Below are 72,089 nucleotides of genomic sequence, written 5' to 3' on the forward strand. Positions count from 1 at the left end.
GCTAAAGCTGATGTTTCCATAGGAAAGTATTCATATAGCTTGTAAATAAATCAATAGGGTTTAAAGAACAGTTTTCATATTGCTTTCAGAAAATTACAACTTTAGCTGCACATGCTCTATGGTGATCCAGAATACCTCATCATCAGAAGAGGGGAAGGTGCTGAATGTTTTTTTTTTTTTGTTTGTTTGTTTTGTTTTGTTCTTTGTTTTTTTATTTTTTTTTTTTGTACCTTAACTTGTATTTTCCTGTGTCAATACAATGCAGATATTATATTTAATTTCTTTATCATGAAGAGTATTTTTTTTCTTTATGTTTATACCTGACTAGTCTATATAGAACCACTTCTTGGATTTATTTATTAAATGATCAATTTGTGCTGACTTACACTGCTTATTATACATAGGTTTATTTTTATTCTCGTCTGGTTCACCTCAAGAAACTACTATCAAATCAAAGTGATGCCATGCATCTACCATATGATAGAATACCTCAATGGCATCTATGTCATTTACATATCATGAGTTTGGAGGGTCTAAGATTCTTGAGTGATGGATAGCAAGTAGATACCATATTTATCCGTGTATATTCGTTCACTGAATAAATAGATTGGTGTGATCCATTATCATTGACTATGGCAATATATTATTTAGCTAATCTCATATAATAGCTCATCTCAACCTATAGAACTCGCTGCTCACAAATTTTCACTGGATCCCCATTATTTACTAAATAAAGTCTAAATTCCCAATCCATGAATTCAAATACTAACTTTCTCCCTCTATCCTTTTCTTCTACCACTCCTCTTTCCCAAATCTACACTAAAACCAAACTGGACTATTTGTTTTTCTGAAAATATGTTACTACTGCCTTCTTTTTCTGGAAGAAACCATCTTTCACTTTCTACTTAACCAAATATTAACCATGTTTCACAGTCCATATCAAAATCCAAGTATTTTATAAAGTTTTTTATCTCTCTCCTTTGAACTTGCATAATATTTCTGATTTACCTTTCTTACAACATTTATCACATTCCGAATTGTACCACAGCTGTTGGAATACATTGTTTTATCACTACAGCAAAATGCAGAAGTTGTGTGGTTACTTCATGGATAGTCCAGAAGACTCTCTTAGAGTGAATTCTCATGAGAGCCAATTTATATGTTTCTATCACTGTAATTTTTATTGGCTTGGCATTTTCTTAACCTTGTTTGGTAAAAACATCTTTTGAGTTTGAAATATTTAACTCTCAAAATAATTTCATACCCAACCATTCTCCAATTGATGGACATCCATTCATTTTCCAGTTTCTAGCCACTATGAAAAGGGCTGCCACAATCATTTTGGCACATACAGGTCCCTTTCCCTTCTTTAGTATTTCCTTGGGATATAAGCCCAATAGTAGTATGGCTGGGTCAAAGGGTATGCACATTTTGATAACTTTTCGGGCATAATTCCAGATTGCTCTCCAGAATGGTTGGATTCGTTCACAACTCCACCAACAATGCATCAGTGTCCCAGTTTTCCCACAGCCCCTCCAACATTCATCGTTATTTGTTCCTGTCATCTTAGCCAGTCTGACAGGTGTGTAGTGGTATCTCAGAGTTGTCTTAATTTGCATTTCTCTGATCAATAGTGATTTGGAATACTCTTTCATATGAGCGGAAATAGTTTTAATTTCATCATCTGAAAATTGTCTGTTCATATCCTTTGACCATTTATCAATTGGAGAATGGCTTGATTTCTTATAAATTAAAGTCAATTCTCTGTATATTTTGGAGATGAGGCCTTTATCAGAACCTTTAACTGTAAAAATGTTTTCCCAATTGGTTACTTCCCTTCTAATCTTGTTTGCATTAGTTTTGTTTGTGCAGAAACTTTTTAATTTGGTGTAATCAAAATTTTCTATTTTGTGATCAATAATGGTCTCTAGTTCTCCCTTGGACACAAACTCCTTCCTCCTCCACAAGTCAGAGGTAAACCATCCCATGTTCCTCCGATTTATTTATGATTTCATTCTTTATGCCTAAATCTTGGACCCATTTTGATCTAATCTTAGTATGTGGTGTTAAATGTGGGTCCATGCCTAGTTTCTGCCATACTAATTTCCAGTTTTCCCAGCAGTTTTTGTCAAATAATGAATTCTTCTCCCAAAATTTGGGATCTTTGGGTTTGTCAAACACTAGATTGCTATTTTTATTCACTATCTTGCCCTGTGAACCTAACCTATGCCACTGATCAACTAGTCTATTTCTTAACCAATACCAAATGGTTTTGGTGACTGTTGCTTTATAATATAGTTCTAGATCAGGTACAGCTAGACCACCTTCATTTATTTTTTTTTTCATTACTTCCCTTGAAATTCTCGACCTTTTGTTGTTCCATATGAATTCTGTGGTTATTTTTTCTAGGTTATTAAAATAGTTTCTTGGAAGTCTGATTGGTATAGCACTAAATAAATAGATTAGTTTAGGGAGTATTGTCATCTTCATTATATTCGCTCGACCTATCCAAGAGCACTGAATGTCTTTCCAATTATTTAAATCTGACTTTATTTTTGTGGCAAGTGTTTTGGAATTTTGCTCATATAATTCCTGACTCTCCTTTGGTAAATATATTCCCAAATATTTTATACTATCGACCATTATTTTGCATGGAATTTCTCTTTGTATCTCTTGCTGTTGGATTGTGTTGTTAATGTATAAAAATGCTGAGGATTTATGTGGATTCATTTTGTATCCTGCCACTTTGCTAAAATTCTGAATTATTTCTAATAGATTTTTAGCAGAGTCTTTGGGGTTCTCTAAGTATACCATCATGTCATCTGCGAAAAGTGATCATTTGATTTCCTCATTTCCTACTCTAATTCCTTGAATCTCTTTCTCGGCTCTTATTGCCGAACCTAGAGTTTCTAGTACTATATTGAAAAGTAATGCTGATAGTGGGCAACCTTGTTTCACTCCTGATCTTATAGGGAAAGGTTCTAGTTTATCGCCATTACATATGATGTTTACTGAAGGTTTTAAATATATGCTCCTTATTATTTTAAGGAATAGTCCATTTATTCTTTTACTCTCAAGTGGTTTTAGTAGGAATGGATGTTGGATTTTATCAAATGCTTTTTTCTGCATCTCTTGAGATCATCATATGGTTTTTATTAATTTGATTATTAATATGGTCAATTATACTAATAGTTTTCCTAACATTAAACCAGCCCTGCATTCCTGGTATAAATCCCACTTGGTCATAGTGTATTATCCTGGGGATGATTTTCTGAAGTCTATTTGCTAATATCTTATTTAAGATTTTAGCATCAATATTCATTAAGGAAATTGGTCTATAGTTTTCTTTCTCAGTTTTTGATCTAGGTATCAGTACCATGTCTGTGTCATAGAAGGAATTTGGTAGGACTCCTTCAATCCCTATTTTTTCAAATAGTTTACATAGCATTGGAGTTAGTTGTTCTTTAAATGTTTGGTAGAATTCACCTGTAAATCCATCTGGTCCTGGGGACTTTTTCTTAGGAAGCTGGTTAATAGCTTGGTCTATTTCTTTTTCTGAGATGGGACTATTTAGACTACTTACTTCTTCCTCTGTTAATCTGGGCAAGCTATATTTTTGAAGGTATTCTTCCATTTCATTTAAGTTATCGAATTTATCGGCATAAAGTTGAGCAAAGTAGCTCCTAACTATTGTTCTAATTTCCTCTTCATTAGTGGTGAGTTCACCCTTTTCATTTTCAAGACTAACAATTTGCTTTTTCTCTTTCCTTTTTTTAATCAGGTTTACTAAGGGTTTGTCTATTTTGTTGGTTTTTTCATAGAACCAACTCTTAGTTTTATTAATTAATTCAATAGTTTTTTTACTTTCAATTTTATTAATCTCAACCTTTTATTTTTTGAATTTCAAGTTTTGTGTTTGTCTGGGGGTTTTTAATTTGTTCCTTTTCTAGCAATTTTAGTTGTAAGCCCAATTCGTTGGCCCTCTCTTTCTCTATTTTATGCAAGTAGGCCTGTAGAGATATAAAACTTCCCCTTATTACTGCTTTGGCTGTATCCCACACATTTTGGTATAATGTCTCATTACTGTCATTTTCTTGGGTGAAGTTATTAATTATGTCTATGATTTGCTGTTTTACCCAATCATTCTTTAGTATAAGATTATTTAGTTTCCAATTATTTTTTGGACTATTTTCCCCTGGCTTTTTATTAAATGTAATTTTCATTGCATTATGGTCTGAAAAGGATGCATTTACTATTTCTGCCTTACTGCATTTGATTTTGAGGTTTTTATGACTTAGTATATGATCAATTTTTGCATAGGTTCCATGAACTGCTGAGAAGAAGGTATACTCCTTTCTGTCTCCATTTAGCTTTCGCCAAAGATCTATCATATCAAACTTTTCTAGTATTCTATTTACCTCTTTGACTTCTTTCATATTTATTTTGTGGTTTGATTTATCTAATTCTGAAAGTGCAAGGTTGAGATCTCCCACTATTATAGTTTTGCTATCTATTTCCTCTTGCAGCTCTCTTAATTTCTCTTTTAAGAATTTAGATGCTGCACCACTTGGTGCATATATGTTTAATATTGATATTGCTTCATTATTGATGCTGCCCTTTAGCAGGATATAATGCCCTTCCTTATCTCTTTTAATTAGATCAATTTTTGTTTTTGCTTGATCTGAGATGAGGATGGCTACTCCTGCTTTTTTGGTTTTGCCTGAAGCATAATAGATTCTGCTCCATCCTTTTACTTTTAGTTTGAATGTATTACCCTATTTCAGGTGTGTTTCCTGTAAACAACATATAGTAGGATTCTGACTTTTAATCCAGTCTGCTAACTGCTTCCTCTTTATGAGGCAGTTTGCCCCATTCACATTTATGGTTAGAAGGACTAATTCTATATTGCTTGCCATTCTATTAACCCCTGTTTATGCTTTTCCCCTTTCCTTCCCTCTTACCCTCTACCCAGTATTAAACTGATGAACACCACTTGCTTTTCACAGCCCTCCCTTTTTAGGATCCCTCCCCCACCTTAAAGATCCTCCCCTTATTTTACCCCTTTTCCTCGAAATTTCTGTATTCCCTTCCCCTTAGCTTACTCCTTCCCTTTCACTTTTCAATGAAGTGGAAGAAGTTTCACCATAAATCGAATATCTCTATTGATACACACTATGTTCATCTCCCTCCTTTCTTTCTCTCAGATATAATAGGTTACCTTTGCCTCTTCATGAGATGTAGTACCACCACTTTACACTTTTTTATGATATAATCTCCTTTCCATCTCTAGTTTCTAAGACAAATTATACATATGTTTCTTACATATTTTTTTGACAGAAGTATAGTTCTCAAGATTTCTTTTTACCTTTTTAGAAATCTCTTGAGTTCTGTATTTGAAGATCAAACCTTTTATGTAGGTCTGGTTTTTTCATCAAAAATAGATGGAATTCATTTATTTTGTTAAATGTCCATCTTCTTCCCTGGAAAACGATGCTCATTCTTGCTGGGTAAGTTATTCTTGGCTGCATACCAAGTTCCTTAGCCTTTCGGAATATCATGTTCCAGGCCCTACGTTCTTTTAATGTGGACGCTGCTAGATCCTGGGTTATCCTTATTGTGGATCCTCCATATCTGAATTGTTTTTTTCTAGCAGCTTCCAATATCTTTTCCTTTGTCTGATGGTTCTTGAACTTGGCCACTATATTTCTTGGCGTTTTGATTTTAGGGTCCCTTTCAGTAGGTGATTGATGAATTTTTTCAATGTCTATTTTACCCTCTGTTTCCAGAATGTCTGGGCAGTTCTCTTTGATAATTTCCTCGAAAATGGTGTCCAAGCTCTTTTTTTCCTCACATTTTTCAGGGAGTCCGATTATTCTCAAATTGTCTCTCCTGGATCTGTTTTCCAGGTCTGTTGTCTTTCTAGTAAGGTACTTGACATTCTTTTCAATTGTTTCGTTTTTCTGATTTTGCTTGACTATGTCTTGGTTTCCCCTTGAGTCATTCATTTCTACTTGTTCCAGTCTAATTTTCAATGATGTATTTTCTTCACTCACTTTTTTTATATCTCTTTGTAATTGTCTAATTGAGTTTTTATCTTCTATGGAATTTTTTTTCCATTTTATCCATTTTATTTTTTAGAGAGCTGTTTTCTTTTTCCAGCTCACTAATCCTGTTTTCCTTGGAGTTGTTTACCTTTTCCAGCTCACTAACCTGGTTTCTCAATGATTTGATTTCTTTATCCACTCTGTCTTTGAATGTGTGGGATAACTTTTCCAGACTCTCTTGCCAAGCTTCCCTTTCCTTTTCCCATTTCTCTTCCAGCTCTCTTGTGAGAGCCTTTTTGATTTCCTCTATGAGATTCTTTTGTATTGAGGAGCAGCTCATATCCCTCTTAGGGGATTCATCTGGGGACAGTCTGTTTTTAGTCTCCTCAGTGTTTGAAGTCTGTTCTCTCTCCATACAAAAGCTGTCAATGGTTAGAGCCCTTTTGAATTTTTGTTCATTTTGTCAGAGTAGGAATCGAAGAAAACAAATTGACAAGAGAAACAATTGGTCTGTTTTGCAGGGGATGGGGCTGGATGGTGTTAATGGGCTTCCTCTACAGACTGGGGGTAGGGCAGCAGAGAGCCACTAACAGAACAGCAATGACTGTACTGAGTCTGCGCTCTGAGGCTCTGAGAACGCACTGAGTCAGTCCAGGTGGGGGGTGGGGGTGGCTGGGTTCTGAGAGAAGCTGGCTTTCTGGGGTTTTAATCTTCACCTCCGGTTTTTACACCCTCTCTGCTGCTCCTGGCTTGCTGCCAAGACAGAGTATCCACACTGGGGAAAAAGTCTTTTCCACAGAAATGGCAGATATTGTACCCCTCCCCCTCTGGTCTGAGCTGTGTGAGCTGCCTGTCTCGCTCTGGCTGCCTGCCCTCAGTCTGCGCCCAGTCTGATTGACCCTCCCCCAAGCAAACACAGACCTTTTCTGGCGACTTTCAAGGATGTCTTCTCTTGGTGATTATTTGTGGATTTCTTTCTGGGTCAAGCATTAAGTCAGAGGCTTGTCATGAAGTAAGTTCTGAGAGAAAATGAGGAGCTCAAGCAGCTGTCTGCCTCCATGCCGCCATCTTGGCCGGAAGTCTAATTCATTGTTTCTAATCACAATTTTTCACTTCAGAAAAGTCAGTTGATGTCAAAATCAAGAAACTGACAATGATTTTTATGAATTATTTTCTCTCTGTGTCAGAGTGTAAGTTCCTTGAGGACAAGGGATATGCCTTAATGAACCTCATATCACTCAAAGAAATAAGCACAGTTATTTTGAAATAGAAGTGACTTTATAAATCCAACTAATGAATGCTAATTAAATGAAACTTGGTCACAATGAATTCCCATTTCCGGATGAGCAGAGTCCAACGTTTACAAAAAGTTCAAAGTCAAGAATTAAGTTGTAAAAACTACAAAGTTCATAACCATAAAAAGCTGTTACGATGACAAGGAAGACCAAGATATAAAGTTAGAAGATGAGAACCATGTAAAATTTCAAAGAAAAAATGCTAATTAAAAATAAGCCCAACAAAAATTCCTGAAAGAGTTCAAAGTACTAGAAGAAAAATGGGGAAAAAACAATGTGATACAAGAAAATTATTTTTAAAAATTAATGTCTTGATAAAAAAGAGATATATACACACACAAAACAAAACCTGTGCAAACAAAAACAATTAAAAACAAACAAACCAGAATTGACATAATGATAAAAGGAGCACAAAAAATTCATTGAAAAAAGTTTCTTACAAAGCAGAATTAGTCAAAATTAGTCAAAAAGAGGTACAAAAACTCACTGAAGAAAATAATTCCTTAAGAAATGGACAAATGGAAATTAATGACTTTGTGAGATATCAAGAAACAATAAAACTCAAAGTCAGAAGAAAAATATTGAACAAAACAATAACAAAACTGTGTTTTGCAATTTGTGTTGTTATCACCACATTAATAGCTGCTATTTAGTTCCAATAATTCAAAAAGTTCTAAATCAACCTAAATATCCCACATCACCTCATGTTGTGCATAAGAATATTGGAAACGAATTAATAAACATTTATTAGTGCTTATTATTTGGCAAGGATCATCCTAAATACTAGGATTACATTTAGAAATAGAAGATAATCCCTCTTAAGGAGTTTACAAAATGATTTGAAGTCAATTTATGTAGTCAAATTCAGTGTCTGCCCCTGTACAAATGACCTACCACCATTGAAAAGTAAGATTTGGACATATGGGTGAAAATGAAGAGGGTATTCTGATTCTCTCCTGGGGGAGGGATGGAGTAGTCAGGCCAGGAGGAGAAAAAAGGGAAAATAATTTCCTGGTAGAAAGGTTGATCATGGGCTATAAAATAGGGAAGGCAAAAGTTGTCCCACTTGACACCACTTGCAGCTGAAATCCCCCCACCACCTTCTAAATGCTCCAGAAAATGTCTGAAGTAGCCTATAATAGAAGAAGGTAAATATGGATATTTCAGTGCCTTACTTTTGTAATATATATATATATATATATATATATATATACATATATATATATATGTATGTATTCTTGTCAAATATATTGCTAAACATCAAGATCTATATTATTTCTAAAATCAAACTAGCCTTTATCATTATCAAAAAATGTAATGGGGTTTGTCTAACATGATTTGTTCTTGATAATCATATTTGTTCTTCACAATGACCATTTCCCTTTCTAAATGCTTAGAAGTCATGACTTTAATGGTAAATTTCAAAAATTTGTTAGGAATTGATACCAGTACTTATAGTATATGCTTACAGATACACACACATTTTACTATATATATATTTGTATATTTATATATATATATATATATTTACATGTAATAATATATATATTATGTGTATGTAATTTATATATGTGAATGCAAGTGTGTTTACATAAATGTATATTTATATATGAGCATATGGATTTGTATAGTTTTGAAAATAACATATTTTAATAATTTAAAGGTAGGTAGTGATATAATGGATAGAAAACAGTATCTAGACTTCACTGTATCTGACTTCAAATCCAGCTTCAGATATTTACTAGCTATGTGACCCTGGACAAATCACTTAAAATCTATTTGTTTACCTGTAAAATGGGGATAATAAAAGGACCTATATCTCTCATCATTGTAGTGAAGCATTAAATGAGATAAACATTTTAAAGTATTTAGCATAGTGTCTGACATATCTCATGTGCTATAAAATGCTTATTTTTAGAATACACATGTATATATAGATGCATATACACAAATGGACACACCCACACTCACAACCATATATATTTCCTTTTGTAATGTTATGTGTTTTGTTTTGTACACATAAAAGGAAAAGATCCATAGACTTTGCCAGATTGCTAAAAGGATTTAATGACAAAAACTTACAAAAAATGTTTTAAGAACACCTGCTTTACACTATTTTATCGTTTTATCCTAACTGGAATTGTGAGTCTGTGTCTTAATATTTTGTTCTTGAAATTACCCCATTACTCTTGTTTTGAGTTTCTCTATAGAATTTTGGTCTGTAAGATCCTATTTATCCTGGCTTTCAACTCTTAGATATTTGCTTACTCCAAAACTAAAACTTATGACCAGCAATGTGATCTTCATCCATCATGAACTCTAAGTTGCATGGGCATTTCTTCCTGGAGTTTCTATCATTCATATTTTATGCCCTTCTGCCTAATATTATCTCCAATCTATCTTCTTTATATCTTGTTTCTATATAGTTGTTTGCATGTTGTTTTTTCTCATTGAGCTGTGAGCTTATTAAGAACAGGGGCTGTCTTCTGACTTTTTTCTTATCTCAAGTGCTTAATACAGTGTCTGGCACACAGTAGATACTTAAGAAATGTTTTGATAGACTGACCCTTTACTCAACAAAATAATATTAAGAAGAGTAGATCTAGTGTAATATAGTATAAAAATTAGGAGCTATATGGCACAATGATAGAGTACAGGGTTTAAAGTCAGGAAAAATCAACTTTGTGAGTCTAGATCTGACCTCAGATACTTGCTAGCTATGTGATCCTTGGCAAGTTACTTAAACATGTTTGCCTTTGTTTCCCCATCAGAAAAAAATGAGCTGGAAAAGATAGTAGTAAACTAAAGCAGTATCTTTGCCAAGAAAATACCAAATGGAACATAAAAGAATTGGACATAACTGGAACAACTGAACGATAAGAAAGTATAAAGAACACTGAATTCAGAACTGAAAGATCTGGGTTTAGATTCAAGTTCTGGTTTCTATGTGATCCTAGAAAATTTAATTAGGATCACATAGAAAGCAGAAGTGGAATTTGACTAAGCTTCCTCATATGTTAAAAAGGAGGACTTGGACTAAATGATCCCTAAGTTTCATTATAATGATGAAATTGTACATTGCCCTTCATAATTTCTTTATTTGTTGAATTAAAATATTTTAAATAATATCTTGTATGCAGAAACAAAATAAATCCTCTTTTTTTTTAAAGAAAATCTTAGATTTTGTCAAGGGTTCTGCTTGAAACAGAGGAAGGGCTTCAATAGGTACTCAATCAATTGAAGTACTCCATCTACTCCATCATGCTTCCTTGCCAAAAGTGTGATAAGTTCCAAGAACTCATTGTGCACTTTTTTGTGGGATCAGGTGTTCTCTAGTGTGCTACACAATATCATTCCTGTTTCTTCTTCCACTAATTTTTAATCACAATATTCACAATCATACTCCATTTCCCCTCATTCACTGATTTTCTTACAAGTACATCTACCTGTTCTTATATAATCCTATTCTATCATTCCATCAATTGAATCTGTTCCATCTGAATAAGGTATACTTCTGGATTTCTGCATTTCACGTATGAATCACATTCCACCAAGCCTTAGTGAAACCCAGGAGGCCAAATTTATCTCTTTGCATTAAGATCTTTTGTTCACTTTGTTGTGCTTTGACATCTGAAACTTTGAATTATGTTATTGCCCTTTTCCTGAATATTCTCCTATAAATTAATAGGCCTCTCCACGATATTCTTCCTATGTTTCATCTGCTCTTTTCTTTGATCTCTATCTTAACATATATACATAGGCAATTTTCTCCATTCCCCTTCACTTTCCATTTAAAATCCTTTTGTGCACAGATAAATGCATGTGCATCTATGTGTATATGGTATGTATTTATATTTATATTTATTATATGTGTATGCATATTTATTATATGCATAATTATATGTATATAAATACATAAATATACATAATTATATGTATATGAATATATAAATACGTATTTATATGTACACACATAAACTGTTATATGTATGCATATGCACTTTATATATTTATATACACACATATGCATGTATATGTGTATCCATATATACACACAGAGACATTTGTATACCTATATAAACATATAGATATGTATATATACATATATATAAATATATATATATATATATATAAATTGTGTGTATATGTTTATGTATGTGTATACACAAACATATATGTATTTATTAACCCTCATTAAATGTAGTCCATTCTTATTCTGTCATTTCAATATCTGAAACCATAGCACATACAACCTATTCTCTGATACCACTTTCCTAATCAGCCATTTCACATTACTGACTTTATCATATGAAATTCCTACATTGTTATTGATGGTGAAAACATTCTTTACATCACTAAGTTTCGCACTCACAAAGAACCTTTAATCTCTACCAATGCTTTCTATATTCCTTCTGAAAGTATATGTCTCCAGGTTAATTAATGGAGCTGCCCAATTTAGCATATGTTATGAGGCTTTTCATAATAACTGAGGGGAGGAATGTGTCTCCTGTTTAATAAGAACAACTCCTAATAACAGAGTAAAGGCAGGACTGGTCTAAAGTTCAAGAAGACCTGGTTTCAAGTCCCAGTTTTATCAAATTATAGCTGGGTAACTCTGGGCAAATCACTTAGCACCTGAATGTCTCAAGCATCTCTTTAACATTATTATTTGCATAACAATTGTCAGGGAAGTGATGCAGTGGAAAGAACACCTATGCTGGAGTCAGAAAACCTGAGTTCAAATTCAGCCTCAGATACATTTACTAGGTATATATCTTCAGACAAGCTGTTTAGCTTCTGATTGCTTCCATTTCCTTATCTATAAAATAGTATCTACCTTCCAGGATTGTTGTGAGAATCAAATGAAACAATCATTTTAAAGTGCTTAATACAGTTTCTGGAACAGAATAAGAGATGTAGAAATGTTGGCTGTTATTTTCTGCATTAGTAGAATTTTCTTCAATAGAAATTTTGCACACAATAAAGTCACATGTCAGAGATTACCATTCCTACTACTACCACTACCAGTACTATCACCACCATTATTACAACTACTATTATTATTACCATTAACAATAAATAACATAAACAAATAATATTAATAGGATGTTTCTGTTTTCTGATATTTATAAAATTCTTTTATATATTTTTCTTATTTCATCTTTCAAGTCATAATATTGGTAGATAGGTGGGGATTATGTAATTATCCTCATTTTTCAAATTAGGAAACTAAACTCAGAGAAATTAAATAATTTATTGTCATCATTTTATTTGGAATTCACATCCAAATCCTCTGAGTCCAGACCAAAGACCTTTCCATACTATATTTTATATTCCCTTCTCACAGGACTTTCAAACCTTAACTTGGAAAAGGGGCCAGTTCCAGCCAGAAAATGAATGGTCCCAATGATGTATGTAACTAACAGAGGAGATTTATTTCCATTATTAATAGGGGAGGGACACCCTGATTTAAAATAGATTCTCTCTTAAAAAGGACATAAAGCATGGAATGAAGAAGATGACATGTTGCTTTGTAGACAAAGTAAGGAGAAACTTGCTTAAGACAAGCTTTTGGCCAATCCAGGATGAAAGCAGTGAATAGAACTAGTATTCTAGAAGTTCTGATCTCTCCTCAACTCTACAGAAGAATAGCTATAACTTATTCTTCTCTAGATGAAGCAAGGAGAATTCCTGGGCTTTTTTCTAGTGGCTGCATAGGAGACACTGGTAAATTCTGTGCATTGAAAATGAATAAATAGATGAAGAACATGTATTAATTATTGTTATATGGAAAGCATCATGCCAAATACTGGTGATACAAATAGAAAAGCAAGATAGTCCTTGCTCTCAAGAAATTCTAATTCTAATGGGGGAGACATCATGTAAAGAGGATTTCACCTAAAGTCAGATAGAAAGACATAGTGAGCCATGGATGCAGTTATAAAGCAGATAGAAATTCTATTCTTTAATGTCATTTTCACTTATATCTAGAACTTTCTGTTACTGAACTATTTGACACAGGCAATGACTTTGGTGGTCAGAACTTTCTTTTTTCAAGTCTTCAGTAGCTGTAGCTGCCAGGGCACATTTCTTTTTTTTTCTTTATTAAAGCTTTTTTTTATTTTTCAAAACATATACATGGACAATTCTTCAACATTACCCTTGTAAAATTTTGTGTTCCAATTTTCCCCCCTTTCCCCCACACTCTCCCCTAGATGGCAAGTAGTTCAATATGTGTTAAACATAGTAGAAATATATGTTAAATCAGAGCACATTTCTACAAGGATTTTGTCTCTGGGTAACCAATATAGGGACCAAGTTGAAAAAGGGCTAGTAGTTTTGGCAATGCTGCCATATTCAGAGATCTTGCTCTTATTTGACCAATTATAACAGTTGGTGGTGGTTAATGGGGATCCCATTCAAAATAAAAACAGCTAGTATCTATAGAAAATGCTTATGTTTATAAAGGGCTTAATACATATTATTTCATTTAGGCTAACAAGATGTTAATATTACATGTTATTATCTTCATTTTAATGATGAAGAAAAAGGTTCATGAAGTGTATGTAACTTGCCAATTGTTCCACAGGGACAGGATTCAGAGCCAGGTTGTCTCTTATCTAAATAAAGAATTTGATTCACTATTCCATATTTTTCAGAAATATATCTGTGTCCTTTGTTTTTAAAGATATGATTAAGACTAATATTTTGTAGGAGTTCTGGGAGTAAAGCCAAGAAAGTAGCATGAAACCAGGAAGCTGCTTAAGCTCTCCCACTTTCCTTCCAAAACCACATGAAACCAAACTCCTGAACAGAGACTCATGGAATGAAACTACTCTCCAATTCAAGATAGATTGGAAAAACTTCAAGAAAGATCAATCATACTGGAGTGAAAAGGGTGTTCATCCTAGCTTAAATAGACTCTGGGAAAACCAGTCTTATTCATAGCAATTGATACACTCAGTCCTGGCTCAGTAGAAGAGCAGATCAGTGGGGCAGCCTCCAGTCCCAGCTCAGAAAACAACTGTGGGAAAATAGGCTGTTTCTCAATAACAGCAAGCAAACCCCATGCAAATAAAAGGAGCCCCTGGGCTTAAAACCAAGGCTCAGAAGTACACAAAAATCTTGGAACAACACTTCCTTTACCCCAAGAGAAGAGTTTGACCACACAAAAAAAATAATAAACAAACCAGGAAATACCAAAGAAAAGGTAATAAAATGAACAAAAAGCAGAAAAGAACCTTGCCCATAGAAAACTTCTATCATGACAGGGAAGATGAAAACACCAACTCAGATGAGAAAACAAAATGTCCATAGTGGAAATCTCAGAGTTTCTCAGAGAGTCTCAGAGAGACTCAGATAACTGGTCTCAAGCCCAAAGAGGTTTCTTAGAAATGCTCATTAAACACTTTTAAAAAGCAAATAAGAGAAGCACAAGAAAAAAATGAGAAAATAAATGAGAGGCATGCAAGAGAGAGTCAATAACTTGGAAAAGGAAGACAATTCCTTTAAAAATACCCTTGACCAAATGCAAAAAAGGCCACAAAAGAAAATAACACCTTCAAAAATAGAATTAACAATTTAGAAAAAGACATACAAAAGTTAACTAAAGAAAATTATACATTAAATCAAGAATGGAGCAAATGCATTTCCAAAATATATAGAGAACTGACCCTAATTTATAAGAAATCAAACCATTCTCCAATTGATAAATGGTCAAAGGATATGAACAGATAATTTTCAGATGATGAAATTGAAACTATATCCACTCATATGAAAGAGTGTTCCAAATCACTACTGATCAGAGAAATGCAAATTAAGACAACTCTGAGATACCACTACACACCTGTCAGATTGGCTAAGATGACAGGAACAAATAATGATGAATGTTGGAGGGGATGTGGGAAAACTGGGACACTAATACATTGTTGGTGGAGTTGTGAAAGAATCCAACCATTCTGGAAAGCAATTTGGAACTATGCCCAAAAAGTTATCAAACTGTGCATAACCTTTGATCCAGCAGTGTTAGGATTACTAAGTGAGAACTGAGGTTGTCTGGACAGTGACAAGGTGAGAATTCAGGTTTTCTGGACAATTACAAGGTGAGAACTCAGGTTGACTTGATAGAGAGGGCAAGCTCATTGGCTGGGGTGGTTCTTCCCAGAAGCCCTTGCATTATCCCATGCCCATTCTCTGGGAGGATAAAAAGAGACAGCACTGGGCGCAGAGAGCAGATCGGCCTGAAGAAGGATAAGAGTTGGAGGAGATTCAGAGCCAGGATTCAAGAGAAAGACTCTGCATTGCATCAGGTTTGACGGGGCTCTCTGCAGGAAGGGAAGTCACTTCTAAGGACAAGAGTTAACAGCAACTGCCTGGAGACAACGGTTCACTACAGGAAGAAGAATCTGTCTGAAAGATTTGAGTAGACACAGCAGATCTCTTCCCAGAGAGCGATCTGGCAGCTTCTGGAGACGACAGCTCGCTACATTTGGCGCCCAACGTGGGGCAAGGACTTTTGCTTATCCTGACAAGAGGAGCTAGACCAGACCTTCGCAATTTGGCGCCCTAAACAGCTTGTCTTCCTTTCCATGCTCCTACACTCCCTCCAGGGAAGAATCCTCGTGGTTTGAGACCCAATGAAATCTGGCAAATGGATGTGACCCATTATAAATCTTTTGGTCTATCTTTTATTCATGTCGTGGTAGACACCTTTTCAGGATTCACATTTGCAATGCCAGCAGCAAAAGAGACAGCTCGAGTGGTCACTGAATTCCTTATACAAGCTTTTGCAATTATGGGTGTGCCACAAGCAATAAAAACAGACAATGGACCTGCATATACGTCCAAACATTTTACACACTTTTGTGCACAGTATAAGATTTTACATACCACGGGCACACCCTTTAATCCTCAAGGGCAGGCAATAGTAGAGAGAAGAAACAGAGATATTAAGACACTCCTCCAAAAACAAAAGAAAGGGGGAGCCACAGGTAGCCCTAGGGAACTTCTAAATTTAGTTCTCTATACCATTAATTTTCTAATTTTTGACAAAGATGCGCTGGCTCCAGCAGACAGGTTTTATAACCCACCAGAAGGGCAGTGTCCAGTGAAAGCATCTCCACTGTCCTTAGATAATCGCCAGGTGATGTGGAGAGATCCAGAAAGTGGTGAATGGAAGGGACCAGATAGCTTAACTGCCTGGGGGAGAGGGTTTGCTTGTATTTCTTCAGCAGGAGAAGGAATCAGATGGGTGCCAACAAGTCATATTCACCTTGTCCATCAGAGAGAGACAGAAAAAGAGAAAGACCTCAAAATAAAGGAGAAGATCTAAGAAACATCTGACACTGAAAGAGCATGGATAATAAGAAGACTGTTAAAGAACTTAAAAACCAGCAGGAATCATTGGACTTCCTCACACAAGATGAGAATAATGGACAATGGACTTATGGACATTTATAAATTTTCAATTTATGATTATGATTATGTTATATACTTCTAGCATGTGTTATGTTACTATGTTACTATGTGCTTATGTAATTTATGTAATTATCTGTAATACTTCCCATATTGATGGATTTATGTTTCAAGGTCATGACTGTCCTATGTTCTAAATCAAAAGAAAGGGGGACATGTTGGGATTACTAGGTGAGAACTGAGGTTGTCTGGATGGTGACAAGGTGAGAATTCAGGTTTTCTGGACAATTACAAGGTGAGAACTCAGGTTGACTTGATAGAGGGGGCAAGCTCATTGGCTGGGGTGGTTCTTCCCAGAAGCCCTTGCATTATCCCACGCCCATTCTCTGGGAGGATAAAAAGAGACAGCACTGGGCGCAGAGAGCAGATCGGCCTGAAGAAGGATAAGAGTTGGAGGAGATTCAGAGCCAGGATTCAAGAGAAAGACTCTGCATTGCATCAGGCTTGACGGGGCTCTCTGCAGGAAGGGAAGTCACTTCTAAGGACAAGAGTTAACAGCAACTGCCTGGAGACAACGGTTCACTACAGGAAGAAGAATCTGTCTGAAAGATTTGAGTAGACACAGCAGATCTCTTCCCAGAGAGCGATCTGGCAGCTTCTGGAGACGACAGCTCGCTACACAGCAGTACTACTACTGGGCTTATATCCCAAAGAAATACTAAAGAAGGGAAAGGGACCTGTATGTGCCAAAATGTTTGTGGCAGCTCTTTTTGTAGTGGCTAGAAACTGGAAAATGAATGGATGTCCATCAATTGGAGAATGGTTGGGTAAATTATGGTATATGAAGGTTATGGAATATTATTGCTCTATAAGAAATGACCAGCAGGATGAATACAGAGAGGTTTGGAGAGACTTACATGAACTGATGCTGAGTGAAATGAGCAGAACCATACACTTCAACAACAATACTGTTTGAAGATATATACTGATGGAAGTGGTTATCTTCAACATAAAGAAGATCCAACTCACTTCCAGTTGATCAATGATGGACAGAAATAGCTACACCCAGAGAAGGAACACTGGGAATTGAATGTAAACTATTAGCATTACTGTCTTCCTACCCAGGTTACTTATACCTTCGGAATCCAATTCTTAACGTGCAACAGGAAAATTGGATTTACAAACATGTATTGTACCTAGATTATACTGTAACACATTTAATTTGTATGGGATTGCCTGTTATGTAGGGGAGGGAGCAGAGGGAGGGAGGGGAAAATTTGGAAAAATGAATACAAGGGATAATGTTATAAAAAAAATTACTCATGCATATGTACTGTGAAAAATTTTATAATTATAAAATTAAGAAAAAAAAAGAATGGAGCAAATGGAAGGTATTGACTCTATAAGAAAAAAAGAATCAATCAAACAAAAAAGAATGAAAAAATGGAAGAAAATGTGAAATACCTCATTAGAAAACAGTTAACCTAGAAAATTGATCCAGAAGGCATTTAAACATTATTGATCTACTTAAATGCCATGATCAAAAAAAAAAAAAAAAAAAAAAAAGCCTGGATATTATTCTTCAAGAGATCATTAAAAAAAAAACAAAAAACTGCCCTATTATTCTAGAAACACAGGGGGAAATAGTAATTGAAAGAATACATTAATCACTTTCAGAAAGATATTCCCACAAGGAATACCCAAAAAAACATGGTTGCAAAACTCCAAAACTATAATTTCAAGGAAAAAAATACTGCAAGCTTTCACAATTCAAATATCAAGGAGCAACAGCATTACCCAGGATCTGGCAGCTCAGATAAGAGGGCCAGACATACCATTTTCCGGAAGATATAGGACCTGAGGTTACAACCAAAACTTAATTATCCAGCAAGACTGAGCATCATCTTTTAGGGGAGGTGATGGATCTTCAATGAAGTAAGAGACTTTCAATCATTTCTATTAAAAAAAAAAAAAAACAGAACTAAACAGAAAATTTAATCTACAAACACAGGACTCAAAAAAGCATAGAAAGGTAAACAGGAGAAAAATATAATATATGTGTTTATGTATACATACATACACACACACACACATATATATATATATACATATACATATATATATATATATACATATACATATATATATATACATACAGTATTTGTAACTCTTGAGAACTGTATCTATTACTGGGGCAGACAGAGGGGGTCATCACATGGACAGAAGATATAGTTATAAATGGACTCTGATATGATGATATCAAAGAAAAAGACATTAGGGGTGGGAAAATGACTGTATTGGAAGAAGTGGAAAGGGGAGGTATAATGGGACAAATTAAATCATATGAAGAGGCACAAAAGACATATTGCAATCAAAGGAACAAGAGAGGCAGAGGAGCATTGTCTGAAGCTTGATCTCATCAGTTTTGACTCTAAGAGAGAATGATTTAATCATTCAGTTGGGAATAGAAATTGATCTAACCCTATAAAGAAGTAGAAGGAGAAAGGGGAAGGGCTGGATTGAAAGGAGGACTGGAATACTAGGAAAAAAGATAAAAGAAAGGAGCAGAGTGATAAATGATAAGGTAGTAAGTGGGATGGGTCAAAAACAAAACACTACTAAGGACAGGATGGAAAGAGGGAACAAGGGAACAAAAGTATATAAAGAGTAAGAAAATAGGATTGAGGGAAATACAGAACTGGTAACCATAACTCTGAATGTGACTAAGATGAACTCTCTCATAAAATGGAAGTGAATAACACAGTGAATTAAAAACAGAATCCTACAATATGTTGTTTACAAGTAATACATTTGACACAGAGAGACACATACAGAGTAATGGTAAAAATCTGAAAAGAATTTATTATATTTCAGCTGAAGTTAAAAAAAAAAGCAGGGGTAGTAATTCTGATCTCTTATAAAGCAAAAATAAAAGTAGATCTAATTAAAAGAGATAAGGAAGAAAAGTATATTTTGAAAAAGGGTACAGTAAACAATGAAGTAGTAACAATATTTAATGTAAATGCATCAAGTAGTTAAGCACACATATCCCTAGAGAATATATAAATTCAAAGGAAGAAATAGATAATAAAACTATATTCGTGGGGGATGTCAACCTTCACCTCTCAGAATCAGACAAATTGAACAAAAAAATAAAAATGAAAGAAACTAGGGAGGTTAATAGGATCCTAGAAAACATAGATATGACAGAAATTTGGGGAAAATTGAATAGAGACAGAAAGAAATATACCTTTTTCTCAGCAGTACATGACATCTAAACAAAAATGGACTGTATTAGGACATAAAAAACTGCACAATCAAATACAGACGGGCAGAAATAGTAAATGCTTCCTTTTTAGACTACAATGCAATAAAAATTATATTCAATAAAGGGGCAGGGAAAGATAGACTAAAATAAATTGAAAATTAAATAATCTAATTTTAATAAATCAGTAGGTCAAACAACAAATCATAGAAACAATCCATAATTTCATCTAAGAGAATAACAATAATTGAGGTCACATAACAAAACCTATGTAATGCAGTCAAAGAAGTTCTTAGGAGAAATTTTTTTATCTCTAAATAGCTACATGAATAAAAGAGAAAGAAGAGGTTAATGAATTGGGCATGCAACTAAAAAAGCTAGACAAAGAATGAATTAAAACTCCCAATTAAATACCAAATTAGAAATTCTGATTAATAAAGTTGAAACTAAGAAAAATATTGAATTAATTAATAGAACTAAGAGTTGGTTTTATGAAAAAAAAACAGCAAAATTGATAAAAAAAATTTTGTTAAATTTGATTAGAAAGAGGAAGGAAAAAACAAATCACCAGCATCAAAATTTTATCTACAGTTATTTTATATGGAATTTCTATTTTTTTCTCTTGCTACTGGACTTTGTTGGTAACATATAGAAATGCAGATGATTTATGTGGACTTATTTTGCATTCTGCAACTTTGATAAAGTTGTGAATTGTTTCTAGTAGTTTTTAGTTTATACCCTAGGATTCACTAAGGACACCATTGTACCATGTGAAATAGTGATTATTTTATTTCCTCATTACCTACTCTAATTCCTTTCATTTTTTTTTCTTTTCTTATTGCCAAAGCTAGCATTTCTAAAACAATATGAAATAATAGTAGTGATAGTGGGCAGTCTTGTATCAATCCTAATCTTATTGGGAATGGGTCTAATTTATCCCCATTACATATGATGCTTGCTGATGGTTTTAAATAGAAGCTTCTGGTTATTTTAAAGAAAGTTTCTTTTATTCCTATGCTCTCCAGTGTTTTTAAAAGGAATGGGTGTAGGATTTTGTCAAATGTTTTTTCTGCATCTATTGAGATAATCAAATAATTTCTCTTAGTTTGATTGTTGATATAGTTAGTTATCATAATAGTTTTCTTAATATTGAACCAGCCCCACATTCCTAATATAAATCCTACTTAGGTGTATTAACCTGAGATACCTTGTTGTAATCTCTTTTGCTTATATTTTATTTAATATTTTACATCAATATTCATTAGGGAAATTGGTCTATAATTTTCTTTTTCTCTTTTGGCCCTACCTGGTTTAGGTACTAGCACCATATCAGTTCCATAAAAGGAATTTGATAGGATGCCTTCTATCCCTATTTTTCCAAACAGCTTGCATAGTATTGGAATTGATAGTTCTTTAAATGTTGGGTAGAATTCGCATGTAAATCCATTTGACCCTGCAGTTTTTTGGGGGAGTAGATTAAGAACTTTTCCAATTTATTTTTCTAAAATGGGACTATTGAAGTAATTTTTTTCCTCCTCTTTTTTCCCTTTCACAAATTCTGGGCTTCAAGGAATTGTTTTGTTTTTCCATTTTGCCAAATCTATTTTAAGGAATTATATTCTTATTTCATTTCATCAAATTTAGTTTTTAAGGAGTTTTCTTCAGATCATTCCTGTCCTTTTCAAACTTTCCTACAATGCTCTCATTTCATCTCCCCATTTTACTTCTTTTAAGATCATTTTAAAATTCTTCCAAGAAAGCCCTGTGAAATGAAAACCAACTCATATCACCCTCTGAGCTTCATCTGGTTGCATTTTGCCTTTTGTGCCCTTAGAGTTCGAGGTCTTTTCTTCCTTGTCTCCATAAAAGCTATCTATGGTCAGAGTTTTTTTTTTTTTTCTTTTTTTATTCATTTTTGAAAATTGCTCTTCAGACAAAAGGAAGATTATCCCAAGATTCCTCTACAGGTGACAGCAGCTTCACACTGCACTGTGGTCAGTGCTGTTGACTTCCTTCCAGGAAGGAGTGGGCATGCCAGAGTCTCATATTATTCTGGGGTTCAGGAGCTCATTGTTTGTCTTTTGTAGCTGAATTGGATGTCTCACAGCTAGTGTGCTAATCCACTGGCTTCTGAACAAGGATATAGTAGCTCAAGCTACTGTATTTTGGCTAAAAGCCTCCAAGTAGATTTCCTTAGCATACAGAGGACACTTTGACTTAGGTTCCCGCACTGTTGGTTGCCTCTCCCCACTCCTCACAATTGAGACAGACCTTTCCTGAAGTTCTTCAAAATATCTTCTCTTTAAAATTTGCTATAGTACAAATATTTATTGGTTCTGCCATTCCGAAACCAATTAAGAGGCTTGATCTGGTGTTGATCTGAGTGAAGTCAGGAAGAGCTTAAACAAAGACTTGTCTACTTCCTGCCATCTTGGCTCTACTCCCAATAGTACTATTTCAGAAAAAAGAAATTGAGCAAGCCTTTAAGTAACTCCTTAACAAAAAATCTCCAGGGCCAGATGGATTCACAAGTGAATTCTATCAAACACTTAAAGAACAATTCATTCCATTATTGTGTAAACTATGTAGAAAAATAGGTAGCGGAATTCCTTTTATGACTCAAATATGGTACTGATATTTAAACCAGGAAGAGCCAAAATAGAAAAAAACAAAATTGCAGATCAGTCTCCCTAATGAATATTGATGTGAAATTTTAAAATAAAATATTAGCAAGGAGATTACAGTAATTTTTATCATCAGGATAATATACCATGACCAAGGGGGATTTATATCAGGAATGGAGCTAGTTCAATATCAGGAAAACTATTGCCATTAATGACCATATCAATAACAAAATCAACAGAAATTATATGGTAATCTCAAGATGCAGAAAAAGCTTTTGACAAATTATAGCACACACTCCTATTAAAAACACTAGAAATCATAGGAATAAAGGGAACTTTCCCTAATATAATAAACAATATCTATTTAAAATTAATACCAAGCATTGTTTGTAACAGGGAGAAACTGGACACATTCCTACCAAGATAAAGGATGAAATAAGGATGTCCATTATTGTTACTATTATTCAATATTGTACTAGAAATGTTGGCTCTAGTAATAAGAAAATCAAAAGAAATTAAAGGAACTAGAATAGGCAATGAGGAAATAAAGCTATCATTCTTTGCAGATGATATGATATACTTAGAAAATTTTAGAAAATCATATAAAAACTTACTGGAAACAATTTTGAAAACAATTTAGCTTTAGCAAATATTTAGGATATAAAATAAACTCACAAATTATTAGCATTTCTATATGTGTGTGTGTTTATATGCATACATACATACATGCACATATATATTATTTACAAACCCATCAGCAAGAGATAGAAAGAGAAATTCCATTTATAATTACTATAGACAAAATAAAATATTTGGGTGTCTACCTGCCAAGACAAATACAAGAACTCTGTGAACCCATTTACAAAACACTTCTTACACAAATAAAGTCAGATCTAAACAATTGGGAAAATGTCAATTGCTCATGTTAGGCTGAGCTAATATAATAAAAATGACAATTCTGCCTAAATTGATCTGTTTCTTCAGTGCCACATCAATCAAATTGCCAAAAATAGTTTATATAACTAGGAAAAAATTATAGAATTCATTGGGAAGAACATGTCAAGAATATCAAGGGAATTAAGGGGAAAAATACAAAGGATGGTGGCCTAGGAGTACCTAAAACTCTATTATAAAGGAGCAGTCATCAAAGCCATATAGTATCGTAGATTAAAAAGTAGAGTGCTGGATCAATGGAATAGATCAGGTGCTCAAGATGTAATAATCAAGACTTATAGTAATCTCGTATTTAATAAATCCTCAAACTCCAGTTTCTAGAATAAGAACCCACAAATGTTGTTTGGAAAAATGCAAAATAATATGTCAAAAGCTTAGCATTGACATATACATCTGACACCCTTCTCCAAAATAAGAGAACATATTTTGATATAAAGGGTGATACCACAAACAAATTAGGAGAGCAAGGGATAATTTACCTATTAGATCTTTAGAGAAGAAGGGAGATTTATGACCCAAGAAGAACTAAAGAACATTATGAAAGGCATAATGGACAGCTTTGATTACATTGAATTAAAAAGGTTTTGCATAAACCAACCCAAAAGAAAAAAGATTAAAAGGAAAGTATAAACCTGAGAAAAAAATCTTTACAGACAATATTTCTGATAAAGGTCTCATTTCCAAAATATATAAATAATTGTGTCAAATTTATAAGATTATAAATCATTTCCCAATTAATAAAAGGTCAAAGAATATGAATAGATAATTTTCAGATGATGAAATTAACATAATCTTTAGTCATAAGAAAAAAAATGCTCTAAAATTATTGATTAGATAAATGCCGATTAAAACTTCTCTGAGGTACCACCTCACACCTCCCAGACTGGCTAAAATGACAGCAAAAGATAATGACAAATGCTGGAGGATACATGGGGAAAATAGCACACTAATGCATTGTTAGTGAAGTTGTGAAATGATCCAACCATTCCGGAACTATGTCCAAAGGGCTATAAAACTGTGTATACCCTTTGACCCAGCAGTCCCACTACCACATCTGTATCCCAAGGAAATCATAAAGAGAAAAGACCCACATATGCAAAAATGTATGTAGTAGCTCTTTTTATGGTAACAAAAAATGAGAAAATGAGTAGATGCCCATTAATTGGGGAATGGCTGAATAAGCTATAGTATATGAAGGGAATATAATATTTTATTCTATGAAAAATTATGAACAAGCTAACTTTAGAAAGTCTTGGAAAGATTTATACAAACTGATGCTGGGCAAAACAAGCAGAACCAGGAATACATTATACACAATAACAAGAAGATTGTGCAATGATCAACTGTGAAAGACTTGATTCTTCTCAATGGTTCAGTTATCCAAAGTATTCCCAATAGACTTCAACAGAAAATGTCATTTGCATCCACATAAAAAAACAAACAAACAAAAAAAAAAAAAAACCTATGGAGATTGAATGTAAATCAACATATGCTATGCTCACTTCCCTTTTCTGTTTTTTTTCCCCCTTCTCCCATGTTTTTTCCCTATTGTTCTGATTTTTCTCTCTCAACGTGATTCATAAAGCAATATGTATTAAAACAATTTTAAATGCTACTTAAAATAAAAAGAAATATGGTAAAAAAGACTAATATTTATAATTTATAGGAGTAATTTTGATGGAGTTCTGTGGAATTGTTCATCTAGAATTTGCCCTGGAATTCCATGCGCTTGGGATTTTTTGTTAAGAGAAATTTGTTAAATTTCTCTTCCTCTAGAGCAAAATTGGAAGTTTATTCAGTGGCATTTAGTCCACCAAGTCAGAGAGAGCTCAGGCTATTAACAGACTTGGGGTGGGTGCTCTGCTCTTGTTAACAAAATGTTTTAAGTTACTTGGTTCTAGTAGCTCTATGATGAAGAGTTATTATTATCACAGTGCATATATTGGAAGCTCAGTGTTAATGAAAGCAGAATTTGGCTGACTGCTAATGAGTGTTGGCTTCCTGTTCAGCACTTTGAAGCATCAGCTGTTGAAAGATGTTACTGAACTGTAGCAGAATATTGCTATGCATCAGATATTCCTACTTGAGCCTTGTGCTATGACACAACCATTATTATGCATAGGATCATTGTGGGGAAATTGTACTGACATAAAAGGCAAGGAATAGATGGTAGAAGAATGAGGATTTTATTTATTGGACTTTTTCTGTTCTTACATTGTGTACAATGGGATCAATTCTGAATTTGGAATCTGAGGACTTGAGTTAGACTTTTGATTTATGACTATTCTGACTTTGGATTTTACCTCTCCATCCTTAAGTTTTTCATCTAAAAAATAAGAGGATTGGATGAGGTGACCTCTAAGATCCTTTCTAGCATTAAATAGATGCTTTTATATTTTTAGCACATACAAAACAGCATACTATGCCTCATAAAAGCAGCTGTTGCCCTTAGTTCCTTAAAATGGCTAAAATGGTGGTCAAGGGCATGGTGGATTGCTGAGTTTTTTTTTGTTTTTTTTTTTTGCAGGCCACAGTACTCCAAGAGTAGTACTTGAATAAATGGCATGTTAAGCTGTGCTCAGCCACTGTACTTCCTGCTGAGAGCTATGACAAATAACAGACTTCAAAGATGCCATCGTGGGGAAAAAATGAGTTCTTTTAGAAAGAACAGTATTTGTCTTCCTCAAGTGTGATATGTGGTTGAGACAAAGTGTCTGGAAAAGAAAACTGTTCTTCAATTGACATTGGAACTTTGTCCCTTTTATTCAAATTAAAACAGAAGATTTTTATGGAAAATGAACTACCATCATTAATTCTTTTCCAATCATTTGTTCACTCACATCCTGTAAAATGTCTTAACTATAACTAGTAAGGTAGCAACTTACAGAATAGATGAGAAGATATATAATATTAATAGAAGAAAATCATGTTCTTTGAAAGATATTATTTGATGTCTCAGAAAAATAATATATTCATTTTTATCAGTTGCATTATATAAGTACATATGTATTCTAGAAACAAGAGATTTGCCTGTCCAATAAATACTTGCTATTAAGAGAAAGAAATGCAAAAAACCTAGATTATTAAGCTAGGTTCTGTATTCTGTATATAAGGTGTTCTGTATAAGGAGCTGATTTTCTTAGTATTTATTTGCATTTATCATTAATCTGAGAAAGTAGTGTTTTAAATGATGGCTGTTTTAGAAACAAGAATGAAGGGGAGGTGAAAGCACAGCACTAGAAAAGCAAACCTCTCTGCTCTTCTTTCATTGTTTCCCTTTACACAAATATAATGATTCACTATTTCCCAAACCCATTAGTCCCCTTGTAATCTCCATGCATTTGACCAACCTGTTATCTGTGAATCTATGCGTAGAAATGATTACAAGACTGAGTCATATGGTTTTGAGGCCATCCTGACAGTCTGTTCTTAAGGGAGAATGTAAGCTTATTGCACATAATCATGGAACAATAGTGGCAAAATTATTTAAAAGTTAGTACAACTATGTCCTCAAATAATATTTTGTCTACCACAACTTGTTTTTGACTCTGACAACAACCCCTTCAAAATAATATTTTGCTCTCATGCCTAATATGCAACTAAATCATCTTCAGAGGATAACTAAAATCAGAGTATGAGACCTTCACCCTCAGAAAATAACTTTAGAGTACCATTCAAAACCATAATTTAGGGCATTCTAATTATATATTTTGTTTAACTATTTAGTCTAATAACATTTCTACCCCACAAAAAAATCATTTAATCCATCAGTCTAGCCAAGTAAAGTGACAAAAAAGGATCCCTCCATGAACATAGGGGACACAATATCCTACTGGTTACCATATCATGAGGTGAGCATACTTGTAAAGAACCCTCTGATCTGAGAATTAGTGACCTCTGAGAAGAAAATAAAGTGACATCTAAGAGTGAATAAAACAGATACTTCCATTGTATAGATAAGGTAACAAAAAGTCAAGATTGCCCAGGAGAATTTTTGGTACAACAAAGAATAAAATACTGGGTCTTCTCTGGACATTGGTTTCCTAATCTGCACTAGAAGAGACCTTAACTTCATACTTAATCAAATCCTTGTTTAATTTCTTCAGTCCCTGAGGACTCCGGGGGCACCTGGAATTGTCACCTAGTTTTGTCTCTTTTGTGCTTCTCTCTGTCCTTCTCCTCATTCTTATTCTGTCTGTGCTAGAGCAGTTTGTTATAGAAGGTCAGTGTTTTACTTGAATTGACAAAAAGTCCCTGCCCAGTTCTCCCGGTTATGGCAACTGAGTATCCCTCCCTCTAGGAAGACATGTTTAATTGATAATGCTCTCTCTTTTCCTTAGTATGGCTTTGATAAACCTAACCTGAAGAGAGATTTCTTTGTGAAGGTAACAGTTTCTCTAGACAACTTGGTGAGTAGTATCATACATTTCATTAAAAAAAAATAAGATTGTCAGGCAATAATTTTTGTGTCAGCTCAATTCATAGACTACAACTATCAAGAACACAAACAACAGGACCAACTAATCCATTTTTGACACTAATTTACTATAATAGAACTATAACCTTCACTCTCCTTTACACTGATGATTTCTGAAGTGAAACTTTGCATGTTAGACAAATAGCCAACCCTGTACTTAATACTTTTGAAGGATTTCTCCTCTAATAGGTAGCTGTGCACCTTTGTTATCAGTTCAAATGACCCACTCTTTGTCTTAAAGTAATTCATTCCCTAAATGTCTGAGCCAACTAAGAAGAATCTTACTGGGACCTGTCTAAGAAGACATTTATAATTTTTAAGGACCCAGCAAACCAGTGTACTCAGAATGGACTCAGAGCAGATTCAAAAAGGATTGAAGGGTGAGAGCCCCTGGGTCTCATGTGAAGAATAGGATTTGAATTCCTACTCACTTGTACCTCCAAGAATATAATATATACATGATGAATATCTATTTCCCCTGGCACCATTGGGTATACTTTGTAACCAGATTGCCAACACAGAAGCAAATCTCATAATACCAACACCTTGCTGAGGACTCAGATATACCAAGTCTGACTGACTGAGCTCATTCTCCCTATGTGAGATATGTTCTGCACATGCATTATCTCCCCACACTTTGGAATGAGTCAAAAGAATCCGAAATGTGTTCAATCAGTCCCCAGTGGATGCAAGCACCAGATATTCAACAACTAAATCTCTCTTGTTGCCAATATCTTCAGCTCCCGGGACTCTGGAAAGAGACAGACAGTTTCCAATATCCTAGCACTATCCAGAAGGTAGGAATCTTAATTAAGCAATATTTCCCCTTCCACATCTCCACATCTTCTCCTACTAAGCCTTATGATTCAGAGTCATGTACCTGAAGACAGAGATGCACACACACACACACACACACACACACACACACACACACACACACACACACATACAAATTATCCTCATGCTATCACAAATCTTGTTTCATATCTCCAGCCCCACTCTCAGTGAGATCACAAATTTAATAATGGCAGTGTTCTTCTTGCTAACATTTATATAGTTCTTTAAAGTTTGCAAAGTGTTTTACAACAACTCTGGAAAAGCTGGTGCTATGACTATTCCTATTTTATAGATGAGGAAACTAATGTGGAGATTAAATGACTTGGCCAGGGCCATAACATCTTTGGTCAGATTTGAACTCAGGTGGGTCTTCCTGACTCCAGGTGTGGTCCTTGCTCCGATGCAGTAGTAGCCTCTGATTTCAGCCTAGCATAGGACTTGCACATGGTAGGAGATTAAAAATTATTGCTTGAACATAGCTGAATTGAATTAGAAATTTCAACTAGAATTCAAATTTTGAAATGTTCAACCCAAATTGCAATACTGTAAAATTGTACCTTTTGCTAAGGTGTGGTCTCAGTTGCAGATATACTTCTTATACTGAATACAGGCTTTCTAATTAGTCCTTCCCCTCAAAATATGCAAAATATAAAACAAAAAATTATAAGTCTACATCATATAAAAAGAACTTTTTGATCACATGTATTCAAAGAAGTGTATCTTGTATACTAAATTTTCATTGTAAACTCCAGAGCTGACTAGCTTCATTTTGCATTTGTTACAGTCATTAGCATAACATTGCCAAAGCTACAGACCCTCCATGATACATCCTTACTTTGTAAGTAGATCAAATAAGCAAATTCTCTCATGGTATCATGTGAGGAGTACTACCCTGCTTTCCTATTCTCAAACATCACCCCAACTTCTGTCAGGATTCCTAAAATTCCATCACTAGGGAAGTTTTACATTCTTTAAGAGCACCCTATTAAAATGTAAATACTTCTGATTTGTGTGTATGCATTCATTTGACCAAATCTATTAATTACAAATTAAATGGTTGGATTCAGTCAAATAATTTTTTTTTCCTACTTGATGAGGGATTTCTTTCCCACTTTTAACCCAATTATGCCAAGTAGACAAAATCTAAGTAATATACCCTTTTCACCTCCTGTTTCAAGGGTTTTTGTTTTTGATTTCTTTTTAAAGTCACATCAGTCAATTCTAACTCTCACATTTCTTTTCAGGTCATTAGTCCAAATTGCTTTCCAAGTCAACACATTAGCCTTTAGTGACTATGAAATGCTATTGAAACAGATATCCACACTTGATATTACTGGCTTCCAAACCAAAGTGTAAATCTTATGAGTGTTTCTGCAGATTTGATTATCACAAGACTGATGTATCTACATAAAGCAATCTTCTTCCAACTTCTGTGCTTAGGAAAGCCCTAAAAACAAATTAACTTTAATGTTTTTCCAAGGTTTGTTAACCTTCCTTGCTCAACAGCTGCTCTTCTTTCATTATAAAACTGCAAAGATGCTGTAATGACCCAAGGGTTGCCAGAATCTGGGGGTGAACACGCATACCCTGCTTTTCAGCACTGTTCCTCTCCGTGAAGCGTGATTGGCAAATTCTGGTAGCCTCGGAACATTTACATCTCACTAGTGATGAATGCCACAGATGTATAGTAAATACAGCTTCTGTGGAATTTAATGGTCGCTTTGGATTCTTCAGATCTTATTAGAAAAGGTCACCCATTGTCCTAGTTCTGATGATTAATGCAAGCTCTTGTATTTTTATGGGATATTTCTGCAATATGCACTGCATAAGTGACTGTTTGTTCCTCACTTCAGACTCTACCAAGGTTTAAAACTCAACATGAATTTAGATGTGTTGAGGAGTGCAAAATGCCTCAGCCTTGTATAGGTTGCCTGCCCTTGTGAGAGAAAGCTGAAATCTTGGGGGCTGAAAAATACTTGAAACCCATTTTCGTATAATTTTTCCCAGCAGGTTTGTTTAAACCCATGCTCAGAACTCGATTTACAATAATAAACAAATTGCTGAATCTGCACAGCAAGGAGTGCTTCTTCAGAGGGGCTGGGAAAATTCAAACTAGATGCATTTTCTTTTGAAATGTGATCAGTTCAATACCACCTGGCAGCTATTACCAGGGACAATACATTCTTATTTCCTTCTTAAGGAAAATAAGAAAACTTAAAACCACAAATTCCCTATACCTAATTCAATAATGGATTATGGCATCACTATGGCTGCAAATTCCTTAGGGGATCATAGAATCATAGATTTAGTGTTGGAAGAAACCTAAGAAGCCACATCTGGCACCTTCCCTCCCTATTCCCACCCTTATTTTATCAGTGATGAAATGGAGATCTAGAAATGTTAGGTGACTTGCTCAAGATTAGAATCTGTGTCTTATGAAATGGTAGCAGCAACAACTCATATTAATTTTCATCATGAAAATCCTGTTCTGTGAGTCATCCAAACATTACTGCCCCCATTATACAGATAAGAGATATGAAACAAATAGACATTGAATGAATTATCAAACCTCACACAGCTGACTCCATGAACAATGTAATTCATTCACTGTGACTCCAGTTGCACCTAGAAAGATCTATTAAGAACTCAGCATTATTTCTTGGACCAGTTTTCACTGGATAATGGATATGGTATTTACAAAGATACCAAGGAATCGATGGATATCCATATAAAAATATCACCCAATTCAATTATCTTTGAGTCAACTGGATTGTTGCATCTGTTCCAGAGGTTGATTACAGAGCAACTGATGACATGGTGAACAGTCAAGTTAAAAAAAAAATGTATTTGAGTAGAACTAGCCCAAAGTCAAAGGAAGATAACAAAGGGACAATAAAATTGATTAATTGTTCTGTTATGAATTAGGCTTTTTTAAAAAGGAATAAGCTGGATATAGTTGTATATAGAATAGATTGATTTTTGGATTAAACTATATACTTTGCCATTATGCATACAATGCATAGAGATGTCCTCAATATACAACAAAAAAACCATGATGGTAAAATTAGATTATAATGACTCTTTCTACATGGTAGAGATTATGTAATTTGTAATTGTCCCTGGAAACTGAAGCTTAGAGGGACTTACTCAACGACATAAAATTAGGTGAGGGAAGTAGACCTGTCTCCTATATGAATGATCTTTCCACTAAATAGCAGTTTTCCTTTTTTATATTGTAAGTTTATTGAAGCTCATCCTTCCAGGGTCCTAAATATTATCTTTAGCTCTTCACTTTGCCTAATCCTATATATCTAACAAGTTGCCAAATCTTGAAGATTTTGCCTTCAAGGCAATAATGAACCCTTTATCACCTCTTACCTAGATTATTACACCATAATCCTCCCTGGTTTCTTTTCTTTTTCTCTTTTTTACTACAATACATTTTAAATTCATCTGCCAAACTAGTTTTGCTTAAGCACAGTGCTGACAGGTCTCTTCCTGATTTAACAAATTCTATTGGCTTCCTTCTGCCTCTAGAAATATCATTTAGTGTTCATGCCTAATAGTGGTATTGTTGGGTCAAAGAACATGCATGAATTCAAAGCCCTTTGGACATAGATTATATCTTCTGATCATTAATCAATTGGGATATGGCTCTTATTTCTTTATAAATTTGATTCAATTTCCTCTATGCTTGAGAAATAAGACTTTATCAGAGATTCTTTTTTTACAATTAATATCTTTAACAATATTTCCTCCCATTTATTCTATTCTCTCTCTCCTTTCATCCAGTCCCTCCTCACAAATGTTTTGCTATCAAGCACTTTTTCTGCCAATATGCATTATCTTTTACTACCCTCCTCTCTTCCTGTGTTCCCACTTTTCTGAAGGGCAAGATAGATTTCTATACTATTATTGAGGGTGTTTGTTATTTATTCTGAGACAATTCTGATAAGAGAAGATTAATTTACCTTCTTTTTTCCCCTTCCACTTCAAAAGCTCTTTGTTGTTTCTTTTCTATGGCAGATAATTTACACCATTCCACTTCTCTCTTTCTCTTTCTCCGAATACATTCCTTTCTCACTATTTAATTTCATCTTTTTTTAAAGATAATATTGCTTCATATTCAACTCACATCTATATTCTCTCTCTTTTTCTCTCTTTCTCTTTTTTTCTCTATATATGTGATCATATGATAAAGACCCAGCAGTAGCACTGATGGATCAAAGAGTATGCAGTTTTATAGTCCTTTGGATATAATTCCAAATTGCTCTCCAGAATGGTTGAATTACTTCACAAACCCACCCTTTTTTTGTTTCTTTTTTGCTTTTTTTATGTTTTTCTTCAGTTTTGTTTTGGGAGGTCAATTTTTTTTTTCTTTTAATTAGAAATGCTTGAAAGTCCTGTCTTGTCAAATATCCATTTTTTCCTCACTAAAAGATTACATTCAATTTTGCTAGATAGGTGTTTTTATTGTAATCTTAATTCCTTTCCCTTCTGGTATATCATGATCGGTTCTTTAAAGTGGAAGTAGCTAAATCGCTTTACAATAACCCTGACTGTAGCTTTACAGTATTTGAATTGTGTCTTCTTGGCTGCTTGTAATACTATTTCCTTGATCTATGAGCTCTAGAATTTGGCTATGATGGTCCTGGGAGTTTTCATTTTGTAATCTTTTTCAGATAGTGATTGGTGGATTCTCTCAAATTCTATTTTGCCTTCTTATTCTAATATATCAAGGCAATTTGTTGTTGTTCTTAATAATGTCTAAAAAGATGGTGTTTAGATTATGTATTTTTTTAAAATCATGGCTTTCAAGTAGCCCGATAATTTTAATATTTTCTATTCTAGGTTTATTTCCTAGGTCAGTTGTTTTATCTAATGAGATATTTTACATTTTCTTTTCCTTTTTTAAATTTCAAATTTTTTATTGTTTCTTGATGTCTCATAGAGTAATTAGTTTCCGCTTGCTAATTTCTAACTCTTAAGGAATTATTTTCTTCAGGAATATTTTGTATTTCCTTTTCATTCTGGCTAAATATATTTTTAGGAAATTAATCGACTAGATGACATATCTAATAAATCACCAATTTTGTCACCAAACCACAATCCCCACATCAATTCCTCAAGTGAAAACCTCTCAGTAACTCACTTTCAACTTAAAAGTAGCAACTACCTAAATTTTCCTATCAAATCAGTTGTCCTTTTTATAATACTCTGTCTTCAAATTTTAACATGATTTCTTATTTGGTTTATACATTTTGTCTCTCTTTTTAATAGGAGTGCTTTTCATATTTTCTAATTATGCAATAAGATAATAGCTTGTGGTTTCAAATTTATTCTTTGCATCATAGAAAGGAAAGATTCTGGTATTCCAATTTTTAAACATAAATGAGTACTGTATTTTATGAGGAAAGCTCAGATCTGATATTATCTTGAACACAATTTTATAGTTATTATTTTCTTTATATATAATTTTAAAATTAGCCTATGCACCTTAATATTCTTCAGCTATAAACTCATTTTTTTCTTTTCTTTTTTTTCTTTTTCTGAGGCTGGGGCTAAGTGACTTGCCCAGGGTCACACAGCTAGGAAGTGTTAAGTGTCTGAGACCAGATTTGAACTTGGGTCCTCCTGAATTCAGGACTGGTGCTCTATCCACTGTGCCACCTAGCTGTTCCCTTTACCTATAAACTTCTGACATGTTCATCCTATTCTCCAGTCTTTTAAAAACTGTCCTTTTTAAAGCCCACTTTTCTAGCTTTTAATAAATAAAAAGTCTTTATTTCTTTTATGTGTGCATGAGACAACTGGGATTAAGTTACTTGCCCATGGCCACACAGATAGTGAGTGTTCAATGTTAGAGCCAGATTTGAACTCAGATCCTCCTGATTCCTGGGCTGGTACTCTATCTACTATGCCATCTAGCTGCCTTTCTATTTTATAACATAAAATTATTTCCATTAAAGTAAGGTATCATTCTGCATGGTCAATGAAGGTATTTGAATGTTTTTTTGTTTACTTGTTATAATGTTTGATTATATAGGCTTTTTTATCTCTTTTTTTCTGTTATGTTTTGCTCTGTTCCATTTGATGGAGAAAGTAATTGTGAATGCTGGTATGCCATGTCAATTGGGCACAGTTCTGGCAGAATCAGAACTAGGAAGGCTTCAGTACTACCTCTGAGTTGGGGTGCTTCTCTTCTGAGGAATAACCCAACTCCATTCATGGAGCTTCATCAAAAGGTTGGTCATAGGCTAATTAATGTTTGTCTTACATCAACTTTCAAAGACCAGCTTGTAAGACCTATGGAAAACTAGCTATGAGAACCCCAAATCAATGAAACACAATCTCCTTGAAGAATAGAAGGATCTTTTTGGTAAGTCCAAGACATTTTTTTTCATTAAAAAAAAATCTTTCTAAAGCTTGATAGGAAATTTAAGAAAATAAATTACTACTAAGGAATAACAGCATAATGCAATGTTAATGGTTTTATGTTAACAATTTGAAGATGTGAAATCAACTCTCATCTCTTTCATTCACAAGTTATGGGCAATTCATTTGCCACTCAAAGTCTAAGTTGGCTCAGCTATACCATGGAGTTAAAGTACAAAGTCTCAAAAGTCCCTTTTTTTTCAAACACTCTATGATTCTAATATAAATGAGTACCATTTTTAAGAAGGATTGATAGAAAATTTTATAGAGGGACACAAGCAGTGGGGGAACTCTCAGTGAGGTATAAGACTCTTCAGCCCAAAGAGAATCTGCTTACAAGGTCTATTTTGGCTCTCATCTCCCCTTGGGGGCTTCTTAGCCTTCCTGAGAAGTCAAGAGGTGTGAAAACCTGTATTCCACTTGAAGCAGAAGTATTTGCAGTAAAGATGCATCCACATATTATAGCAAGGTGCTTATAGTTAGCACATGCTCAGTGTGCTCTACTGATGTAATTGTATGAAGGTATTTAAGGCTGAGAGAACTTGAAATAAACAGACTCCTCTTCTAAGACTAAGGACTTGGGCTAGTACCAGAGAGCTTGTCCAGACAATACAATTTTTTTTGTTTTTGTTTTGTATGCCTTTAGAAAGGCAGATGTTCACTTGTCTCATCCTTTAGGCTTCTCTTTTGGTTGAGTCTCTCCCTACTAGTAGATATTACAAGCAAATGAGGCTTAACAAGATGTTTTCTTGCCTAGAGTCCTTGTGCTTGTATCCTAAGGCTGTTCTTCTCTATTTCATGGTGATGTGGATATTCAGACTCTCATAATCCACCCAAGCATCCTACTTCTCTATAGGATGCCACATTACATTGATGTGTCAATTTCTTTCATCCATAGTCAATAAATAACTATTAAGTTCCTACTGTGTTAAGCAGGCCAAGGTCCATCTACTTCCTATTTCAAAAACATCTGATAGCACAGTGACAAATACACCATGGTCAGGACCCAACCAAATCTTCTCTTCTTCAGATTAATATCTCCAGTTCCCTCAGCCAATTTTCATATGTAGTGTCTCATGTTTTCTCATTAATAAGATTGACATCTGCCAGATATGTTTGAACTTGAAGCCTTTTCTAAAACATGGCACTCACAACTAAATAAAGTTTACAGAAGTCTTCTGACTGGTACAGAATAGATGGGGATTGTTGTATTTTAAATACTAAACACAGTACATTTTTAAAACATATGAAGTTTTTTAGACAACTATATTAAACTAGTAACTGATTTCAACTTCTAGTCCCTTAACATCTTCAGATATCTTTACATTTGCAAGTTTGATTGTTTTTAAAAAGTCTAATTATAGAATTTCATATTTATCTGTTAAATCTCATCTTATTAGATTTAGCCTAAATTTCTAGTCATTAAAGAATTTTTCTGATCCTGATATTGTTATATAAAACATAACTATTCCTCCCAGTATTATTTTAGGCATCACATTTGATAATCATTGCCTTTATGAATTTATTTAAACTATGAGAAAAAACACTAAACAGCATACCATAAGTCTAGACAGATCTTTGATGCACTTTACTAAAGACCGTCCTCCAAGTTGTGATACCCATAAATGAAGAATCATTCTACTAATTGCACATCCATTTAAATGTATTGTCATCTAGCTCATATCTCTGCATTTGTTCCTCTAATTAGCAAGAGGTTTATCAAACTCTTTTTAAAAAGTTAGTTATATCTAACACATTCTTTTGACTAATTTTTCTCTTTAAAAAAAAATAAGTTAGTCTGACATGATCTATTTTTTCTAGTCAATAGTCAATAAATGTCTATTAACTTCCTACTGTGTTAAGTGCTGAAAATACATGAAAAGGGGGGGGAGGTATACCTGTCATAAGAAAGTTCATATCTTAAAGCAGAAGGGAAGGGATAAACAAACAAATATGTACAAACAAGCTATGTACAGGAGAAATAGGAAATAAAAGTAGGCACAAGAACGAAGAAGAATTGGATATATATTCTAAAAGATTTAATTTTAATCGAAACTTAAGATCTGGAAGCTAATAGGCAGAGATGATCTATTATTATGTTTGCCAATTTGATCAGTTTGAGATGAACTTTCAGAGCTGGTTTAGTTTGTGTTTCCCTTTTTATTGGTGATTTGAAGCAATACCATATAGTTGTTGACAATTTAATACTGATCATATCCTTTGGCCATTTAAATGCTGGAGGCACGATACAGCAATGTTGGTTCTTATTAAACCTTGTTTCTCTAATGTTCACAAACCATCCATTTAAGAATATATATACTACATATCAAAACCAAGTTTGCTGACTCAACCCTCTTCCTTATTTGAGAAAATTGGGAAAAACTTGCCCTTAACAATCCTTTTACCTTTCATGGTAATACACCATGAATTTTAAAATTAAATATTTTTATTGTGAAATTTTCAATAAACACAAGCACTTATAAAGTCTAAGAAGAAGAAATTTTGCATAATAAACTAATATTCCATTGCATATAATTTATTTTTAAGAAGTGAAATGTATAAATATGCATGTAAAATTTAATAAGAAAATAATGAAGTGATTGTTTATGTTCTATTTACTTTTTTGTTATGTGTATTAAGAATAGTAAAGGATTTATTGATTGCTGCTCACCAACTTTCTTTTTTTTTTTTTTTTTTTCTGCTGAGGCATTTAGGGTTAAGTAACTTGCCCAGGATCACACAGATAGAAAATGTTAGGTGCCTAAGGACAGATTTCAACTCAGATATTCCTGACTTCAGGGCTGGTGCTCTATCCACTGCAAACTATATTCACATATTTTTTAAAAGGGAAAGTTTGGGGGCAGCTAGGTCTCTACCTAGTTTGTACAAGCAGAAGGCATGAACTTTCTTGTCCAGCAAAATAAATCAACACATTAAACATGTTAAGGATGCCTATCTAACTTTTCGTCTTTAGTCTATTGCCATTCTGTCAAGGTATATGCAAAATATGCAACATCTAATTTATTTGAATGGGGTATTTTTTGATGAACAGATTTTCAAAAGAAGATATCAAAGTTATCTATAATCACCATTGATCAGAGACCTGCAAATTAAAATAATTCTAGATACTTTACTCTACTTGCTACATTGGCTAATATAACAGAAAAGGAAAATGAGAAATTCTTTAAGGGTCATAGAAAAATAGAACATTAATGTACAGTTGGTAGAGTTGTGAACTGATCCAACTATTCTGGAGAACAATTTGGAACTATGCTCAATGGGCTACCCTTGATTTAGCATACCTTTTGATTTAGCAATATCACTACTAGTTTTATTTTTCAAAGAGATCAAATAAAAAGAAAAAGATGTATATCTATATCTATATGTGTGTGTCGGTATATATATACATATATATATGTATATATATATACATATATATATATATGTAAGAAGGGAAAGAGAGAGGGAGAGAAAAGTTTGGTTTTTTTTGTTTTTGTTTTTTTGTTTTTTGTTTTTTTTTTTTGTTGTTTTTGTTTTTTTGTGATGGCAAAGAATTGGAAATTGAGAGTTGTCCATCAATTGGGGAATGAAACATGTTGTGGTAAATGATTGTGATGAAATATCATTGTACTATAAGAAATGACAAGGGGGGTAGTTTCAGAAAAAAGACTTGAAAAAACAATATGAATTGATGCAGAATGAAGTAAGAACAATATACACAGTAACAGCAATACTGTAAGGTGTGAAAACTGTGAAAAACTTAGTTACTCAGATCAATACAATGATCCAAGACAGGTTTTGAAGAACTCATGATGAAAAATGATATCTACCTTCAGAGAGAGAACTGGTTGAAATCTGAGTACAAATTGAAATATAATTTTTTCACTTTATTTTCTTACTTTTTTGCAACACAATTAATATGTAAATCTGTTCTGCATGATTTCACATGTATAATTTAAATCATATTGCTTGTTTTCTCAATGAGTTGGTGGGGGGTCTGGAGGGAATAAGAGAATCTGAAATTCAAAATTTTTAAAATGATGAATGTTAAAAATAATAATTTTTAAAGAATTATTTCTGTTTACTTTCTCTGTCCTATTAGATTTTAAGCTTCTTTTGAGCAAAGACTGTGTTGCTACACATCTGCATTTATAGTGTAATGCAGCTTGAATGTAATTTTGTTTAATTGTTTTAGTCATGTCCAATTTTTTTGTAACCCCATTTAATGCATTTTTGGCAAACATACTGGATGCTATTTCCTTCTCTTGCTCATTTTAATGATGAGAAACTCAGGCAAACAGGGTTTAAGTGATTTTCCTAGAGCCATACACCTGGCAAGTGTCAGCCACGTATGAACTCAAGTCTACCTGAATTCAGGTCTGGTATTCTTTCCACTTTGTCGCCTAGCTGCCCAACCTTGAACATAATAGTTACATCAAAACTATTTGTTGAATTGGATTAAGTTTAGTGCTATGAGGATATGCAAATAAAGAAGCTGGAATCTTTGGGAAGGTTAAACAAGAAAAAAGAAAATAAGAGAAGTTCATTGTGTTCCTCACAAACATCTCAAAATTATTTATTTTCATCCAAATCAAACAGCAAAGATTTACACACATACCCATAGCCTTCTTCCTTTCTCTTTTTTTTTTAAACCTGTCCAATATACCAAGTTCTTCTTTAGTTTCTTCTTACTATCACTCATTTCTTCATATGAGGAAGCTGCTACCATAAACTCTGCACAGAGGTTAAAAGTGCACCTCCCATGACAATGTTATTGATCTATAGGTATATACAACATAGTTCTTATTACAGGAAACATTTATATACCACAATCTAGGAATATTAAACAACTGTCAAAATTAAATCAGTCCAGTTAAGTAGCATGCATTATTATAGATTTTATTTTAAATGAAGAGATGATGAATTTATTTATGGTCATTATCATTGCTGTGGAGTTAGTTTAGGAATGAATTATTGATTATTGAGAGGATAGATGGGCAATTGTGAGAGCTTGTCAAATAAGGACTTTGATAATGACTGAATTGTCTGGGTGATATTAAATGTAAAAAAATCAGTCTCTTGCCTGTTCCGAATGCATTTAAAGATTATTCTTGGAAAATCAGTGAAGTAAGGTTGGGTGAACATTCTCAGTTCAGTTGTTAAGAGATCATGGCAGCACTAAGAACCAAAGAGATTTGCTAGAGCTAAATAAATGAGAAATTTTGCTCTGCTTTTGCAGCACTCTCACTCATGTTTTTCTCATTTTTTTCTACTAAAGAAAAAAAATCATGACATTTAGCTATTTCAATAAAAATATCATCTATTAAATCCTTACTTTAAGTAAAACATCCAGCTAGGTCTTGGAAGCATGATACTCTCCCTGAAGCCATAGAGTTCAAACTCTGCCTCTTCCATTTTCCAGTTGCATGACCATGGGCATGTCACTTAATTTCTTGATCCTCAGTTTCTTCATCTGTAAATGGAGAAAATGATACCTGAAATAGTACCTCACAGAATTGTGAGGATTAAATGAGGCAATGTTAATTAAAGCAATTTTCAAGCCTTAAAAAGCACCATACAAATGTCAGAGATTACTATTAAGGGCTTATAAAACATCTTAGGTATCCAAGTAACATTTGTGCCAGAAGCTCCCTGGAGATTTCTCATTATTCTGGTTCATTGCCTTTATCTAGAGGCAGCAAAATGATACCTGGGCCTAGAGTTCAGATACTTACTAGCTATGTGACCCTGAGAAAATGATCAACATTCCGTCCGCCTCAGCTTCCTTGACTACAAAACGGAATTAACAATCACACTTAGGGCAGGTAGGATGCACAGTGGATAGAATACTGGGCCTGGAGTCAGGAAGACTCATTTTCCTGTATTCAAATCTGTCTTCCCAGTTATATGCCGCTGGGCAAGTCAACTAATTCTTTTTACTTCAGTTTCCTCATCTGTAAAATGAGCTGGAAAAGGAGATCTCAAAGCACTCCAGTATCTTTTTTCAAGAAAACCTAAAATGGGGTCACAAAATATTGAATGCAACTGACTGAACAAAATGAAATGACTGAACAAAACTCATCCCTATATCCCTATATCACAAAATTGTGTGGCTCAAATGAGACATTTGTAAAGTGGTGCCTGAAACATAATATGCATTTAATAAATACTTATTTCCTCCCTTCCTCTCCAGGTGATCTGAGAACTGAGAACTTTGGTATTAATCATAATGATAATAACAAGTGACTAAAGTTTATATAACTCGTATTATGTATTGTGCTAAGCACTTTACAATTATTGTATTACCTCATTTGATCATTATAACAACCCTGTGGAGGTGGATGTTGTTATTATCTTTAGTATCTGGCCTTCCCGGATAGAAAGGCACCAGTTCCTCACCCTTTGTTAAATAAGCTTCTTATAAGGTTCAAAATGTAAGTTATTTTTTTTTGTTTATTTAATTTTTATTTCATTTTATACTTTTATTTTAAAATGTAAGTTATTTTAACTATAACTCAATGAAAACCAACAGAACTGCAACTAGTCATGCTATCTCAGAGGAGGGCTTCTTTAGAGGCTCCATTGTCTGAAGTACTCAGGTTTCTGCACTCCTACAATCAATTGTGCTTTTTACCCTGGATCTTTTCTCCAACTTCTCCCATCAGTCTTTGCTTTTTGCTGCTTGCCATTTATCCCCTATCCACCACCTGCCTCTACTGCTCTATTACAGTTCTCCCTGTCTTCTAGCTCCAAGCAGCTATTTGCTGGCACTGTCTACTGCAGCCATTGCTTCCTGCAGTTTCAGCTTTTCATTTAATTTTATTCTTCTGGCTTTGGTTGGTGCCCTTTGCAATGTGTCAGGATGACTCTCCTCCAGAAGATGGCACTCATTCCCCTTGCCTGGGGACCACCTCTCTAAAATGACTATATTAGAACAAGTTTCTGAAAATGTTTTTGTTGTTATTATTGTTGTTTTATTTTGTTTTTTAATAGCTAAAAACAACATTTCTCATTCATAAACCTTCCTTTGTATATTACAAGGATCTGGACATTGGAGACATTTCCTAAGAGTAGATGTAGTGTTCTTGCTGGGAGAGTGTTTCCAGAAAGGCATAATTTGAGAAAAGGGCTTTACTGTCCAATTTGGCAATTGCATAGACATTTGGCAACTGGCTCTGGTATGATGAAGAGACATTCTTTTGATTGGCTGCTGAACTAGAGCAGGGATACATTCAAAAATCACTAACTAGCCAGTGACTGCCAGTGTTCAAGGGAGGAAACCATAAGTGCTGTAAGGTTAGGGTAAAGAAAAAGTCCTAGATCTTTATTTCCCTATCTGTCACTACCATGTGGACACTGATTTCATGGCCTTACTAGCTATTGCTTCTTTCTCTGTTGTATCCGTTCTTCATATTTTTAAGTAAATTTTTCAAGATGGTTACGATTTTCTCTATTTTGGAAAATCAGAAGTCTGATATTTGGAGTCTATGCAAAGATTTGTGGGAAGCAGAGCACAGGTGAAATGGCAGTGAAGGCCTGAAGAGTAAGAAGGAGAGATAGAGATTATCCATCTCTATGGAGATGGAGTTATTCCAGGAAAAACTTTAAATATATATTTGGCTCTTATTTTTTCATTTTCTCCAAATATTGGTTACAGGGTCCCAATTTCCAAATAGAAATCACAGTGTTCATTTTATCCCATAGAAAACGCAATAGAAGCAAAGGACTCACAGGAGCCCATAAACGATGCAAAACATATTAAGTATTAATAAGGACCACCAACAATCCTCATAATGGAATACAATTTGAGAGTAACACCAGGGTAATCATGATATTCTGGTGGTTTCCTAGTCCTCTCATAGTGTACTTGTACACTATCACTCTCCTTGACTTAGAATGTCACTTTATGATTTGGATTCTTCCAAGAAAATAAGCATACTTTGGGATTGTTGATCAAGAAATGTCCTTTCAATTGGAACTTCACTGACCAAATAACTCACTAGCTTTCCTTTGAAAATAGGATATTCTTGCTTAGAAACTGTCAGTAAAAACCTGATGCATTGGGACTTATTCTTCATTCTCTAGAAAATTCATTCATGAACAATAAAATTTGGAAAATCACTAATTTGGAAATTCTTTTTTTATTTTTAATAATATTTTTACTTAAATGTTTTTAGTTCCAAATTCTATCCCTTCATCTCTCCTCCCCACTCCATACTGTAAGCAGTAAGATATAGACTATATATGTACAGTTGTTTAAAACATTTCCATATCAGTTATTTTGTACAAAAGACTTGAACAAAAAAACGAAAGAAGACAGTTTAAGATAGCATGCATTATACTTTATTTTTAGTCAATTGGAATTGTCTTGGATCATTGTATTGCTTAGAATAGCTAAGTCATTAACAATTCTTCATTGAACAATATTGCTGTTATTATGTATAATGTTCTCCTGGTTCTATTCACTTTTTAGTTCATATAAGTCTTTTTGGAATTCTTGAATTTAGTAATTTTTTTTAACTTAGAGTTACCCCAGGTCAGTAGCCAAGGTGGATTTACCCTCTCAGACTGAGTACAAAACAAATTAAAAAAAAAAAAAAAGGCTGCTTCCACTATGGTTATCAGAAAGGTATCATAATGCCTTAACTGTTAGCCATTTCCTAAGCTTAGGAAGTCTGTTCTCAAGAGATCAAGTATCTGAACTGTGCTTAGAAGTTCTGGGGCAGCATTTATGCCTCTGATGTATACTACCCCAGGGATGCCATTAATGGCTCCTGAGGGGGAGGGGGAGGAGACCCCTGGAATGCCTCTCTGTTCTGTTGCATGCTGATCTGGTTTTGAAATAGGGGAAGGAAAAAAGGAAGTCTAAGAATATGAGCTGATCTGTTCGCTTGTTTTTTATAGACCTTGAAGAGGGAAAACTTCTCTGAAAAGAGTTTGTCTTTTTGATAGTTAACCAATTTCCTTAGAGGCAGCTTTAGTCTATGAAATGAAATCTGTAGTTCTGTGTCTTTTCCTAGTCTAATGAGGGGGAAAGCATATAAACTATGCACCAACAAGATTTTTACAAGACAAATTGGAAATAATTAATCAACTAGAATTAAGAGAAATTGAAAAAAGGCTTCTTGTGGAAGGTGAGATTTTATCTGGCACTTGAAGGAGACAAACTTCCTTCTATATACATACAGAGACACACACAGGGGAGGAAAAAGTTTTAGGAGCTTCCATAAATATGGGCACTATAAGAAAGCGTGTAAGAGAAGACTCAGCATTTTCTGGTGTAAATGACAAATCAGAGATCATTTTCTCTTTTCTTGGCATCCATAAGAGAAATGGAAAGGCAATCCAATCCAATCACCCTTACAATTAGGGTGATGTCTGTCTTGAAGAGATAGTTTGGGATAAGAATAGCAGATAGAGAAGTCCATTTACCCTTAGAAAATGGCAAAGGGGATGAAGAGTATTTATCAGAACACTTGTTGGGAATGAGCATGTAAATGCAGTTAGTGCAAGGAAGGGCAATGGAAAGTACAGTGGCTTTGAAACCAGAAAAAAAGGTATTTAAATCCCAGCTTTGCCACTTGCTATCTGTATAACCTTTAGCAAATCATAACCTCTCTGGGCTTCAGTTTTCATATCTGTAAAATGAAAACTAGAATTTTATTATGTTTAAAATCAATTTTCATTCTAAATCTACAAATTATACTTGTCAATACAGCATATTGATGGACTGAAATTCAAGATCTATTGTACTAATTAATAACTTGAAAAAAATCAGGGATTATTTCCCCCCAATTCATCAAAAAGAGAAAAGAAATAATTATGGTTACAGAATCAATATATTGTCATCATAATATTTAGGATTGATGTTCTAATATGGGATTAATTTGATTAAGTGACCCAGTGAACAAAGGGCTGGACTTGAAATCAGGACAACTTCAGTTTAAATTAAAGTTATTACTTATGAGCCCTTGGCAACTTAACTAAATTCTCTCAACCTCAGTTCACTCCTTTATAAATTAAAAATAATAATAGCATCCACACCACAGAGAGGATTAAATAAGATGATATTTATAAAGTGTTTTGCAAACCTTGAAGCATTATATAAATATTATCTATTACTAAATGACAACTAGGTGGATGAAATGTTCTACCTAGAGTCAAGAATTCCAAAGTTCAACTTCTGCCTCAGATACTATCTATGTGACCCTGGAAAATTACTTAACCTCTCAACCTTAGTTTCCTTATCTCTAAAGTGGAAATACCAGTAGCATCTACCTCCCAGTGTTATGAGGACAAAATGACATCTTTGCAAATGTTAACACCTCATTTAATGTTAGCTCTTTTTAATTCTTATTAATTTCTTCTGTCTTAAAACCTGATATTAAAAGTAGACAAGTAGAGGAGAGGAGGGAGGCAGGACATTATCTGAGCTCTTCCCCAGCTTCTCTCACAGTCAATACTGAATCAAGTCTCTTAACAAATTCTGAAGGGACATAATCCACAAACATTTGGAATGAAACCATTTTTCAGCTTAAGGTATCTTGGAAGGATTTAGAAAAGGTCTCTCTTACTTGGAGGGGAGTAACAGGGCCCATTGCAGATAATGCTTAGGGAATCTCAGGAGAAATTTTCAGCCAAAATACAACAGCATTAGCTACTCAGTCCTTGTTTAGAGACCCAATGGCTTAACAGGCCAACTGTGAGATCTCCAGCCCAACTACAGAAGGCAAATTGTAAGTCCCTCAACCCCAGTATAACAGGTGGGACTAGGCCAGGCCAACACAGTGCAGTGGAAAACCCAGCAGCAACATCAGTGCTAGACTCAGTGCAGAAAGACAGTGAAAGGCCCCTGTCCCCTGGAAAAAAAAAATAAAGCTCGAGACAATCTTTCTTGTGCTCTAGGAGCAGAGGTCAACTTTTTTTAAATGAGCAAAAAGGCAAAAATAGTCCTGACCATGAAAAGCAACTAAGGAGACAGGGAAAGTCAGAACACTAACCCAGAAGAGGACAGCAATGGAAAAATATCCATAAGTGAAGCCTCAAAAACACATATGAACTGCTCTCAAGCTGAAAAGGTTCTCATGGAAAATCACAAAAAAAGGATCTTAAAAGAGAAGTAAAAGAAAAATGGGGGGAGGAAATAAATGAGAGCTGTGTAGGAGAATTAAGGAAGTTTGGGCAGGGGGAAGCCAGCACCTTGGAAAAAGAAGCACAGAAATTGAAGAAAACAACTTCTTATAAAAAAAGAGTATACATCAAAGCTGAAGAGTATACATTTTTTACATTTTCTTAAACAACACCAAGACTGAATTTCACATCAATTCTCTTTTTTGTACATATTATTGTGTTTTGTTCTATTCTATTTACAAACATCTGCTAAATCCTTACTATATGCAAAAGTTATATCTACCTGTAGTCTGTGTTTGTTAAGATACAACCCCTGTGCTCATAGAATTTGCCATCTTGGAGATGATCATGACATATACAAATATATCAACAATAATACCTATTAAGTGCATCAGAGAGATACCAAGTAGGCTATCACATGAATGAGCAACATTGCTGGCAGGGAGATAAAGAAAGATCAATGACGTGATGACACTCATGCTGTGTGCTTAAGAAGTGGTTGAGGTTTAACTAGCGAAGACAGGAAGTGAAGAAATTCCAGGAATGGCAGATAGTGTGAGCAAAGTCAAGGAGGCAGGGAAAAAATAAGGCATGTTTAGGACATAGAGACCAGTGCAGTTAGGAAAAAGGATGGGGTATGTGGTGGGCAGTGATATCAGATCAGTGTAGCAATAGATTATGAAATTGCTGAGAATAAGAAAGAATTGAAGAAGGAAGCTTATTGGGATACAGAAACAGAATACAATACAAGATACAATACAGGCTCTGGTTCAGACCTGGTCTAACTGAATCTACGATATTCCCTTCTTCCTCACTTCTCCCTTTTTAAAGGAAATAATGTTGAGGTGGTACCACATGTGACCAGTTCATAAAAAATCCAGTAGGCAGTAGGAAGAACTGTGTACCCTACAATGGATGGCTTTAATTTCTTTGGGAGCTACCACATACCACATGACCAGTGCAATTTTTTTTATATATGAAACAAAGAAAATTTAATGTTGTAGCTGCCATGGTGGCAGGGAATTACTGCTTATCATAGGAAGCTGGTGGTACAGTGGCTAAAGTACCAAGTCTGGAAGTTGTTCAAATCCTGCTTCAGATACTTATCAGTAGTTTGACCCTTAACTAACTTATGTTTGTCCTAGTTTCCTCAATTGCAAAATGGGGAAAATAATAGCACCTACCTCCCAAGGATGTTGGGAAGGCCAAAGAGATAATATTTGTTTTATAAATGCTTAGTACTATGTCTGACACATACTAGACACTATATAAAAGCTTATCCCTTCCTTTTACCCTGATCCTTTGATAGATTATAATTCACTATATTCAGTAGGCTAAGTACTCACCTTACCATATCCCAACCCCACTGAAGTCTAGGAACTTCCTCTTTGGAAACCCTAGTAGTTCTCTTACATCCTCATTCCCCTTGTATCATGTGAAGCCATAGCCATAACCTAACACACATCTACTACCTACCAAACTGCTTATTACAAAGGACTAAAGCTAAAATGAAACAGTCCTTGTTCTTAAGGAATTTATATTCTGTCAGGGGTAAACATTTTGTTGAAAAAGGGATCCATTTTTGTGTTGAGACAAAGTTTGGGGGAAAAGTAATATTTATTATCTCTTTATAGCCTTCCTTTTATGAAGCTATCACTTGAGAACCATTTACTTCCTACATGATAATCTCCTGTCAGGGTAAATAGTGAACAGGTGGTTTGTGGTTCTTTGGTCAGAAGCCACATGATCCAAAATAGCCAGGTTTCCAGTAGGAGTTCAGGAATACAGTACAGAGCTACAGAAGGCTAAGTATTCAACACATGCAACATATTTTCAAAATCATCAGTTCTATTTAAAAAGAGACTCCCCAATGGCATTTGTCATCCTGTCATTCATTTCTAGTCTCTTTAATCAGGAAACCCATGATAGAGGGGAAGAATGACCCAACTAATTTGATGGGATGAATCCTTTTTGTAATTGTGAATTCAGCAATCACACATCTTTCTAAGCATTGAGTTTCAAATATTGCATATATGTAATACATGTCTAGTTATATACTTCGATGACTGACTTAGTCTTTAAAAAAACTGAAGACAATACACTCAGACAGATGCTAAAACTAAATGGTCTTCTTGCCTCAACAAATTATTCATTCTTCCTTCTTTATTTTATTTTTTTTTTATTTTTCCATTTTCAAACCTACTGGGATTTATCATGCAAACAAAATCTAATCTTCTATCCTTAGGTTAGCATCCACTCTTCAACAGGAAAATTACAATAATAGCTGACATTTCAACAGCACTTTAAGCCTTAAATAGTATTTTCTTCATAACAACCCTGTCAGGATACAATGAAAGTATTATTATAGCCACTAACATACCAAGAAACTAAACCTCATAGAGGTTATTAAGTTTTCTCAAAGTTATGCAGCTAGCAAATGTCACAAGTCAAGTCTTAGATATAGGCCTTGGGAAACCAAGAACAGGAATATTTTTCCACACAATAGTACAATGTATTTAATGACCAAAATTCAGAAATACCTGAATGCTAGGTTTTGTAGCCCACCAGAAATAATTTTCTAACCAGAAATAATTTTTATGAGCTACTTTTAAAAACTCCATTGTTCACAAGACTAAACCAGCGAATGTGCTTGAGATGAAAGTCCCACTAGTTAAGCCAACCTGAAAAGAAAAATCTGACAGTAAAACGTTTTCAGTGGAGATGGCAGGGTGAACCTAGACATGGCACATAGTTCACTTGTGTATCCATTGTAATGAAAGCTCATGAAGCCAAACTCAAAGGACGCTCAGGAAACCTGATTTCAGACTCATAGAAGCTTTGCTATAAGATGAGGATAGAAGTTCAGAAACTGCATTATTTCCAAGAGGATTTTAGGAGATACAGAAGATGTTGGTCTCACAGCATTCAATATTTAATGAGAGCCCTTTTCTGATTTCTTGAGTGAGCTCAGGAAAAACAATATGTAGTCATATGGGAATAGGACTCTCAACACTTTTTGAAGTGTAACATAAAACTGAAAGAAAATCCCTTGGTCTCTATAGGTAAATAGCAGACTGCTTTTCCCTAGAAAGTTATCTCATTTCATAAACACTTTGTTAAAAGAGAGCACAGTGTCTCCAAAGGAAAGGAAAATGAAATTTTGGATCCTAATGCTATTAGGTTACCACATGTCTGGCATGGAAAAATATAAAACCCAGATTGAGATTGTTCTGGCCCAGGGGCCCATACCTGGAAATCACTACAGTTGAATTTATGTACAATTTCTTCTTCTTCCCTCTGTTTTACTTATTTGTCCCAGATACAAGAGTGAAAAAACCTAAAGTTATATTAATATTCAAAGCCTTCAGAGCCTTAATGAAATTCATAATCCACCTATGAAACACAAAAACCAAAAATAAAATAATTTTCAAGTTGTCTTTAAAAAATAAGTACATAGGCTTTTGGGGACAGAACCAAGATGGCAGAATGAGAAAACATTCAGTTGAGCACTCCCAAGATTGCCCTCCAAATAGCTTAAAAATAACAGCACAAATCAAATTTTTAAGTGGCAGACTCAATAAAATGTCGGAGTGAGACTTTCTTTTAATCCAAAGTAAATTAGGAGGTCAGGAAGAGAGATCTGATATAGAGATGGAGGCTGGCTAAGAACTCACACTAATGAAACACCACTGGTAGGATGTTGTAGTGGTGACCAAAGTACTAGTAGCTTCCAGAATTCCCAAGCCAAAGCTTGGTAACAGGTCAGAAAGACATTACAGAAGACTTCTTGCTAGTACTGGACATAGGAGCAGATACTGTTTTGGCATGTATGCACTTTTGGGTCATAGTTCAAGGGTGGGAAAAACATTTTCAGTCAAGTGTGAGCAGAAGCCCTGAGTGGTAGTATCAATTTTAATAAATGTCAGGAACACTGAAAAACAATATAATTTCTGGTCCAAATGGAGTATAAGTTGTGAGGAGCAATATTTATTGCTATTCCAAGGTATCAGTCATTCTTTCCATGTAAGGAGATCAAAAGAGTAATGACCAGATCTCTCCCTTGATCATACCACCTTGGAAGCACCAAAAATTCCAAATCCCCTGAAAACAGGACTGTAAAAAAGCTTGAAGCTTAAAGTGCTTTAACATAATATTCAAAGTCAATAAGTGATGTGGAAAAGTGAGCAAACCACAAAGAGAACGTGACTAAAAAACTAAAAAAATCTACTATATTGACAGAGGAGGTCAAAACACAAGTTCAGAAGACAATGAAATCAAAATAGTCACAAGCAAATTCTCCAAGAAAAATATGAATTGGATATAAGCCTAACATAATTCCTCAATTTTTTTAAATTAAAAAATCAAATAAGACTATTAGAGAAAAAATTAGGTAAAGAAATGAAAACAAATAAAAAAAAAAGAAAAAAGAAAAGAAAAGACAGCAACTTGGTTTAAAAAAAAAAAAGTGGGGGAAAAGGAAGCAAAAAATCCTGAAGGAAATAATCTTTTGGAAAACATAATTGTCCAAATGTAAAAGAGGTACAAAAATTCAAGTAAAAAATAATTCCTTAAAAATTAGAAATGGGGGGGGGGGCAGACAGCTAGGTGTTGCAGTGGACAGAGCACCAACCAACCCTGATGTCAGGAGGACCTGAGTTCAAATCCAGACAGTTAACACAACACTTCCTAGCTGTGTGAACCTGGGCAAGTTACTTAACCCCCATTGCCTCAGCCAAAAAAAAAAAAAAAAAACAATTAGAAATGGGAAATTGGAAACTAATAATTTTATGAGATATCAAGAAACAAAGTCAAAAGAATTAAAAAAAAACAGAAGAAACAAATTTGAAATATCTCATAAGAAAAACAACCAACCTAGAAATAGATCAAAAAGGGATAATTTTAAAATTATTGGACTACCTAAAACCATAATCAAAAAAAGACCTCATATTTCAAGAAATTATCAAGGAAAATGGCTCAGATATTTTTGAACTATAGGGTAAAATAAAAATTGAAAGAATCTGCCAACCACCACCTAAAAGAGTTTATAAAATGAAAGTTCCTGGGAACATTGAAGATGAATTCAAGAGTTTCCAGGTCAAAAATAAAATACTTCAGGGCAACCAGAAAGGTAATTCAAATATGGAGCCACAGAAAGGATCACACAAGATTTAGTAGCTGGCTAAGTAAAGAAATAGAGAATTTTGAATACAATAATCTGGAAGGCAAAAGAGAATGAATGTATTATAACCACAAATAACCTACCAGCAAAAATGAGTACAATCCTAAAAGGGAAAAAATAGATATTTAATGAAATTGAGAAATTTCAAACATTACTGATGAAAAATCCAGAGCTAAGTAGAAAATGTGACTTTAAGATACAAAACTCAAGAGAAACATAAAGAAGGTAAATGTGGGAAGGAAATCAATAAGTTTTAACTGCTACCTTTCATATGGAAAGATAATATATGTAACTTCTAAGAACGTTATCATTATTAGGGGAATTAGAAGTATTACACATAAAAAGAGTATACAAGAGGGTATCAGTTATGTTAAGATGATGTAAAATAAATGGATAGATATGTGAAAAAGAAGAATCCCCTGGGAGAAGGGGGAAGAGAGAGGAAGGATAGGCAAAATTATTACACAAGGAGTAGGAGATGAGCTGGGGCTGCAGCAGTAGGCTGTGTGCCGGCAGAGGAAGAGAGCAGTGGGAAGCCTCAGTGCTTCCCTTGACCTGGTCAATGGGAAGATGAGTGTGGCCCAAGAAGCACTCAGCATCTTCTGATGCCTATATTGGACTTAGCAACTGGGAGACAGCTAACCTGTCCAATGAAAAGAGAAAACAAAAGTTCTTAAGACTAATGGGATCTGTAAAGAAAGAACACACTGGTCTTCTTGTTATAGAAGATCATAGATCAACATCTCACTTCAGAATAGGGGAAGAAGACAAGAAAATAAATAAAGAACTGGAGTCACAGTTATCAACAGAGTATTAACAGTAAGTTATCAGGGTGATATTGGCAGCATTGTGAATTTGGCTTCAGTGAGTTAAAATATCCTCCTGGGGAAGGTGACACTGATGGAAATGATGATGAGGATGATGACAGTGTTGAGGATGATTCGCTATTCACAGTCTGAAAAAGAGCAACCTGCTGAAGAACTGCAAGCTGTGGAACAGCCAGGAGAGGAAGTTCGCCAAAGCTAACTGAAAGCTGCCAAATAGCCAGAAAAAGTGGAGGACCCCAAAGCTAAGAAGGATGGAAAAGCAATTACAAAATGATGTTTGTTAAATTCAGTGCTTCATAACTCTGAATGTGTGATTAGTCTTTGTATTCAGTCTTGTTATAATGCACAATGGAGGACTGCTTCTATAGCAAAGATCTTGGTATTACATTTTTTAAAAAGACCTTTCTTTTAAATAGTTACCAAAAGTATTTGCTTTCAGATGCCATGGATTACAATTTTATGAGCAATATATATATATATATATATATATGTATATATATGTATATATAGTTATCAAAATATAAGAGTTGCATTGTATACAAGACAAATAAATGATTCCCAGCTTCCTTTCACATTAAAAAAAAAAGACACAAAAGGAAGAAGTTTTAGAGTGGGGAAAATAAGAGTGAGAAAAAGCAATGTGTGAACTTCACATCCAAATTGATTGAAAGAGAAAAATAGTATATATGTACATAAACATATACATATTCAATTGATAATTGAAATGTATTTTATTAAATAAAGAATCAGGAAGAAAAGGGGTTGAAGGATAAGAATTGTGTGTAAAAAGGAGAGTGGATACAAGAAAGAAGTATTCAGAAGCAAAAGATTTTAAAAGGAAAGGATATAAAAGAGTGAGATGAAAATAAACAACAAAAATGGGAAAAGAGGAAAATGCATGATTAATCATCATAATTATGAATGTGAATGGGACAACACAACCATAAAACAAAGCAAAGAGCAAAATGGATTAGAAAACAGAATCCAACAATATATTATGTACATATCTGAAACATAGATACAGACTATGTTTAAATAAGGGACTTGAGCAAAATCCATTAGATTTCAATTGAAATTTAAAAAGGCAGGAGTAGCAATCATGACTTCAGACAAAGTAAAAGGAAAAATAAACCTAATTAAAAGGAATACTCATGGAAGCTACAACTTCCTAAAAGGAATTATATACAATGAAGTAATATCAGTATTAAACATCTTTCACTAAATAGCATAGCATCCACATTCTTAAAGGAAAAGTTAAATAAATTAAAAGATGAAATGGACAGTAAAACTGTCCTAGTGGAGGACCTCAAATTGCCCTTCTCAGAGCTAGATAAATCTAACCATAAAATAACTAAGAAAGAAACCAAGGAGATGAAGAGAATCTTTGAAAAGTTAGATGTGATAGATCCCTGGTGGGGGGGGGAGGGGAAGTGAATGGGAGTAGCAAGGAGTTTACTTTTTTTTTTTTCAACTATGAATGGTACTTCACAGAAACAGACATTGTATTAGCCTCTAAAATCCTCACAAACAAATGTTCAAAAGCAGGAATATTAAATGCATCATTTAAAAACTACAATTCAATGATAATTATTATATTTACTAAGGACTTTGGATGAATAGATTAAAATCTAACTAGAAACAAATCTTATGGAACAATTGGGTCAAAAGAAAAAAACATCATGGAAATAATAATTGCATTAAAGAGAAGGACAATTAGACAATATTCCAAAATTTTGGGGATACAGACAAAGCAGTACTCAGGGGAAATTTTTATCTCTAAATGTTTTGTTCATCAATAAAATGAGAGGGGAAGAGGGAAGAGAGAGAGAGAGAGAGAGAGAGAGAGAGAGAGAGAGAGAGAGAGAGAGAGAGAGAAGAAGAAGAAGAAGAAGAAGAAGAAGAAGAAGAAGAAGAAGAAGAAGAAGAAGAAGAAGAAGAAGAAGAAGAAGAAGAAGAAGAAGAAGAAGAAGAAGAAGAAGAAGAAGAAGAAGAACTTAAAACCATGAATTGGACATGCAACTAAAAAAACACAGAAAAATAATAAGTTTAAAATCCTCAATTAAACCTTAAGATGGAAATCCTGAAAACCAAAGGAGAGAAGAATAAAATTCAAAGGAAAAAAAAAAACACTGAGCTAATAAATACAACTAGAGATAATTGTATGGGAAAATAATAATAAAATACATAAATAATAGATTAATTTGATCTTTACAATAAAAAACAAAATCAAATTACATATTATAAAAATGAAAAGGATGGTGAAACATCAATGTAGATGAAATTAAGGCAAATATTAAGAGCTATTGCACCCAATTATATATGCCTGTGATACTGCAATCTAAGTAAAATGGATATTTACAAAAATATAAATTACCCAGATTAACAGAAGAGGAAATAGAATACTTAAATAGAAAAAGAAATTGAAAAAGCCAGCAATCTATGCATAAGAAAAGACTTTATGACCAAACAAGAGATATAGAGGATCATAGGAAGTAAAATGAATAATTTTTATTACATGAAATAAAGAAGATTTTTCAAAAACAAAAATAACGTAACCAAAATTAGAAGAAAAACAGAAAACTGGTGAGAAATAATGCAAGTTTCTGTGATAAAGGTCTCATTTTTGAAATATATACAGAATTTACCTAAGTTTTCAAAAATGAGAGCTATTTCCCTGGTAATAAATGGCCAAGGGATATGAATAGTTTTCAGAAGAAGAAATCAATGCTATAAATAGTCACTTGAAAAAAAATGTTCTAAATAATTTTTAATTAGAGAAATGTAATGTAAAACAACACTGAAGTACTACATTATACCATCAGAAAGACTAACATGACAGAAAATGAAAAGGATAAATATTGGAGGGTATGAGGAAAAAATAGGACATTCGCATACAATTGGTAGAATGGTGAACTAGGCTAATCATTTTGGAAAATAACATGGAACCAAGTCCAAAGGGATAAAAATCTTCATACCCTTTGAACGAGCAGAACCATTTCTAGATCTTTAGACAAAGCAAATAAAAAGGGGCGAGAAGCTATTGATATAAAAATATTTATGGCAGTTCTTTTTTATGTTCAGAAAATTGGAAATTGATGGGTTGCTTATCTGAACAAGTTGTGGCCTTAATTGTAATAAAATACTATTGTGGTATGAAAAATGATGGTGGGGATGGCCTCAGAAGAACTCAGCAAGACTAATAGGAACCCATACATAGTGAGGTGACAAGAACCAGGACAATATTGTTACACAATAAGAGCAATTGGGTAAAGATGATCAATAGTCAGAGACTTATGTACTCAAATCAAAACAATGATCCAGGACAATTCCAAAGGACCCATGATGAAAAATTCTATTTACTGAGGCGGGGTAGGGAGAAAGAGATAGAGACTTGATGACCCTGGATGTAGATTGAAACATTTTTTTAATTTTCAAAAGTAAAATAAAAATGCCTTTTTTTTTGGCTGAGGCAAAGTTAAGTGATGTGCCCAGGGTCACACAGCTAGGAAGTGTTAAGTGTCAGAGGTTAGATTTGAACTCAGGTCCCCCTGACTTCAGAGCTGATGCTCTAATCACTACAGCAACTAGCTGCCCCCAAAATAAATTTTGTAAATGAGCTAAAGAAAGATTACCTTTTTCTGAACAGTTTTTCTGGGCCTGGAATAGGTTGCACCTGATTACAATTAAAAGTTTAATTTCTTTCTTTGGATGCAATGCTCTACAGCAAGGCTCTTAGATAGGGTGAGGAAGTATTAAACCAACTTCTTTTCATTAGTAATATTTTTATATATAACAATAACTAGTTATATGAAGGCCAAAGCCTTTGTAAATTTCAGATTTTAATCTATACATGATAGTTTTAGTTTGGAAAGCCATCAGTCAGATGTGCTCTTAAAATTGTTTCCATGTGTAGATTTTTTTGAGATTTTTGTTAGGGATGCCAATATTTTATTACCAATAGGCAATCTTTGGAGGATTCATTCATTTTCTGAAAAGCTTATTTGAATTATTCTTATTTTGCATATTTTGTTCAAAAACTATATTGTGATATTATCAAAAGTAATGGATTTGGAGTCAGTTCTTCACAATTTGGCCTCAATCTTATTACCCAATAGTCCCTTTAATTTAACGAAACATGTATTGTTTTTTTCAAACTCATATAAAAAATGCAGGAGACAATATGATTTTGCTTATTGTTTTTATATTGTTCAGAAAATACTAAAATCAGAAATATGATACCTTCTGAAAGGTTGCTGTTATCTCTAATGGGGGGGGGAAGTATTTGATTTTACTAATAAATAAAAAATATTAAATATTATCTATTTCAATTTTAGTTCATCCTTTTAAATTTTTATTTCAGAATGTTTCCTAATGTACCTGCTATGTTAGTATAATAATAAATGTATATAAAATGCCTGTATGTATGAACATAAATGTAAATATATAAATTATACACAAATATACATATGTGTACATATATCTAAAAATGTGTTCATATATGTTTAACTGAGCTATCTGGATGATCAAAAATGTTTGGCTACCACTTATACCAACAATAAGCATTCTTTATTCATTGGAGTTTTCCCAGGTGGACAGTTAGATCCAATTCTTTGAGTCACAATATATTCCATTTAGGGGGACTATACAACATCCCAGGGCAGATGAATAATGCCATCTGGAAGATTTCACCATACATAAAGAAAACTTCTTTGACTTGGAATCTATATTAGACCTCCTCCATGATAGAAGTGAACCATTTTAGCAAATATGCTTCTAGTTTTATGTTTCATTTGATATTTATACTCAGAAACTTGTTAAATAGCATAATTTGTGATATATCTTTCAAAGAATCTTATATAATTTTGACAGATGCTTGAAAGAGAGGCATCAAGGAGGCACTTTGCTCTGCTAAATCACATTTTACAGTCGTTAAGCAATAATACAAAAATTTTAATTCTCTATATCTTTCAGGCAGTTATGTTATGGTATAGATATGTCCTACTATAGCATATTACTTGCAAAAATCTAATTTTTTTCATTAAGAATGTCATCAATGTATCTAATTTTTCTCAAAAGAATTTTGTATAACTTGGAACTAGGCTTTGATCACTTTTTTTGTGAGGGATTGGAGGAGTAATAATAATGGTCAAGAGGCAGCTAGGTGGTGCAGTGGATAGAACACTGAAGTCAGGAGGAACTGAGTTTAAATCTGACTTCAGACTCTTAACACTTCCTAGCTGTGTGACCCTGGGCAAATCACTTAATCCATTTGCCTCAGCAAAAATAATAATAATAATAATGGTTAAGATTTTTTCCCTGTATCTTTGGTATTCTTATTTGATTAAAATACTTTGATTATCTGAGTTCTCAATACACTCAAAACTGCATCACTTTTAGCATAAATTGTTTTTCTCCTAAGAGTGGTGGTATACAGTTTCAAAGTTATGATCTAGAAATAAATACCTATTTGCCTAACATCAGGAATTATTATAGAAAAAGATATACATAGAAAAATATGCTCATGGCATCATAGAGACTGGGAGTGTTAACAAAATTCACTCACTTCACTTCTGCCTCCTCTTCAGGAAGGAACTTGTAACAATTCTCCCAAGAGCCACAGTCAGAAAGGATCCATCAAGTTAGCTATAATTTCATCATCTCAAAGTGGAAACCTTGAGTTACACATGGCCTGATACAAATTTCCCCTTGTTTTACCAGAACCAGGAATAGCATATATGAACGTGACAAGGGATAATACTTATAGATCAATTCAACCTCAAACTATATATTCCCATTTGGATCATTTTCTGACTGCCCTTTGCTAGTGGGAACAAAACTGGGGCTGGAAATCAAAGCTGTCTCAATTTCTTCCATAGTGGAGGATTTAGGTTTTACTAATCATAGTTCCCTACCCTAACTATCTCCTTGGGGGACATGACCCCACTTGAATTTTAATCCTCTATAAAACCACTCAGACTAGTGTACCTCCCATCTCATCCATTTCCTCCCTTGGCTCTTTTTTTCTCTTTTCTCTGGCTGGACTGAATTAGCTTCCATTACTTTTTTATAGGTGTGAAGGATGAAGATGGTTTTCCAAGAAGTGTTCTGGGCTGTGGGGGTCCCTAGAGATTACTCCCTCCAAAAAAGTAATACAATCTGCTCCTCCTTCTTCCTTAATTGTCCTGGAAGAATGAAAGAGAAAATCATCAAGCAGGGCATGAATTTTGTCAGAAAAGTCTCTACAGCACAAAGAAGTCCCAATATTGACCCCAGGCATATTCAATTTGTGTGTCTTCCAACAAGGAGGTGGATGGAGCAAGGCTGATGAGTGAGCACATTAAGGATTGGTGCACAACTCTTATGTTAATTCATAATGATTTTACCTAATCAAGGCTAACATCTTGTTTGTCCTATGGATTAAAATGCAATTGGTATATATCTAAAAAATCTTTTTTTTTCCCCTTCGTGGGGATGTGAGGGGAAGAGGACTTTGATAGTTTCTGAGGAATAAGAGAAGTGTCTTGTTGAGCCTATGACCTAAAAATCTATTAATTTGAATTTTAGTATTCTTTTAATCTCTAAAGTATAATTCAGCTATATTTAATATATATATATATATATATATATATATATATAATACTATAAAGCATCTAAGTATAGAAATACATTTTATTATAGGCCATTTGCACAAAAGAAAGGAGGAAGGGAGGAAGGAAGAGATAAAGAAAAGGAAGAAAAGAAGGAAGGAAAAGATCTAAGAAAGTAAGAATTTGTGAATATTTTCTTCATAATAAGTGTGCAAATGTACTTTAAATAAATATACTTACAAGTGATATAATATGACTTTGAAATAAAAATTCTTCCTACTTTTTTTTTTACTTTATAAAAAAATAGCACTATATCAAATGCAGCTTGGGTAATCCTTTCAATATTTGTGAAATCCAGCCATAATAATATTTATATATACATATATATATAATACAATAATAATAACAATAATAATATAAAAGCAGTTGATGACCATGATCAAATGGTTGTCAGTGAAACTTTAGTTTCTTATGGTATCAATCTTGAGGGGCAATTGGAATTTGTAAACTGACTTAGTGTCTATCATTGACATGCAAATAAGTTCAAAAATTTTAATCATGCACAAAAAATGTTAAAATTGAGAAGCTGAGCCTAAAAGACTGAAATTTCTTACCCTTGAAATTGCATCCTTCCTATTACCCTCTTCCAATCACCTATAGTCTTTTGTCTCTGAATTGAATATTATTCTTCCTTTCCAATTTATAAAATTGATATTCAAGTTATCACCACTAAATAGCTAATTAGATAGCCGTCAGAATAAAACTATGATCTTATTTTCTTATTTAATATTTATTGAAACTATTGAAATCAATTTTTCAAATCCATCAAATACAAAGAGTTTATATACAGAATTTTTTAACATATCTAAAGTTATAGATAATTTCAAGATAACTTGAAAAAGTAGAGAGAACATATGCAAATGTATCCAATTTAGCATTTGCTGGAGGAAGTTTCTTAGAAACAGATTTTCATTGGCTGATGGAATGAGAATGTCACTTTGCTTTTGTATAAAAATTAACACATCCTCTCACTGACATTTAAGACCAGTAATTGGCTGTGAAGTGCTCAGTGATGCTTTGGGATGAACTGCACCACGAAAAAAATAAATGGCATTATTAAACTGAATTTGTAGTTCTCTTCTAGACAATTTCATGCAATAGCTGATATAACTCCCTCTACCTTGGTATTAAATTGTGTGTGATAATATACTATTGGGAATGACTGACTTTCTCTGAGACAGATTCCTGGAGATAGGAACATTTGAATTAAGAAGATCTATCTAAGTCTAGTGATTTGAATTTCTTCTAAAGAGGCAAAATCTCAAGTTGGGGTGGTTCTTTTAAACAGGTTTTATTTATCATTTGATTTTTTTTTATTTGTACCTGATAAGAAAGCTCTCAAGATATAAGAATAAGAATGCTCTGCTACCTATAGCCAGCTTAGCATTATAACATATTTCATAATCTTAATTTGCATTTATACATATCTTTTGGTTTTTTAACACTTCACAGAGGTAGGCAAGGCAGGCATTATTATATCTATTTTGCAGATGAAGAAATTAAAACAAAGATATTAAGTGATTTGTTCATGCTTACAAAACTAATAAGTGATTATGTTATAACTAAAATAAAGGTTTCTGACTCCAGAGCAAATGTTCTTTTTGCTGCACTTTTCTTCCTTACTGATGGTGGATAAAAAAAGAAAAGGAAGCTTAAAAAAAAGAATGAGGTAAAGAAAGAACAAATATACTTTTTAAATTTCTATGAACTCTGCCAAATTTTTTCAGGTGGGAAGAGGATTCATCAGGATTGTAGAAGAAAAGCTCAAGTTCTAGAAGGTCCTATGAAATTAAGAAGGCTTTCATTCCAATGATTAACTATTTCTACTATCTGAGGTCCAGTCTTGCCCCTGGATAGGGCTCATTGGAGTGACTCATTAATTACTGATTACATAATAATGACTATTTTGTTTTTTGACAAAATAACCAATCCACAAAGAATTCAGGTATGTTAAATATAAAATCTAATCCACTATACTGTAAGCTCCTTGATGACTGGAACTACTTTTGCCATTCTTTTAACTTCTGTTGCTTAGCTTAGTGCCTGGAACATAGCTGGCATTTAATAAATAGTTGAATATAAAGTGTCTGACAAGTAAATTTTTTTTGAGACTGCATTCTAACTATTCTTATTGAGAAACAAATTTCAAAAATGTAAGGGGGTACTTATAAGTAGTCAAATGGCCAAAAGATAAATGAGAGTAAAGAGGAGAAGCCAGTGTGAATTATAGGACAAAATTTATTCAATTTTCTTTTTGTCTTGCCCAAATCAGAAACTGACAGCTCAACTAAATAAGAGGGGCAAAGGACAAGCAGGCAATTGTCTGGAAACTCATTTAATCAAAGTCCCTCATCAAAATCATTAGAAGTGTTTCTAAATTAAAGACCTGATGCCAATTTGTCTTATGCCTCATTCTATTTGCCTTTCTCTGTTTTTCCTGATACCATCTCCACACTTCCTGTTTCCTCCCATAACATAAGAAGTCCATACAGAAATGTGATTGTCACACACACACACACACACACACACACACACACACACACAAACACACAACACTTTATTATAATAACTCTGCCACCTCTCTACATATACATATATACATAGAATTTTATTTTATTTATATCACCAAAAAAGCAGTCTGGATAATATAAAAACTGGATAACCAATTTTTAAAGTACAGTAGCTCCCTGGAAGGCTTCAAGGTCAGCCAGAGTCAGGATAAATCAAATTCCTTGGTCTTTAGGGGGATAAGTGAAGGAGGCAGGCAAGCTGCCAAAAGGCTTGCCAAAGATGTATCCTGGATTCTGGAGTTCAGAGTCTCCAACTTCTCTCCTCCTTGTCCTGTGGCCATGTGACTCTCTGGCCCCTCTCCCTCTGCCCTCCAATCCTTTCCTAACCCTTAACACCAAACATTCAGCAAGCACCAACAGAGAGAAGAACCATTTATTCAAACATATGCTAATAGAGTCATTGTCTCACATCAAATAGGTAATTAGCCTTAAGTGCTCAGTTGTCTAATTCAAGCTTACCTTTTTGGAGTTTCAGCCCTCTACACCAACCCATGCAAATCAGGAGTTAACATATAAATGCAGTTTTTATTAAATGGTAACAATTGGGTACATAGAAATATACCACTTGGTAACGCTGTCCATAATTCTCACCATGGTTTTGAAACATACATATCAAAACACTTTATTGACATTTTAGCTCGAGATTCCAGGGAAATGACATACATGCTACTGCTTGGAGGGTTCTTTTTCAATACAATGTGGTAAGTATTGATTTAAAGTTAAGAGATAAACACAGAATCTACTTGTTCCAAATTTCTTAATTTTAAGTGTCAAAGGATTTTTTTTTAAAATCTATTTCTTCCTATGAGGTCTGAGCTCAAGGAACATATTGCTTTTTATTCCTTGAAAATGATTGAAGGGATATTTGATAATCCTGCTTACTTACTTCTCTGGGAAAAGGAGTCTCCAAGTATCTTTAATTCATATTTCCTTTTTCAAACGCAGAAGCCAATAAAGACATTTTAGTTTTTCTTACCACAGTATTGCATTCAGAATCTTTTTTGGAATGTAAGAATAGAGGTCCACTTAAAATCATAAGTCCCTACTTCTTTATAACATTTTATAAGGTATCCTCAATTATTCAGATATTATCTCTTTTTAGGAAGTCTTGCAATAAGTCCCTGAATTAAATACAGTAAACATGATTTCACACTTTACAGGTGAGGAAACAATGCTCAGCGACATAGTCAAGCTGATTGATCTCTTTTGTAAATGAGGCATCTACTGTTTTAAATGTTAGGAAGAAACCTGAGACCTTAAGAAATATTTTTCTATTCATGTCTAAAGAATAGCTTATGTCTTCAATATATAATAGCAAAATATAGAAATGATAGCTATTTCTTAAGTATTTTATTTTGAGGCAAATATAGAATGTACTTAGAGAGAGAAGATGAAGTGTTCAGTCTTCAGTCTTATCACAGACTATCTTAACATAATTAAAGGTGTCATTTGGTACACATCCACATCCGTTTTGGGTCAGAAAGAAAGTGAGAACCACGATATTTGCATTCAAACATTTTAAAAATAAAACTGGAACACTCTGATGTGTACTTTATATAAGGAGATTCAAGTATGGTAATATTTACCTCAAGTGAAAATGGGAAGCAGCCCTGAAATTTGGGCTGAAAAAATTTCAGTTACTTTCTTACTTCTATGTAGCTATAAGACAAATTATATTACAAATTAGACAACTTTCAGAAGGCTGTGTGGTGTAGCAGGTAGAGCAGTGAACTGCACAACAAAGCACGGCAATCATAGTATTAATTCTCACACTAAAGAGCTGTGTAATCTGTTGGGGAGAGGAGTGGGAAACTAAACTCTGGATTTTAACTTCACCGAAAAAATTGAAGAGCTGAATTACATGACCTCTAAATTCTCTTCTATTTCAAATGTTTTTGGGTGCCACCTGGATGCCTCATGTAAATATCCTCCAATTATTTTAAATTTTCTGTTATATCAGTTTATTCATAAATATTTATTGTGTCTACTAAGCATCAGCTACTATGTTAAGTGTTGGGGCTACCAAAAAATAGGAAAAAGACAGTTGGTGCCTTCAAGAAGTTTACATGGGGGGAGACAACATATAAAAGGCCCTGAAAAGGGAAGAGTTAGAGCCACAACTAAAGAGAGGGAATCTAGTAGAGGGGAATATTGAATAACTGCAGCCAAGTAGTGACCTAGCTCTGTTCCTTAAATGGAGGATAGATTTCTTTTGTATTTTTTTTATTTTATTTTTAAGATTTTTATTTTCAAAATATATGCATAGTTTTCAACATTTACCCTTGCAAAATTTTTGGTTCCAAATTTTTTCTTCCTCCCTTCCTCCCACCCCTCCCTTAGGCAGTAATGCAATATATGTTAGGCATGTGCAATTCTTTTATATATTTTCCACAATTATCATGCTGCACAAAATAAATCAGATAAAAAAAGAGGAAAAATTAAATGAAAACAAAAAGCAAGCAAACAATAACAAAAAAGGTGAATCCAGACTCAATTCCCACAGTTTTCTTTCTGGATGCAGATGGCTCTCTCCATCACAAGTCCATAGGAACTGGCCTGATTATAAAAAAGAACCATGTCCATCAGAATTGATTCTTGTGGTTGCTGTAAACAATGTTCTGTTGGTTCTAGTTACTTCACTTAGCATCAGTTCATGTAAGTCTCTCCAGGCCTCTCTGAAATCATCCTGTTGATCATTTCATATGGAGTAATGATATTCCAAAACATTTATATATCATAACTCATTCAGCTGCTCACCAACCGATGGGTATAACTCAGTTTCTAGTCCCTTGCTAATACAAAATGGGCTGCTACAAACATTTTTGTACAAATGGACCATTTTCCCTTTTTTAGGATTTCTTTGGGATACAGAGACACTTCTGGATCAACGTTTGCACTTTTGATATCCCTTTCAGCATAGTTCCATGTTGCTCTCCAGAATGGTTAAATCAGTTCACAACTCCATCAACAATGTATTAGTGTCCCAGTTTTCCCACATCTCCTCCAACATTCATTACTATCTTTTCCTATCATCTTAGCCAATTTAAGAAATATGATGCCTCTCAGTGGTACCTCTGAAAATTATCTGTTCATATCCTTTGATCATTTATCAACTGGAGAATAAATTTATAAGGTTTTGAGTCAAGTTTCTATACATTTTAGAAATTAGGCCTTTCTCAGAACCTTTGAATATATTTTTTTTTCTCTGTTTACTACTTCCATTCTAATTCTGCCTGCATTGGTTTTGTTTGTACAAAAACTTTTTGACATAGTATAACCAAAATTATCCATTTTGCATTCGATAATGCGTGCTAGTTTTTTGGCCACAAATTCCTTCCTGCTCCACAGATCTGAGAGGTAGACTATCCTTTGTTCTTCTAATTTACTTATAGTATTACTATTTATAGTATTACTAAATCATGAACCCATTTCAACTTTATCTTTGTTTAGAGGGTTAGGTGTGGGTCAATTTCTAATTTCCGCCATACTAATTTCCAATTTCCAATTTTCCTACCAATTTTTGTCAGACAGTGAGTTCTTAATCTAGAAGTTGGGGTCTATGGGTTTATTAAACACTAGATTACTATAGTCATTGACTACTATGTCTTGTGAATATAACCTATTCCACTGATTGACTACTCTATTTCTTAGTATGAAATGGTTTTGATAACCACTACTTTATAATATAGCTTTATGTCTGCTACATCTAGGGAACCTTCATTTGAAGTTTTTTTTTTTTTTTTTCATTACTTCCCTTGACATTCTTGTCATTTTGTTCTTCTAGGTAAACTTTGTTATTTTTTCTAGCTCTGTGAAATAATTTCTTAGAAGTTTGGTTTGTAACTGAATAAGTGTATTAATATAGGTAGAATTGACATTTTTATCTCAGCTTGCCCACGAGTTCTTGATATTCTTTCAATTAATTAGATTTAACTTAATTTGTGTGGAAAGTGTTTTGTGGTTGTGCTCACATAGTTCCTGACTTTGTCTTGGCAGGTAGACTCCCAAATAATTTATATTATCTACTGTTATTTTAAATGGAATTTCTTTTTGTATCTCTTGCTGCTAGACTTTGTTGGTAACATATAGAAATCTGATGATTTTATGTGGATTTATTTTGTATCCTGCAACTTTGCTAAAGTTGTGAATTATTTCTAGTAGTTTTTTTTAATTGATTCTTTAGGGTTCTCTAAGAATACCGTCATATCATCAGCAAAGAATGATATTTTTGTTTTCTCATTCCTATTTTATTCTGTTATTTTTTTTCTTTTTTCTTATTGCTAAAGTTAACATTTGTAATGCAATATTGAATTGTAATGGTGATAGTAGGCACCCTCTTTTCAACCCTGATACTACTGGGAATGATTCAAATTTGTCTCCATTACATATGATGATTGCTGATGGTTTTAAATAGATACTAGTGACCATTCTAAGGAAAACTCTAAGGAAAATTCTAAGGAAAATTCATTCTTATGCTCTCTGGTGTTTTTAACAGGAATGGATGTTGGATTTGTCAAATGCTTTTCTGCATCTATTGAGATAATCATATAATTTCTGTAAGTTTAGTTTGAAGATGTAATTTCTAAGTATTTGATAGATATTTTTCAACATATAGTAATATGTTGAACATTTTCATTCCTTCATTAATGAACACATATCAATCAATAAATGCTGATATCTTTAAAATAACCTTTATTTAATTTTGGTGATAAGTCCTAAATTGCTATTTTAAACATCTGCATTTCTATAAAAGAATGTACATGGTTTAGTTAAATGTTTGTTGCTTCCTTCTTGACATAAACCTCATAAAGTTCATGTGAGTATCACCCTTGTAGTGCTTTTTGTTTCCACTCCTGGATCTTAGTTATTTTATTGACTCTCTCTAGAGATAAATAATCTTCACTCACATTCAACAAATCTAATGGTATAAACGTGTTATTAGTTATTAATGTTGCTTTGTAAAGCAATATCCATTTTTTTATTATACCATTTTATTGACAGAACATATACATGGGTAATTTTTCAACATTGACCCTTGCACTTACTTCTGTTCCAACTTTTCCCTTCCTTCCCTCCACCCCCTCCCCTAGATGGCAGGCAGTCTCATACATGTTAAACATGTTAAAGTATATCTTAAATTCAACATATGCATACATATTTATAAAGTTCTCTTGTTACACAAGAAAAATCATATTTAGAAAGGTAAAAATAACTTGGGAAGAAAAACAAAAATGCAAGCAATCCACACTTGTTTCCCAGGGTTCTTTCTCTGGGTGTAGCTGGTTCTATTCATCACTGATCAGTTGAAACTCAATTGGATCCTCTCATTGCTGAAGATAGCCACTGCCATCAGAATTGATCCTCATAGAGTATTGTTGTTGAAGTGTATAATGATCTCTTGGTTCTACTCATTTCACTTAACATCACTTCATGTAAGTCTCTCCAAGACTCTCTGTATTCATCCTACTGTTCATTTCTTACACAACAATAATATCCCATAACATTCATATATCATAATTTACTCAACCACTCTCCAATTGATGGGCATCCATTCATTTCCAGTTTGTAGCCATTACGAAAAGGGCTGCAACAAACATTTTTACACATACAGGTCCTTTTCCATTATTTAAGATCTCTTTGGGATATAAGCCCAGTAGTAACACTGCTGGATCAAAGGATATGCACAGTTTAATAACTTTTTGAGCATAGTTCGAAATTGCTCTCCAGAATGGTTGGATCCATTCATAACTTCACCAAAAATGCATCAGTGTCCCAGTTTTCCCCAACCCCTCCAACATTCATCATTATCTTTTCCTGTCATTTTAGCCAATCTGACAAGTATGTAGTGATATTTCAAAGTTGTCTTAATTTGCATTTCTCTGATCAATAATGATTTGGAATATTTTTCATAAGAGTAGAAATAGTTTCAATTTCATCATCTGATAATTGTCTGTTTATATCCTTTGACCATTTATCAATTGGAGCATGACTTGATTTCTTATAAAGCTTATATTTCTCTATATATTTTGGAAATGAGGCCTTTAGCAAGATCTATTTTTTTAAATTGTGTTTATTCTTAATTTGTTAATCACATGCTCAGAGAATATCTATTAATTTTTACTCCATTTTGGGAAGAAGCAAACAATCTTTCTGTAAGTGATTTGCTTGATAAACCATATATTCCTAACATTTTTTGTGCTTTAGTTTGGACATTTTTGCCCTATTTTTCATATATTGTAACATGCCAAAAGTATATGGTAAGGCTAATATTTCTCTAATTAATTTTTGTAGATATATTTCTAGTTCAACTTTGAATCTAGAATTCTAATTCATTTCTTAACCTATACAATCTTCATATGTCCTTGACAACTTAATGTTTGATAACTATGCTTTTAATTCATGTCAAATCCATTGATTAAATTTGATCTCTTTTTTGGCACACATTCAGAGTTTTACACTTGTAACAATCAAACAAAATTTTTATGTCTTTGGATAAGTTCCACAAGATAAAATAGTTGTTTAATATGATTTTAAGTGGCACCATATAATGATGTCATCCATTGTACATCAAGCTATAAATAGCAAGTTTCAATATAACTCTTTCTTTGACTTAAAAAGCATACTCAGTTCTAGATAGAAGTGTTGATAATGGATTTAAATCCAGGCAGAACCACTGGAGGCTAAAACAGTCTCCTGGGAAGATGTCATATTGATTATTCTTAACATTATGGCATTGGTGACCTGTTTTAAGCTGTGAGTAATTTTCCATATCACCATCAAATACTCCAGAAGTCTCCATATAAATGGGCCTATTTTATATATTTATAATAAATTTGTAAGTCATAAATGTGGATGTGAGTCAAGACATTTAGATAATAATTAAAAATGTCATGTCTTATAATGTTTTGCATCTCTTATTTATTAATAACTAAATAAATCAATTGTTCTTCACATACCAGGATTTTTTGGCCCATTATCTTTGCCCCTTAGCAAATGTTTAATTTTCTTGTATATGTTGATAGTTGTTGTTTTTGAGTTGTTCAAGCTAGAAGTGTTTTGAATGAAGCACATAAACACACAATTGACATATTTGGAATAGTCACTTATATTCTCATTTTTTTGGTAATCAATATGTAGTGCCTTATGTAAAGAAGAAGAAGATTAGACTTCCATCAGAGAGAAAACTAGTAATGTACTTCAGTGATAATTCATGCATCACTGTGAAGTGTCTGAACTAATAATTATGGATCTCATCCAGACTCACTGCTTTCCAGTTTGCAAAAAAAAAGTTAGCATTTCATTTATCGCACCTTTACATAATGTTTTTGTCACATATTATATTAATAGTATTTTGGTTGAGATATTATCCAACATGAGTTTCCATTGTGTTGGATGTTTTCTGACCATATAAATAACAAGAAATTTCCCACAGCTTACAGGAGTTCTCTTCCACCACTAATTTCTTTGATTCTTGAATCTCTGTAGTGTCATTTTGATTGATATCTGATTGTTTTAGTTCTGTGCATTGCTTTGACATATTTTATCAAATTAGCATTTGGATTTTCACTCCTAAATGTTGATTTAAGATATTAAGAGTTCCTAATATATTTTTATTCTCCAGAATTCACATAGATTTTTTGGTTGTTGTAGCCTATAATCAATCAATATAGTGTTCAGCTTTTCTACAATTTGTATGGCATTTCTGCAGGCTTTTAAGAATTTTCTGGAGTTACTTCTTCCAGGTGCTTGTTTGATACTTATCCTTAGGAATATTCCTAGATAACTCCTCCTATAATCTTCCTATTCATCCTATCATAATGACTATAGAATATGCCATGTGTGAAGGATCTGAAATGTTTTCATTTTCATTTTTAGATTATATAATGTGAAAGTTTCCATTATGTTTGATCAATGTAATCATATGATTTGATCAATATAAAAAAATCAATGCTATATATATATATATATATATATATATATATATATATCACATTCACATAGCTATGGCAAATTCCACCTTCTAAAATTATTTTGCTTTGGTAATAGTTGATCTATTGGTTAGATTCATTCTTCAAACTCAAAAAATCTTTTTGAAATCCTATTTTACACATACCTATCTTTTTCAAAATACTTTAAAAATTGGTTTTATGTTTTGACATCCATTTTAAAATTCAGTAACAGTTAAAACAGTTTTTCATTAAGAATATTTTTGTTTATGCCTCTAGAGTCATCAGAGATTCTCTCATCAAATTCAAGTAATAGCTCAATTTTTACTTTTACTTCATCTAACTTGAGTATAGAAAAGCATATATTTCTTTTGATTGCCCTTCATTGATTATATGACACATTACTGTAGCAGGCACTTCTTTGCTTATGAATAGATGACCTAAGAAACAGACACCCATGTGGGAAACACCAGGGAACTGCTTCTGGGAGAAGGTAATCCTTGCTCTCCACTATGTAAGTGGGAACAGCTTCTTTCCATAGATCAAATATCCAGAACAGGCTGCACTTTGGACTTAGATCTTGGTGGAACTATGATATATACTGAGTTTAGTTGTACAGTTAATCATCCTTTCTTCTTCAAAGACAAAATGGCTCATAGTGGGGATTTTGTCCACTAGTTTTTGAGGGGGAATGTTTGCATGTTTGTTCTTACTACAATTTTAAAATAAATATTATTTTGTTAATCAGGTAACCTTACTATTAAATGGTTAAAAGGAACTGGAAAACTAGAGAGTGCCAGGAAACTAGGAAAAAAAAAAAACAAGTGGTAGGGAGTTAAACCATTAGAACAAATTAGACATTCCAAAAGCTCCTTTAAGAGTACTGAAGAACTCTGAGGAGAGATGAAATATATAACACAAGTAGCTCTCAGGAAGTGGGAACCAATGTAGTTACTGCTGTACAATGTTATTTAGAAATGATGATATAGTTGACAAAAAGCAGCATGAAATCCTTTTGTATAATTGCTAATATGTATGATCAATTTTATTATATCATTTAATGCTGACACTTAACAAAAGCATTTATATCTTCAGCTCATTTCATGACTACTCCTGGTTTCCTTGCATTCTATCAGCATTAGTGGTCAGGGTTATCTGCATCAAAGCATTTCCATAAAGCAGAGTACTGATATTTCTGATTTATTGTGGTAAGTATTATCATTTTTGGTGCCAGAAAATGAGGGAACATTATTTCAATTCTGAATTCTTCTATATCAAATGGACAGTCACTGATTATGGCAATAGCTTCAAGGAGGGCCTGCAATCATTATATTTCTTCCATAGGTTAATAAGATCAGTCCTATCATATGGATTAGAGGGATTACCCAATCAATGACATTGCCAGAGCCCAATATTCCAGAATTTTTGAGTTCTAATTGGACCAACATATATATGTAAGCAATGTCAAGGTGTATAGTCTTCATTGAACATCACCCTCACTAGCATCTTCATACTTTCCCATTGAACTTCCCTTCTGCTCCCCCTTTACCCTTATCATGAATGATGGGTCAGAACTGGCTAACAATAATTATATATTTGCATTGTATTTTTTAATTTAAATAGCAATTTTATTCTATATAATGAGGAGGAAATTAAAGTTTACATCCTGCAGGTCAGTAAAAAATAATAATAATAATAACAGGGCATTTAAAGTTTACATGGAGAACTATTTAAAATATGCCACCAACACAGTGTCAAGAACAATTAATGTAAAGTGCAGCATCTTTCAGGAAGACAGTGCTAGACTGTGATGACTCTGCCTAGCTTTAAATACATAATTAAATGTGGCTTTAAAAACCATCTTCCCTGAAAAGAACTAAGTATGAATTAGTAATTAAAGAGAGAATCATACCAAAATGTCATATTAATCACTTGACATATATAGATTAAATTATATGGTTCCATTGAAATATATAAACACATATTATAATGGAAATTTTCTCTAAAGATAAAAAATAAAATAAATACAATTTAAAGTATATAGAAGAAACATAGAGATTGAACACTTTAGGCTTGAATATAAAGGTCAAAGTGAATCTGTGCATGAAGGCAATGTACTTTGGCTTTTTCCAGGACAACCATATCAAGCATAAAACTATCAAAGTGAAAGCTATTGTGTAAATCAAGTCATAATGGAATCCTAAAGTAAAATTTCAGTGGGAAGAATGCACTTCAGAGCAATTAATCCTTATGCAAAATAACTTTTAGAACAGAAAGCAGATGACAAAAGATTTAAGAAGTATACTAACTAAAAATCATACATTATTAATAACTCATTGAATCTTCCTTTACTATCAAAGGTACCACCTTGCTCCCAATCTTCTAGGCTTGAAACTTCGGTGTCATCTTCAATTCTTCATTATCTCTTACCTCCTATATCCATAC

The 72,089-nt window shown here is 33.7% G+C and overlaps 1 pseudogene; it reads left to right on the top strand.

Annotated features, from left to right (window-relative positions):
• The first annotated feature begins 28,735 nt into the window (after positions 1-28,735).
• Positions 28,736-52,781, top strand: LOC141549630 (small acidic protein pseudogene; annotated as a pseudogene).
• Positions 52,782-72,089: the final 19,308 nt, after the last annotated feature.

This window comes from Sminthopsis crassicaudata, chromosome 1, assembly GCF_048593235.1.
Source record: "Sminthopsis crassicaudata isolate SCR6 chromosome 1, ASM4859323v1, whole genome shotgun sequence".
NCBI lineage: Eukaryota > Metazoa > Chordata > Mammalia > Dasyuromorphia > Dasyuridae > Sminthopsis > Sminthopsis crassicaudata.